Here is a 62,386-nt window from a genome sequence, read left to right on the forward strand (position 1 = left end):
GCGGGGGGTGTGCACTCAGCCTGTGGGAGGGGGCATCCATCACCTGGAAGTTACCACCCACCATCCTAGGGAGCACGGGGGCAGGAGAGGATGGGGTCAGCTTCCTCAGCAGTGCCAGGGAATGGGGAGGTCTGAGCGCTGGGACCCAGGACTCCTGGGTTCTCCCCCTGGCTCTGGCAAGGGAGTGGGGTCAAGTGGTTAGAGCAGGGGGGGCTGGGAGCCAGGACTCCTGGGTTCTCGCCCCAGCTCTGGGAGGGGAGTGGGTCTGGTGGTTAGAGCAGGGGCGGCTGGGAGCCAGGACTCCTGGGTTCTCGCCCCGGCTCTGGGGGGGAGCAGGGCCTAGTGGGGCTGGGCAGGGGGGGAGGTGACGGAAGAGGCAGCCCCGGAGCGAGGAGCTGAATCGATGTGTCAGCACCGGGGTCGCTGGGAATCCCCGAAAATCAATGTGCAGCGTTCGCAGGCCGCACGCGAGATCAGCCCGGGAGGGAGCTGACAGGCCGCTAATCGGCCTGTCAATAGCCCTGACCCTGGCACTTAACCTATCGACAGGCGGGGGAGCCCCGGGCGGGGGGGCTCAGGCCCTGCCTGAGCGTGGGGGGGTGGGGTAGGAAAAGCCCATGGGGGGAGGGGGCTACGGACCTGCCTGGACGTGTGAGGAGACATGGGGGGGGGGTGACTGCCCACCTTAGGGTCTCTAATACTCAGGTCTGACCCCCAGGAGATTATGGGAGGATCGATCCAGGGTCTGGCTATACCCCAATCACCCCCTACACCCAAAACCAGGGCCCAGCTACACACCAACCCCCACATGTACCCCGATCCAGGGCCCAGTTACACCCCAACTCCCCCCCACATATGTCCTGATCCAGGGCCCAGGTACACTCCAACAGTCTCATACACCCCAATCCAGAGCCCAGGTACACCCCAACTCTCCCCCACATACACCCCGATCCAGAGCCCAGGTACACCCCAACTCTCCCCCACATACACCCCGATCCAGGGCCCAGCAACACCCTAACTCCCCCCACATACACCCCGATCCAAGGCCCAGCTACACCCCAAATCCCCCCCACATACACCCCGATCCAGGCTCAGACCCACCCAGATCCCACCTGTGTCTGTGTGGGGCTGTGCTCCAGGCAGTCCTGTGCGTGGGGATTGCTCTGTGTTGTGTTTTCAACGGGCCATGTAATTGTTAACCTCCCGGATGCCTGGGTCCACACTCAACCTTCCCGCTGCCCTTCCCCCAGGCAGAGCCAGGCCCTATAAATATGGATTCAAACCCGCTGTGGTAAAGGTCAGGGAGCGGGGGGGCGTCCAGGCAGAGGGGGTGCTGTGTCTGTCACTGACTGCCACACCCGGGGCTCGGGGTTACATGGAGGCACCATTGCACTCACACAGGAAACCCAACCAGGTCAGCGACTGCTACACAATACACAGCCACAAACACACCCGAAGAACTCACACAAGTGCAGGACAAAGGACAGACACACAAACCACACACAGCAGAAACATACACACACCTGAGACAAAAGGACATACGGACACACACACACACACACTGCTGTGTGAATACACTGTACATTAACACACACCCAGACCACACATACAACAGAAACAAAAGGACAAACACAGTCCACACACACACATAGAGCTGCATGCATGCATTGTACAATCACACACACACCTGAGCTGTGTGCAGACACAACACAGTTACACATCCCACAGCCACACACCCCAACAGCACAGCCTCTGCAGGGCGTTCCCACCTCAGCCCTCACACTGTCCTGCAGCACCAGGACTGGAAGGTGGGGGCTGGTTTGGGGCATCAGCAGGGGACACAGGGACATTGACACCCATCAAATGATGGCACGCTCCTTGGGACCCCAGAACTGAGGGCAGAGAAAGCAAGCTAGGCCGAGCGAGGGGCTGGGTCCTTTGCACACTGCTCATGCACCAGACAACAGGGGAGCGTGTGCGTGTGCCTGCATGTGTGTGTCCTTGTGCAAATGTTCACAAATGTGAGTGGGAATGTCCGTGTGCTTGTGCAAGCTGGTGCATGTGCCCGCAGCCCCCTACATCCACCCCCGCACCCAGAACTGCTGAACCTGTGAAAAGTGACTGCTGAAATTTGGTTAGCAGAATCCAGTTACACTCTTACTGCAAGGAGCGGGCGGGCGGGCTGGTGGGAGCAGGATGGGGAATCAGGACTCCTGGGTTCTATCCCTGGCTGTGGAAAGGAGCGGGGTCTAGTGGTAAGAGCGAGGGGGGGAGGTGTTGGGAGGCAGGACTCCGGGTTCTCTCCTTGACCCTGGGAGCAGAGTTGGTTTTACTCTGTTATGCTACCCCCAGGTCAGCAAACCTCAGTGTGAACATCCACAAAATAACCCAAATCATCCCCTAAACCCAGATTGTAAACCCCTACCCCCAGCCAACCCACATTACACTGGGAGCCCTCTAGGGCAGGGGCTGTCTCTTGCTGTGTGTCTAGGCAGAGCCCGGCATGATGGGGCCCTGATCCTGCTGGTGTCTATGCAGCGCCCAGCGCAACGGGGCCCTGATCTCGGCCGGGATCTGGGCGGCACCCGGCCCGACGGGGCCCTGATCTCGGCCGGGATCTGGGCGGCGCCCGGCCCGACGGGGCCCTGATCTCGGCCGGGATCTGGGCGGCGCCCGGCCCGACGGGGCCCTGATCTCGGCCGGGATCTGGGCGGCGCCCGGCCCGACGGGGCCCTGATCTCGGCCGGGATCTGGACGGCGCCCGGCCCGACGGGGCCCTGATCTCGGCCGGGATCGTGGGGGCCGCCGGCATGACGAGGCCCTGATCTCGGCTGGGATCTGGGCGGCGCCCGGCCCGACGGGGCCCTGATCTCGGCTGGGATCTGGGCGGCGCCCGGACTGACGGGACCCTGATCTCGGCCGGGATCTGGGCGGCGCCCGGCGCGACGGGGCCCTGATCTCGGCCGGGATCTGGGCGCCGCCCGGCCCGACGGGGCCCTGATCTCGGCTGGGATCTGGGCGGCGCCCGGCCCGACGGGGCCCTGATCTCGGCCGGGATCTGGGCGGCGGCCGGCGCGACAGGGCCCTGATCTCGGCCGGGATCTGGGCGGCGCCCGGCGCGATGGGGCCCTGATCTCGGCCAGGATCTGGGCAGCGCCCAGCCCGACGGGGCCCTGATCTCGGCTGGGATCTGGGCGGCACCCGGCCCGACGGGGCCCTGATCTCGGCCAGGATCTGGGCAGCGCCCAGCCCGACGGGGCCCTGATCTCGGCTGGGATCTGGGCGGCACCCGGCCCGACGGGGCCCTGATCTCGGCCAGGATCTGGGCAGCGCCCAGCCCGACGGGGCCCTGATCTCGGCTGGGATCTGGGCGGCGCCTGGCCTGACGGGGCCCTGATCTCGGTTGGACCCCACACAGAACCATGTTACAGCCATGTGCCAGTGGCATTTCGGAGCTGAGAACTTGCTCTGATGGGATTAAGTGCTAGCAAGGCAAACAGTGAGAGCTTCCGAGAACCTGCCCACCCAGGGCTGCTCCCCAGCAATGGGGAAGTCGTTGTTAAATGGCAGGGGTGAAGAGCGAAGCCTGCAGGGATCCCAGGGCATATGGGGGGCGTTTCACTCCAGCCATGGCATGGGGGGGGGATTCACACTCTCTGCCCAGCTGCAAACTCTTTGCCCACCGCAGGCCTGGCAGAAGCGACAATGCGTGAGGAGCAGCTCCCGGAGGCCCAGCGGCCTGATGCCAAGCTCCCGTGGCATCGGGGCCTGTCCGTTAACAAGCTCGGTCAGGCTTGGAAATCCCAGCGTGGCTGTGTCCGCTCGCCAGGGCACGCCAGCGACACCGCACTGGCACTCCGGGGATTAGGAATTCCTGCTGGATTCTCTCAGCTCCTTATGCTAACGCTCCCACCCAGAGCTGCTGAGTGACCCCTGTGCCCCCCCTCAACCTAGCTACCACCCCCTCCCCTCTCCACAGAGAGAGCAGCCCCCAAATTACCTCCAGTGGCCTCAGAGTGAGTCAGGGAAACAGAGTCTGGCAGCACGCAAGTGACTCGAGCGGAGACAGAATCCCAGCCGACTATGGACAGATAGACAGATGGGGGTGGGGGTGGGGATAGATAGATAGATAGATAGATAGATAGATAGATAGATAGATAGATAGATAGATAGAGGGGGTGTGTGGGGATAAAGAGAGAGAGAGAGAGAGAGAGGGTGAGTGGGGATAGATAGATAGATGGGGGGGTGAGTGAGGATAGATAGAGAGAGGAGGGGGTGGATGGGGATAGACAGATAGAGGGGGTGTCTGGGGATAGAGAGAGGGGGAGTGAGTGAGGATAGATAGATAGAGGGGGTGGCTGGGGATAGATAGAGGGGGTGAGTGGGGATAGCTAGGTAGATAGAGGGGGTGGGGATAGACAGATAGATAGAGGGGGTGGGGATAGAGGGGGTGGGGAAAGATAGATAGATAGATTGGGGGTGAGTGAGGATAGAGGGAGGTGGATGGGGATAGATAGATAGAGGGGGTGTCTGGGGATGGGGGGGTGAGTGAGGATAGATAGATAGATAGAGGGGGTTGGGATGAGAGATAGAGGGGGTGGGGATAGAGAGATAGAGGGGGGTGGGGATAGAGAGGGGCATGCGGATAGATGGGGGTGTCAGGGACAGACAGAAGGAAAGGGAGACTGGGAGCTATTTATTAATAGTTATATTATTAATATCATTGCACCAAATTTCCGAAGGCCAAGTCCCTGCCTCTCTGAACTCAGAGTCCGAATCCCTCTCGCTCCCTGCGAACGCTGGGCTGGGCGCAGCGAAGGAGGCCTGTTCTCAGCCTCCCACAGCCGGCCCCAATCCTGCGGCAGAGCCAGGACATGCCCGGTCCTGGATCGTGCCGCCCAAAGGGTCTTTACAGACGCAGGACCCCTACGAGGTTGCAAATCAGTCTCTTCATAGAGGCAAGTCAATTCTTGGGCGGCGAGAAAGCGATTTTGACACCAGCTCCAAGATCACTGGCAAATCCAGCACGGTCTAAGCAGAGAAGAAGAGGGCAGGAGGCACGTGTCTGGGCCGGCAGCTCCCCTCCCAGACCTGCAGGTAACCTGGGCCCGAGGCGCGGTCCCGTCACAGGGCCAGGTACACAGCTGTGATTTCGGGGACGCGCATCCCGTTGGAAACCGACTCCATCGAGCCAGCGACAAACAGACCTGGAGTTACAAGAACTGGATCAATTGGTAAATGGCTGCTATTTATAGCTGCACTGATAGATATGCAAATGGATGCTATTTATAGTGACATCGATAGATATGCAAATAGCTGCTATTTATAGACGCGCTGATAGACTGGCAACAAACTCCCTGCAAACCTGGCGAGTATTTGGCCAGGCTCCGGCCCACCATGCTCAAGGACGCTCTCCTGGGCAGGCTGCAAAGCCAGCTGCCATTTAGGGGCAGATTTGGAGCCGTGCACAGAGCTCCGGAGGGGGGGAGCCAGTTTTGGGGCATGGGAGTATTTTTGAGGGGCTGCTCCACACTGCTCCCTTCACAAACAGACCCCTTCTTTCGGGATCTCAGCGCAGGGGGGGCCAAACACCGCCAGCCCCGGCCCAAGGCGTGTTCAAGGGGCACCTTTCGGGCGCTAGTGGTTCACGGGGTTTTCACTAGTGGTGCGAGGGGAGCGGGCATCAGCAGCTGGCACGTCGTGGACACGGCCCTTTTCTCAGTTCCCACCCTCCCTCGTTCACCCGGTTGGAGGTGTTCTGTGCACCAGCCCCCACAGCCTGGCACCAACCTCACTGGCTATTTCTCTCTCCTTAGCGTCCGGCACACCCTCCCCCCAACACAGACCAAGAAGGGGGGTGCAATCCCCATGGCAATTGAGAGACGGGGGGCTTTGCTGGGCCAGGAGCCGGATCCCGCCCCCCAGCCCAGGTGGCGCTGCGAGAGGAACGGGCCTGCTGAGATGGAGAAGCCAACGGTCAGTTCTTGACCAGGAAATGGCTGCTGTCAGGTCCCACCGATGGATCCTGCCACACTTGTGGGGGGTCACCCGCAGACCGGGGGGGGGGCTGTGCCCCACAATGAAACAACCCCTGAATGAAAACCCCTGGGGCTGCTGCTCCATTATCGCTCACCCCCAGGGGGCAACAGACAAGGGCTGGGGAAGGTTGGGGGGTCCCGGATCCGCTGATAAGGTGTGAGGGGGTCAGAGGATGGTGGGGTCCCAGATAGCATGGTGGGGCTAGAGGGGAGCGGTAGGAGGGTGGAGGAGGGGGGCCCTGATACGGGGGGGCAGCACGGATTTGGGGCGGGGAGGGAGAAGGCGAGCAGGGGAGGCGATCTCGGTAAAGAGCCGGGTCAAGTGCAGGTGGGGGGCAGACAGAGGTAAAGGAAAAGGGGGGGCAGCCTGGAGAAAGGGCCAAGTGAGCGAGGGGATGGGAAGGAAGGAACGAGAAAGAGGGAAGTGAGAAAGAGAAACCGGGGCAGGGGGGTTCTCTGGCCCAGGCCCTTTGCAAAACCAACCAGGATCTGCCTTGGGATGCTCTGGGGCCCATGCTAGGGGGGGTGGACCAGGGACCCTGGGGAGGGGGGGCTGGCCTGGGAAGCCAGGAGAAATTCCCTGTGTGGGGCAGGGGTGGCAAAAGGCCAGAGACCAAAAGCCAGATGGAGGAGCCCCCGCCAAGCCGACAGACAGACGCAACCCCCACCCAGCTGACAGACGGATGCGCCCCCTGCCCAGCTGACACATGGACATGCCCCCCACCCTTCTGACAGACGGACGTGCCCCCCGCCCAGCCGGCACATGGACGCGCCCCCGCCCAGCCAGCACACGGACGTGCCCCCAGCCCAGCCGACACACGGATGTGCCCCCCACCCATCTGACAGACGGACGCGCCCCCCGCCCAGCTGGCACACGGACGCGCCCCCTGCCCAGCTGACACACGGACGAGCCCCCACCCAGCCGACACATGGACACGCCCCTGCCCAGCTGACACATGGCCATGCCCCCCACCCTTCTGACAGACGGACGTGCCCCCCGCCCAGCCGGCACACGGACGCGCCCCCGCCCAGCCAGCACACGGACGTGCCCCCAGCCCAGCCGACACACGGATGCGCCCCTGCCCACACCAGCACGACCCCCATGCACCAAGTCCCTCTGAGGGGCCTCTGGGGAAGGCCACACACTGACCAGACGCACACACACACACACACATTGACTAGACACACACACACTGACCAGACACAGACACACACACTGACCAGACGCACACAGACCAGACATGCACACACACACACACACTGAGCAGACACGCACGCATGCACACATACACACTGACCAGACGCACACACACACAGACCAGACACGCGCACACACACGCACACACACACTGACCAGACACACACATACAATATAAAAGGTCACTGCAGATAAATGAGGTCTCGCTTAGCAGCAGAAGCCACACGCCAGGGAGAAATGCTCTGACACACACTCCGCACAAACACACACTGTGCACCATGCATGGAGACATGCACAAGCCATAACACACACTCACCGCCTCGTAACACATCACACAAACAGAAGGGAGAGAGACGCCCACACCACAACCCCATGCTCACCCACACTGCAACACACACCACACCACAACCAGCCAACAGCAAGAGGCACATGCACACTGCATGGAGACCCACACAACACAATACACACACACACAGTGGGCACAAGGGGACAGAGACACACAGCACACACCCCCCACACTTGCACTCGTGACAATGCACACAGTGCACACACAACAGGGTCCCTGGGCCCCGGCCCCACCCCCTCCTTGTGAACCCCAAGGAGGGGGGATATGAGGGGGTCTGGGGCAGACCCCAGCCCCCCCCCATGGTCCCCAGGGGCTTTATTTATCAAGGGAAAATCAGTTACCCTGGGGAGAACAGAACCCAGGAGTCTAGGCTCCCAGCCCCCCTGCTCTAACCACCATCCCCCACTCCCCTCCCAGAGCTGGGGAGAGAACCCAGGAGTCCTGGCTCCCATCCCCCCCTGCTCTAACCACCAGCCCCTACTCCCCTCCCAGAGCCAGGGAGAGAACCCAGGAGTCCTGGCTCCCAGCCCCTCTGCAGACACAAGCCTGGGGGTAGCTTCACCCCTGGGAACCCAGACAAAACGGTTCCATCGGCTAAGAATGCAGACGTGCACACACTGTCAGTCACATACGTACACACACACTGTCACACGTGCACACGCATACACACACATCATGCATGCACATGCATACACACACACATCACACACACACACATCACACATGCATACACATACACACACACACTGTCACTCACACAGGCTGGAAGGGCCAGGGCCCAAGTGAGCCACAGAGCTCAGCTGTACGTGTGTCCGTCCCCTACAGACTCACAGACACGGAACTGACCCCCCACTCCGGTACGCTCAGCCGATGGCGCTGCAAGCTTCCCAGAGCAGTGCCCACCTGGGACCCTCCAGTGCTGCAAGCTTCCCAGAGCAGTGCCCACCTGGAACCCTCCAGTGCTGCGAGCTTCCCAGAGCAGTGCCCAGCAGGGACCCTCCAGCACTGCGAGCTTCCCAGAGCAGTGCCCAGCAGGGACCCTCAAGTGCTGCGAGCTTCCCAGAGCAGTGCCCACCTGGAACCCGCCAGTGCTGCGAGCTTCCCACAGCAGTGCCCACCTGGAACCCTCCAGTGCTGTGAGCTTCCTACAGCAGTGCCCACCTGGAACCTTCCAGTGCTGCAAGCTTCCCAGAGCAGTGCCCAGCAGGGACCCTCCAGTGCTGTGAGCTTCCCACAGCAGTGCCCACCTGGAACCCTCCAGTGCTGCGAGCTTCCCACAGCAGTGCCCAGTGGGGACCCCCTGGTGCTGCAAGCTTCCCACAGCAATGCCGTATCAGCATTGCCTGGTACTTGTCGCTGCGCTCAGCCCAGCGAGGAGGGATGAAATCGGGACGGGGTGAGCCGCCCACTCAGCCCTGGGGATGGGGCACCTGAACACGCCCCCGCCCTGCTCCCACCCACACCCCAGCCTCTGGAACGGGGGGCCGTGGGGGATGCTGAGCTGGGGAGGGCATGAAGAGGAGTCGGAGGTTCGCAGGTGACTCAGGGTTTGGGGGCTCAGGGGGATTTCAGGGCTCAGGAGATTCACTGATGTGTTTTATTTTCTCTCCAAAATAATTTAATTTTAATATGACAAAGCGCAGGAAAGGGGGGGCAGGAGGGAATGTGACCCCCCCCACCACAGACACGGTCCCTTCTCCCCACGCCCAGATTCCTCCTCTCTCCCATACACCTCCAGATCCAGCCTCTCCTCCTCCTTGCACCCCAGATCCACACCCCTCCGGCGCCCCCGATCATGCCTTTTCTCCCCCTTCTCCCCGGACGCCCAGCTAGGCGACGCGCTCCCCCCAGGAACAACCGAGCGCTGCTGATCACCATTAATACTCCCCGGCTGCCCCCCTCCTCGCCGTGGACAAAAGGCGAGTCCGGCGCTGGCTGACTGCATCTGTCCCCCCATCCTACCGTGCCCCCCCGACTCCGGCCATTGCCCCCCCCACGCTCCGGACAATCCAGAATCCCCCGGCTCTGTGCATCGGGCATCCAGCGTCGCCGCATAAACACCTGCAGCCGCGGGGTCAGCAAAGCCCCTCTCCAAACCGCATCAGAACCCCCCCTCCAATGCAACAGCCCCCCAATTAACCACAGCCCCCTCCAATGCAACAGCCCCCCCAATTAACCACAGCCCCCTCCAATGCAACAGCCCCCCAATTAACCACAACTCCCCTCCAATGCAACAGCCCCCCCAATTAACCACAGCCCCCTCCAATGCAACAGCCCTCCAATTAACCACAGCCCCCCCAATTAACCACAGCCCCCATCCAATGCTACAGGCCCCCCCCAATTAACCACGGCCCCTGCAACACATCGCCCCCAAACGGATCGGAGACCCCCCATGTAACAGCCCCCCCATTCCCGCTGCACTGCAATACAATTCCCACGCAGGAGATGCCCGCTTTGCAAACGCAACCCCCCCCCACACACACACACGCTCCTTTTTTCTCCCATTCTTCCTTCCCCTCCACCCCCAGCATCCTCCGCCCGCAGCCCAGGGGCGTCCGCAGGAGCCCCGGGCCAGCCCGGCTTTTATTCCCGGCTCCGCGGCTCCGCGGCTCCGCTCCGGGCGCGCTGCAGAAGCGAAGCTCGCGCCCCTTTTGCAAGTGCAAAACCCCCCCGAGCCTAAAGCTGGAAGCGGAAAGAAACCCGCGGCCGCCGCGCTCCGCTCCGGCCGGTTCTTTCTCCTTCCCCCCGGCCCGGCCCCGGGCTCCGCTCCGCTGCGGGAGCCGGCGAGCCCGAGACAAGAGAGCTCGGAACAATCGGCGGCGCTGCGCGGGCAGGAGGCGAGCGAGCCCGTGAGCGCGCCTGCCACGGGCCAGCCGCTGCATTAGGCGCTTTGCAATCAATAAAGCGCGGGGGAGATTTATGCAAAGCGCAGATATTAATATGCAAAGTTTTAAAGATTTTTAAATGGGAGCGAGCGAGGCACGGAGCCGGGAGGAGGCGGAGGCGGGGGGCTGCCCGGAGACTGCACCTACCTCTGCTTCCATCGGTGGGCGCACGCTGACTCCTCCATGCGCGCATGGCTGCAGCCGAGCCACGGGCTGGGGGGAGCGGGGCCGGCAGCGGCAGCAGGCGGAGCGCGAGCCGGGGCGCGCGCCGGCTTCTCTCCATCATCCCCCGCCAGCCGCGGTTGCCCTGGCAACGGGGAGGATGCAGCAGCATCAGCACCAGGCATGAAGGATGCTCAGGGCGGCAGCAGCAGCAATAGCCGGGGATGAGGAGGGAGCGGGGGGGGGGTTCGTGGGGGGAGGGGGAGCCCCAGGGCTTGGGGGGAGGAGCAGGGCTGGGGGGAGGGGCGGGTTAGGAAGGTGGAGGGGCAGGGTTGGGAGGGGGCAGGCCAGGGTTTGGGGGAGGGTTAGGAAGTAGGGGAGTCCCCAGGACTTGGGGGAGGGGGCAGGCGAGGAAGGGGGAGGGGAGTGGGGAGGCCAGGGCTGGGGGAGGGCTAGGAAGGGGGGAGTCCCAGGACTTGGGGGAGGGGAGGGGGGAACCCAAGTTTTGAGGGAAAGGGAGAGTGTGTTTGTAGGCTGTGCTTGTGTGGCTCTGATGTTGAGGGGGTGGATGAGGGGGGCATGGCTGCATGGTTGTGTGTCTGCTTCCCTAGAGCTGTGTGTGTAACACAACACCCTTTTCTCCTGCTGCACCCCTCACTCCGTATCTCTCGCACGCTTTGTTTTTCAGCTTCAAACTTTCACGGAGAGAATTGAGGGCATCATTTGCACAGTGATGAGGAGTTTGCATGCGGTAGAGACACTCTGAAGTCCAAGTTTTCCCTGCAACACTTTTGTGGGCAATCAGTACCGAGGGCAGAAAGCAGAGGCACTGTTTCAGAGTGCTGCGTGCAGGAGATGATTTTGGAAATTAAGAATCCTACATGCCAGATAACCCAGAGATATTGGTGCTTATTCAGAATGTAAAGTGCTTCATGCAGTAATGCCAAATGTTATGTGAAATATGCATTGGAAGTGGCGTGCATCTGGGCAGTATTTGAGAATGGAGCATGCAGAATATCTTGGAAAATAATAATTTTACATGCCAAGAATAACCAAGAACTTTTTATGCACTGCATATTCAGAATTAAAAGTGTTCTATGTAATCATATCAAAGGTTATTTGCCATATACATTGGAAGTGGAGGGCATGTGAGCAGTATTTTAGAATACTGTGTTTGGGATATTTTGGAAATGAAGTTTTATATGCCAAAGAATACAGACATTTGCAGTGCCCAATCAGAATTAAAACTACTGTATGCAATAGGCAGAACATTATTGCAATATACCTTGGAAGTGGAGGGCATATATGCAATATTTGAGAATGCAACATGCAGGGTATTTTGGAAGTTAAGTTTTATATGCCAAAAATTCAGAGATGTTTATGCAATGCCTGTTTAGCATTAGACGTACTAATTGCAATAATTTTGAATGGAATTGCAATATGTATTTGGGAGCAAACAGCATTGTGTGCAATATTTTATGATATCGCACAGTGCAGATTTTGGAAGTTAAGAGCATTACATTAGAATAATCAAGAAATGTTTATGCAACGCATATTCAGATTTAAACATATCACATACAAGCATTCAGATTATTATATACAATGCAGTGTAAAACCAACATAACCATATATCTAGTGAGGCTTAAGAATGTTGCCTGAAGTGGATATTGAGTGTTTGAAACAAAATAATTAGACTGTTGTATTAAATTCATATTTGGAATTAAGAATATTCTATGCAATCATTCCGAATAGTGCGTGCAACATGGCTTGGCAGTGGAGAGCATTGTGGCAAAATGTCAGGGTATTGCATGCCCAAGAATTTGGAAATTACGTGGTTTTTATGCCAAAACAATTAAGAACGTTTTATGCAATGCATACAGAACACTGAAAGCCCTGTATTCGGTAGTTTGCAATATGTATTTGGAAAGGAGAATATTGTGTGCTAGGCTCGTTAATATTACATGTAGGATTATTTGGAAATTAAGAGTTTGTTATGCAAAAATAATTAAGAGATTGGTTCATGCAATGCATATTGAGAAAGAAAATACTCTATGCCAAAAAAAAAAAAAATACAGGGTGTATAGGGAAGGGTTAGAATGTTGGATAAAATTAATATTGAATTTTGTATGCAAAATAATTAATTGCATGAAATGCATATGTATAATGAAGAGTATTCTATGCAATAGTTGAGTTTAGATTGAATTAATATAACTATTGAGTGCTACATGCAATATATAAATACATATTTGGTATGAAAGGTTTATATGGAAAATATGATTTTGTGCGTGTAATGCATATGGAAATGAGTGGTATTAGACAGAATAATAACATGCATTGCATTGGAGAATGAGAGAGGATATATTACTGGCAATTAAAAGTGTTGTGTGGAACTTCAATTTAGAAATGAAGATTAGGGCATAAATGCAGTGAGATTTTCAGATTATTATACAAAATAATTAAGAGAACACAGAAATAAAAAATACCCTAGTGAATATAGATTTTACATTATTATATACCATAATTAACCAGACATTTGGGGGATTTGATATTAAAGAGATGGAGGGATATGATATGCAATATGTGGAAGTAATGCATGCAATATGTATGAAGAATTAATGGTATTATGTGGAGAAGTATTAAGAATATTCTATATAATCTAAGAGCATTATTTTTGAGAATTAGAAGAATATGAAAAATAATCCAGAGAATTGCTAAGAACTGAGATCATCGTATGCCAAAATTATTAGTTTTACATGAGGTAAATACTGGGTGTAAATAGAATTATTTGCCAAAAATCAAAGCAAAATTGCAGACTGAATGTTGGAAATTAAGACCGTTATACACAATACTTGTAGTTGCTGCACCCGTGTTTCATAGACCTGAAGAACAATAAAAAGGATTGTGCGGCAATATATATAAGGAATTTCAAAAGACCATTCCACGTATTTTCCACTGAAAATAAAGAGGATGAGATGCAGAAATCATTCAGATTGGGTTTGGGTTTTTTTTGCATGCACTAAATACGAGACACTGAGAGGAATACGAGCCAAGATTTTAAAGCATTTTGGGCAAAATTGAGAAAGAAGCTTCTTAGCCCTAGCACACTGAGACTAGGGAGTACTGCATGTATGGAGAAATCAGGAATAATTCAGGGTACAGTATAAAATCGATCACATTCAGAGCATCGTTAGAATTTGAAGTACTATGTGCAAAAATTAAGGCTAACGTTTGCAAAATTGGGTGTCTACAGTTGTGCTCAGAAAGCTACATTTCGTCAGTGAAATGCAATTTAAAATATGGCTTTATCGGTTTTACTGTGGTCACCCAACTTACAAAATTTTGGCCTAACTGGCTTGTGTGAGATACATTTATAAACGGAGAATTCGGTGTATGTAGAGAGATCGAGAATTCAAGTAGTCTCTGAAAGATAATTAGGATCATGCTAAACTATTGTAGAATTGAGAAAATGTTATCCCAAGAATTGAGCATTGCAGGCAGTATATCAGAGTTTAAAATTGTTGCAAAATACTTCAAATTAGGGAAAGGGTCCCCCCCAATTTGGAAAATTAATTGCTGTATTTGTAATCATGGTGTGGAAGACAGACTGGGTTTGTGTGTTTCTGAAAAGGGAGGTTTGGTGCGATACATATTGGGCTTGAGGTCAGTCCACAATATATATTACAAACCGATTTCACTGCAAGTGCTCTGAGAGGGAGAATTAATTTTATATAACACACTCTTGAAAATTTGCGTATGTTGAAAATTGAGACTGGTGTGTGCAACTCAGATGAAGGACTCGGCACAGATGTGAAGTTGTCTTATTACAGGCAATCTAAATTCAGCTTTCTGTGCTCACTGGAAGCGAAGTTTGGAGATAATTTGAGATCATTACATTAAAGCCATTATTACATGCAACATAAATTAAGCATCGCCTGTATTTTGATAGTTTTGAATTTGCATGCAATATTTAAAATTATCGCACAGAATCAGATCTGCACGCAACATAGATTCCCTGTTCTGTGCAATAATTGAGATAATAGCATGAAATGCATCTTGGAAATGAAGACTTGCCAGCAGTAAGACTGAGAATTAAGACTTTAATTCAATGCAGGGTTTCAGAAAGAGCAAAATCACTTAGGAAGTGTTGGGGTTAATTAGCTAGAGTGTCACACTCGCGTAAAAGTGCTCAGCATTAGGCTCATTATTCGATGGTGAGGCTGGAGCTGGTGTGCACTCTGCAGTGAGGTGTTTGGAAAAAGACCGACTTGCACCAGCGCAGGGCCTGGCCCAGGCCATTTTCTGTAGTATAACCCTGGAATTCTCCTTTGGGGTAAGAACACAGAGGCTGGGGAAACGGCCGCCCCTGCAGCCCCAGACCATCGGCACCCCGCTCTGATTGAAAACAGGCCAGAAACAATCAGGAGAATTGTTCCCTGGGGGAAAATAAAACTGCACCCCAAATCGGCCTGAATTTTGGACCCAAACCTAACCCATCCCTTGCAGAAAGGCTGCTCCCTCGCTGAAGGGCCTTGTGTTGGTTTACTGTTAATTCATCCTCACACGCCCAGCCTGCCTGCCGCTGACATGGCTAATGCTTTGTGTGTCATTCCAGCCCCTGCGCCTGACCGCAGAGCCTGTGTCCAGGCTAATAAAAAACAGACAGCAGGTCACGTCTGCTGCTAGGGAGGAGGCAGACACCTCGCGCATGCAGCTGCCTTGGGGGGGGGGGGGCTTGAAATTAACAGTGGCCTCTGGAAAAATCCGACTCTGAGTTGCAAAGAACTGAACCCCAACAGAGCATGTTCTTTGCCCACCCCCCAGCTCAGTGTAGGCTGGGGGTGGACGAGGTCTTTGCAGTCTCCATGCAAAGCTTTGATTGAATGTTCTGTGTTCCCTTCCACCCACGCAGAGCTGAGAGACAAAATGCTGCCAGCCCCCATCCCACTAGACCCGCTCCCTTCCCAAAGGTGAAGATAGAACCCAGGACTCCTGGCTCCAGACCCCGCTGCTCTAACACACCAGCCACCGTTCCCCTCCCAGAGCCGGGTAGAGAACCCAGGAGTCCTGACTCCCAGCCCCCCCTGCTCTAACCACCAGCCCCGACTCCCCTCCCAGAGCCGGGGAGAGAATCCAGGAGTCCTGGCTCCCAGCCCCCCTGCTCTAACCACCAGGCCCCACTCCCCTCCTAGAGCCAAGGAGAGAACCCAGGAGTCCTGGCTCCCAGCCCTCCTGCTCTGACCCACCAGCCCCCACTCCCCTCCCAGAGCCGGGGATAGAACCCAGGAGTCCTGGTTCCCAGCCCCCCCTGCTCTAACCACCAGTTCCCACTCCCCTCCTAGAGCCAGGGAGAGAACCCAGGAGTCCTGGCTCCCAGCCATCCCCTGCTCTAACCACCAGCCCCGACTCCCCTCCCAAAGCCGGGGAGAGAACCCAGGAGTCCTGGCTCCCAGCCCCCCCTCCCTGCTCTAACCCACTAGACTCCACTCCCCTCCCAGAGCCGGGGAGAGAACCCAGGAGTCCTGGCTCCCAGCCCCCCCTGCTCTAACCACCAGGCCCCACTCCCCTCCTAGAGCCAGGGAGAGAACCCAGGAGTCCTGGCTCCCAGCCCCCCCTGCTCTGACCACCAGCCCCGACTCCCCTCCCAGAGCCGGGGATAGAACCCAGGAGTCCTGGTTCCCAGCCCCCCCTGCTCTAACTACCAGTTCCCACTCCCCTCCTAGAGCCAGGGAGAGAACCCAGGAGTCCTGGCTCCCAGCCATCCCCTGCTCTAACCACCAGCCCCGACTCCCCTCCCAAAGCCGGGGAGAGAACCCAGGAGTCCTGGCTCCCAGCCCCCCCCCCCTGCTCTAACCCACTAGACTCCACTCCCCTCCCAGAGCTGGGGAGAGAACCCAGGAGTCCTGGCTCCCAGCCCCCCCTGCTCTAACCACCAGGCCCCACTCCCCTCCCAGAGCCGGGGAGAGAACCCAGGAGTCCTGGCTCCCAGCCCCCCCTGCTCTGACCACCAGCCCCGACTCCCCTCCCAGAGCCGGGGAGAGAATCCAGGAGTCCTGGCTCCCAGCCCCCCTGCTCTAACCACCAGGCCCCACTCCCCTCCTAGAGCCAAGGACAGAACCCAGGAGTCCTGGCTCCCAGCCCCCCTGCTCTGACCCACCAGCCCCCACTCCCCTCCCAGAGCCGGGGATAGAACCCAGGAGTCCTGGTTCCCAGCCCCCCCTGCTCTAACCACCAGTTCCCACTCCCCTCCTAGAGCCAGGGAGAGAACCCAGGAGTCCTGGCTCCCAGCCATCCCCTGCTCTAACCACCAGCCCCGACTCCCCTCCCAGAGCCGGGGAGAGAACCCAGGAGTCCTGGCTCCCAGCCCCCCCCCTGCTCTAACGCACTAGACCCCACTCCCCTCCCAGAGCCGGGGAGAGAACCCAGGAGTCCTGGCTCCCAGCCCCCACTGCTCTAACCACCAGGCCCCACTCCCCTCCCAGAGCCGGGGAGAGAACCCAGGAGTCCTGGCTCCCAGCCCCCCCTGCTCTGACCACCAGCCCCCACTCCCCTCCCAGAGCCGGGGAGAGAACCCAGGAGTCCTGGCTCCCAGCCCCCCCTGCTCTGACCACCAGCCCCGACTCCCCCCCAGAGCCGGGGAGAGAATCCAGGAGTCCTGGCTCCCAGCCCCCCTGCTCTAACCACCAGGCCCCACTCCCCTCCCAGAGCCGGGGAGAGAATCCAGGAGTCCTGGCTCCCAGCCCCCCTGCTCTAACCACCAGGCCCCACTCCCCTCCCAGAGCCGGGGATAGAACCCAGGAGTCCTGGTTCCCAGCCCCCCCTGCTCTAACCACCAGCCCCCACTCCCCACCCAGAGCCGGTCCTGGGTTCCCCCCTGGCTCTGGGAGAGGAGTGGGGTCCAGTGATTAGAGCGGGGGGTTGGATTTGGGAGCCAGGACTCCTGGGTTCTGGCCCTGGGAGGGGAGGGGTCTGGTGGTTGGGGGGGGCTGGGAGCCGAGGGCGGAAGGGGAACAAATCTATAGAGGCGTGGAGCCACCTGGCGGCCGTTAAGCGAACAGCAACCGCTGTAGCACTCGCAGACCCCCTGCTGCCCCCTCGTGGCCAAAGCAGCGTCAGCAGCCGCCGCCCGCAACGCCTCGGGCACCCTGGGGCTGGGAGCCTGGACGGACCTGGCCCAGCCCCCCCCTCCCCAAGTTGGAGTAACACCCCTGAGGGCGACAGGGGGTAACTTTCCAGCCAGAGGAACAGACCAGGAGAGAGCTTGGGGGAGGGGGCAGGAGACACCCCCATATGGCCAATGGAGTGGGGGTGCCAGGGACCCCCACCCCTCAGAAGCCCTGCAATGGCCCAGATCCCCCAGCGTAGGGAGGAGCCTGTGGGCTGAGGGGCTGATCCCCCAGGCTCCAGCCTCACCCTGGGCACTCTGCCCAGCAGAGCCAGGCTGCTGGGGGATTCACGCCTGGCGTAGGGACTGACGCCCCTTGGGCAGGGCTGGCAGAGACACTGGGCAGCATCTGCACAGCAGAGCAGGGTAATTAGCACCCCCCTGAGCCATGCTGCAGGGGAGGCCCCCTCGGCTCTGCAGCTCGAGCTGGCCCAGGTGAGAGCAGCCCCACAGAGCAGCGTCAGTAGCTCAGTCCCAGGGCCCCCTCCTGCCCCAGCCAGCAGGAAGCAGCAGACACTGGCACAGGCAGGGCAAACGTGGAGGCCAAGCGAGAATTTGAAGAACTGGCAAGAGACACTAAAACTCACAGCAGTTTTTGTTAAGCTCCCTCCGGCTGTGGGGCCCGGGAAGAGCAAGGGGAGGGGAATGAATTCTTTCCAGCAGTTTCACTGCAGAGGACCTGAGGGGGTTCCCACACTTCAGCCAATCTTTTGAGGTGAAAAAATCTGCTGCCCCATCCCAGGCGGAGGCGGCTGTAGAGGTGGTTTGGGAACAAACTGATAAACTGAACAGTAAGAAGGCCCCAGGCGCCGATGGGATGCACCCAAGAGGTCTGAAGGAAGTCAAAGTGAACCTGCAGAACGGCTAACTGTGCTGTCACCCACTGAGATCCGCATCTGCCCCAGCTGACTGGTGGATAGTTAATGGGACACTGATTTTTGTAAAAAGGCTCCAGAGGCGATCCCGGCAATTCCAGGCCGGTGAGCCTGACTTCAGTGCCGGCCAGACTGGTGGAACTCTAGTGTCACGGAGTGTGGGGGAGTCCAGCCCTGCACCCCTCTTCCTGGGACTCACAGTGACTCTCAGCCAGCCAGTAAAACAGGTGGTTTATTGGACAACAGGATTGCAGGTTACAGCAGAGCCTGGAGGCCCAACCAGGACCCCCCAGTTGAGTCCTTCTCGGGGTTCAGGGCGCTTGGACCCCGGAATAGGATCCCCTGAATTCTCCTCACCCAGCCCAAAACCAAAACTGAACTGCCCCCCCCTCCAGCCGGCTGATTCCTTTGTCCAGCTTCCCGGGCCCAGGTGCTAATCCTCTCCCCCTGCCTGGCTCAGGTTACAGGCTTAAAGATCCTGTCCCTCACCTAAAGTCACCCCCGGCTCTCCCCTCCCCACACAGACAGCCCCTACTCCATCACATCTAGTAAAGAACAGAATTGTCAGACACAGGGATGAACACGATTTGTTGGGGAAGAGTCAACTCAGTTTTTGTGACGGGAAATCGCCCTCCCCAATCTACTAGAATTCTGTGAGGGGTCAACAAGCACGTGGCCAAGGGGGAGCCAGCGGCTATCGCATACGTGGACTTTCAGAATGCCCTGGACAAGGGCCCTCCCCAAAGGCTCTTAAGCAAACTAAGCAATCGTGGGATAAGAGGGCAGGTCTTTTCTGGATCAATAACTGGTTAAAAGACAGGAAGCAAAGGGGAGGCACAATGGTCATTCTTCACAGTGGAGGGAAGTAAATAGCAGGGTCCCCCAGGGCTCTGTACTGGGCCCAGTGCTGTTCAACACATTCACAAGTGAGCTGGCAAACAGCACGGTGGTAACATTTGCTGATGATACAAAATTACTCAAGATAATTAAAGCCAAAGTCAACTGAGAAGAGCTACAAAGCGATCTCGCCGGACTGGGAGACTGGACAAAAAGGCAGATGAAATTTTATGCTGCTAGGTGCAAAGTGATGCACCTTGGAAACCATAATCCCAGCTCTGAACACACAGACGGGCTCTGAATTAGCTGTTCCCCCTCAGGAAAGAGCTGGGAGTCACTGTGGATCCTTCTCTGAAAACATCCACTCCATGTGCAGCAGCAGCCAGAAAAGCGACCAGGCTGTTGGCAGCCATTGGAAAAGGGAGAGAGAAGATGATGGACAATATAACGCCTCTAACAGCCCCCCCGAGTACCCCCGTGCCCCCTCAGAACAGCTGTTAGAACACAGGGGTACAGCACAGGGAACAGAAAGGATGGGGGGCTGGAACAGCTCCCGTGTGAGGACTGGGACTGTTCAGCTTGGGAAAGAGGCGACTGAGGGGGGGAGATGAGAGGCTATAAAATCCTGACTGGGGTGGAGAGCAAATAAGGAAATGACAAGAACCAGGGGTCCCCATGAAATAAACAGGACACATTTCTTCACTCGCGTAGCACGGTTAACCTGTGGATCGCACTGCTGGGGATGTTGTGAAGGCCAAAACGAGATACTTCTGGGAGCCTGGCTTGGGAGCTGTGGATCCTTGCGACACCCCAGCTTTCAGCCGCACAGGGGCTTCGGCCTGGTGAAGGGAAGAGCAGGGGAGGGTGACAAGCCCAGGGGCCCGGACACACCCCCACCCTGTGGGAGAACCAGGGCCCCTGGCACCGGCCCAGCACTGTTCTCCACTGGCCTACACTGGACATGGAAAAGGGCAGCTCAGCAGTCGCCTTCGCAGTGACCCAGCACCACCTGACTTCCCTTACTACAGCTGGACCCCCGGGCTCTGCCCCAGTGCGGGGGGCCGGGAGCCAGGACCTCTGGGCTCTGCCCCAGTACGGGGGGCTGGGAGCCAGGACCCCCGGGCTCTGCCCCAGGCTGGCGGAGAAGGAACTGAAAGTGCCTCTTCAAGAAGAGTCTCCACTACAAATTCTCTGTTTTATTATTATTATTGATTTTTTTCCGTCCTTGATACAAGACGCTGCAAAACCATTTGTCAAAGAAGATCAGGTCAGACTGTTTTGTTTGTTTGTTTGCATTTTTTTCATCTTTTGCTTAAAAAAATACCATCTTCTTTAAATAATTACACCAGCTGACACCCCCCCACCCCTAGGACTGAGGACAAATTCCTGCAGCCATTGCCTGAGCCCTGTCCGTCCCCCCCCCCCCCATGATATATTTATATTATGTACAAATAGCCAGAGCCCAGGAAAACGTCCCTAAGAAAAATGACTCTGACTCCCCCTTTCCACCTGCCCCTGGAGCCCAAACGGCAGCAGGAGGAAAACCAGGTTTGTGTCCTAAAAATAATGAAAGCTCAAGTTTCCTGGTCAGCGGTGCCCCTGTCCAGGGACAGGAGCCACGACGAGCCCTCGAGGGGGCTGGCCCCACACCCTGTGCATCTGGAGTTGCCTGTCCCATCTCCACGCCAACACAGGAGGTGCATCACTCAGTCCAGTGCTTGGCCCAGCTGGCACAGTCAGAGGCCTGCAGGCGGGCAGAGGTTTGCCCCGTGGCAGCACCCCGACGGGGTTGTTGTCAGGAGTCTCCGTGTCCCAAGTGGATGAGCTCCAGTGACTTAGAAAAAAGTACAGCCCGAGACCTGGGAGAGAAGGGGGGGTAAGCACCATGGCCCATCACAGGGGGTGGGCTCAGGGCAATGGCAGAGGGACCCCTCCCTCTCCCTACCCCACCTTGGGCGCATTCCTCTGCTAGCACCCAGAAGCAGCCTAGGGCAGGAGGGCTAGCACACAAGGCTGCAGCTAGCACCCAGGGTGAGGGTGGCTAAACATCTGTGTGTGGGGGGTGACTGGGAGTGATGGTGGCTAGCATGCAGGGGGCTGGGACCCAGGGTCAGATGGCGCCAGTGGGGATAGCGGCTAGCATGGGGGACAGGGAGACCTGGTGTGGGTGTGTGGAGGGGGGGAATGGGGGTGATGGTGGCTAGCATGGGCGGGGGGAGGTGGACCCAGTGTGTACATCTGTGTGTGGACTGGAGGTGATGGTGGCTAGCATGGGGGGGAGGGGCGGAGAGAGACCTGGGGGGTGGGGGGGACTGGAGGTGATGGTGGCTAGCATGGTGGGGAGGGGCGGAGAGAGACATGGGGGGTGGGGGGGACTGGAGGTGATGGTGGCTAAGCTGAGGGGGGGCGGACCTGGTGTGTCAGCACAGACTAGGACTGACGGTGGCTAGCGTGGGGGGGGGGGGGGGAAGAGGTGGGGGGCCTGGCGTGCGCGCATGGCTAGCTACCAAGGTAGAAGAGGAGGGCGAACACACAGGAAGGGCAGGAAGCACTACTCACCCAGACCGAGCTCCCCAGAGGCCAGGCTGTGTCCCCGCCCCACAGGGCCGTCACTGGGGGCCGAGGCTTTCCAGCAGAAGCCGGCGCCCCTCCTCGTAATCATCCTCGTCCACGTTGACCAGCAGCCGGATGGCCTCCTGCCCCACGGCGTCCCTGAGGGACTCGGTGAGGAAGACGCCCTTGAGGGCCTCCAGCAGTGACCCGTTCATGTAGTCGCTCCAGAAGGCGTCCAGGTAGGAGAGCTCCGAGAACTTGATGTCACAGATGATGGAGCCCAGGTCGCGTGACTTGAGGATGGTGTTGGACTGGCCGAAGATGTCGAACTGGCGCTCCAGCTGGTGCTGCTTGTTGGACAGCACGTTCTGCCGCAGGACCGGCTCGTGCTGGCAGAACTCAGCGCGCACCCGCAGCCGGATGTCTGGGGGAAGAGGGCAGAGACAGACAGGGGAGGGGAGGAGAGACACGGGGCATCAGCGCCAGAGGGCACAGGCCAGCGGCACAGAGACCGCGCGCTCATGCAGTGTGACGCTGGGGGCAGGGCGGCTCTCAACCAAGGGCTCCAGACTCCCTCCCTAGAGCATCCTCTCACCACAGGGCTACAGCCAAACCTTGCCAAACGTCCACCTCCTACCCCACCGGCCCCCTAGCATCGCTGCCCCAGCTAGACAAGACCCTCTGGAGCGGCTCTGGGGGCCCACCCAGCCAGCTTGCCTTGCACTGAGCCACCAGGGCAGCTCTTCCGGCTTCTGCCCTGCTCTCTCTCCATAGAGCCCCCATTGCCGGTGAGATCAGCACCCCACAGGGAGGGGAGAGTGCCCCATTGCTGGGGGGGCTGAGTGACTGACGATCTCCACAGCCGACCCTCCCTGCCCTAGCCCCACTCAGCTGGTCGGAGAATCTGCTTTTCCAGGCTCCCTTCCCTGGATTTGGCATGGTTTGGCTGTAGCCAGGAAGAGGTGGGGTGTAGTTTTGGATCAGCCGCCTGTCAGGCCAAAATCGAAAGGGGGCATCCAAGGGAGAACAATGGCTACAGAGCAAGATACGGTCAAATAAAAAACCCGAGAGGCAGGTGGGTGTTACATACGCTCGACAAGGCCGTCTGCTTAAGGGCTCTGTCTTGTGGTCCTCACCTGTAGAAGCATTAACTCAGAGTGCAGTCACAGCCCCGGCCTCCACTGCCAGGGAACCCCGCCCAGAGCCCGGGCCCCCCAAAACCACACCGCTCTGCTCACACTCCGAGACACCCCACACCTGCCAGAGAGGGGCAGGGCTAAAGTCATGCCCAATGCAGGCTGCCAGAGGGGCACGGTGGTGCTGAGGAGCTTGGACAGGCAAGGGGCTGGCAGAGGTGTGCCAAGACAGGATGCCCACTGGGCTTGGCACCCTTCTCACCCGTTCAGGCTGTGGGCTGTCTGGGAGGCCAGCGCAAGCTGTGATAGGAGTCCCTGCCGCTCCAGGGCTCAGAGCACTCGGGAGTCAGGCTATCCAGACTGATGGGGGGCGGGTCACAGAGCGCCCTGACAGCAATCCCAATCCCCCGCTCGAGCCCGCTCCTCCAGATGCCAGCGACACGCTGAGCGGCTGACAGCTTCCTTCCGTTTTACTGACACCACACAGCTAGGACACAGCAACGCCGCCTGTACCTGGAGGCTTGGCTCAAGGGAACCTTGAATCCAGGAACAGCAGGGGTGACGTTAACCCACTGGGATGCGGTGCCCGCCTTGGAAGGGATGGCAGGGCAGGACTGGGGTCACCTCCTCCCCCAGGGATCAAACCTGCCCCCCTGTGGCTGGGAGAGATGGGGACCTGAGCAGCTGCTGAGGTTACAGACATGTGGGACTGCTGCCCCCAAGGAGGTGCCCAGGGCATGCCCAGCGCCCCAGAGGGGACAAGCTGTTGCCAGCAGCTGGGGAAAGCCATGGGTAGCACGAAGCAAGCTGCTCAACGCTGTAAACCACCAAGCACCGCAGACTGGGGGCTGCTGCTCTACCAGCTCCCCGCACGTCAGCATGAGGGTCGGGGTGAGCAGCTGACTGGGGTTTTCGCACTAGCAGCCCGGACTCCCCACACGTGGAGTGGGTGAGCTAGTCCCTCGCAAGGACAGGCGCCGGCAGCCTCTGCTGCCAGGTCTGCACAGAGCCTGTTACATCCAGGGCCCTGTCCCTTCCGACCCAGCTAACAGGCAGGGCCGCCCTGGCACAGGGGGAGCTATGCTCTGAAGTGAGTTTGGGTCTTTACCAGAGCCTGGCACTCGGCCTGCTTGCATTGGCCGATACTTATGCTTTTCCAGGGGGTTGATCTCAACTGTGGACCGAGAGAAACAGGGTTCAAAGTTTTTAGCACATGGTAACAGCAAGACATCGTTCTGGGCAGCAATACGGCAAAGAACCTCAGCTGCGGGGGGGGCCAGCTGCTGACTGCTGGACGGACAGCAGGCCGCAGGGCTGAGAGACGCCCCCCAGAGACTCGGGGGAGCACTTGGAGGCCCACTCTTGCTTACAGGAGCGCACAGGAACCAGGGACACAGCAGGGGTGGGCTGCTAACCAGGCTGTGCAGAGTGGCTGGGGGGAGCATGAGGCGGGCAGCTGGCAGGAAGGTGCAGATTCTAATGGTTCCAGCAGCGACCAGTGGCACAGGCTGGGGACCATCTGAGACGTGAGCCACTGGCTGGAGTCTGGGAGGAATCCAGCACACTGGGGTTTGGGGGTTACTCGGTCCATCCCCCGTTCCCACTGGCGCCCCAGCATGCGAGCTGGCATGCGGCAGCCGCTCCCAGCAGACCCTGCTGGGGGTCTGTGGCACAGACTCCCCGCCATGCCCTTCTGGAGCGGCCGGACCCTCTTGGCAGGGACACAGGAGCTGTCCCAAAGGGGGTTGGGCTCAGCACTGCTGAGGTCTCTCTGGATCAGCATGCATGAGGGGAGCCCTCTGTCAGAGCCCTGCAGTGGGGGTTCAGAGCACACATTCAAAACAGGGTGGGTTTCACCGACAACGGCAGGCGAGATTGGGTGCGCTGGAGTCAGTTACCTTTGCGAGACAGTTCTGAGTAGCTTGCAATAGAGACACAGGGTCTCTTTATCATCAACTTTTGCTTAGTAACCTGGAATTTAAACGGTGGATTGAGAGAGAATTGGCAGAAATCAAGTAGCAGCAGCAGCAACAAAAAAATCGTGATACCAAGGAAAATCAGACCAGTCACCAGGCCCTAGCCTGGAAGGCAGATAGAGGGGAGGGCCCAGCCTCCCGCGGCTCAGGAAATTATGAATGCAGAGCTGCCGTCTGGACCTCACCAGCAGTCCTGGGATTCATGCCCCCAAGAAGCAAGGTAACATTATCAGACAGGCAACAATCTAGTGTGGAAGGGAGCTTACGGTCCGATTTGTGCACCTACCCGCCGGATGGCTTAGCTGCACCGTGAAGTTGCAGTATTGACACTCATTGAATTATTTTTGAACCTTCTTCGTTAGAACCCATGGCCTGCAAATTGGTCAAACGGGAAGAGAGCATTTTTGTGCAGTTTGCTTTTCTGGTCATTTGCATCGCACTGACAGATAACAGGACACAGAGCGGTAGTGATGCTGGCACTCGGCACGCGGCTGGCTGAGCAGGCCACAGGGGTTATATGCTGGTCTTGGAGACAGAAATCCAGGCCACCACCTTGGAACTGAACCGGCTTCCCCCATGAAGGGCAGCATCTGGGGTCTATCAGAGCTAGGTGGGTATCTGGAAATGGCCACGAGCCATGCTAGATTCCTAGAATTTAAGGTCAGATGTGATCATTCCACTACCTCATCAGCCCTCAGGGTGTGCCTGATACCACGCAGCTTCCATACCCCCCAGAACCTGCTAGAGAGCCCCCCGCCTAAACAGAAGGAGCTCAGAGGGCCCTGACCTTTTCGTCACAAGTCTGTGGACTCTTGGAGCTGAACAATGCTAAGCCCTGGCTCCGACAGTGCTTTCCACCGATAGATCTCAAAGCACTTTACCAAGTGCTCAGGATTGTTCTCTCTCGGTTACAGATGGGGAAACTGAGCCACAGAAAGGCAGTGTGACTTGCCTAAAATCCCCCAGCAGGGAAGCAGCTGAGCTGGGCCTAGAACACAGGAATTCGGCAGCACCTGGGACTGGCACTTTGCACAACCAACCACTGCAGGAGTCAGCCTCAATGGCCTTTGCTAGTCTAAAGGCAGTGCCTGAGGGACAGAGAGCAGAGCTGAACCCCGTGACACCCCAAGAGGGGGACACAGCGCAGTCCCACATGCTAGGGCACCGTAGGCAGGATTTAAATACTCTCAGCTCTCTGCTCTCCAATAGCACCCACGCACCTCAGTCCCACACCAGGCCCTCCCGCGCTAGAGGCGGTACAGACACGCGGCTGGAATCAATCTGCTTTGGGATTAGAATTTCCTGCAGTGGAACCAGCCTTCTCTCAGTTATCTGCCTCCATTAAATCCGCTGCTTGCTCCTCCTAGTCTGCACTGGCCTGGGGATTAGCTAGCCTACCCCGGGCTCAGCCCCTAGACCAGCATATAACACGGGTGGAAGTCAGGCCCCGCCCAGGCCAGCGCCTGGCACCCGCGGGCCGGCACATCTCAGGTGTTTTCTCCCGCCCTCTCACAAGGAGTAGCCATTCAGACAGTTAGTCATGAGAGAAAAAAGAGCAGGACAGCCAGGGGACGGGACCCACAGGTGCACAGGAGTGGGCCAGGGCTCCCTGCTCCCCCACCCCAGAGAGAGGCCCCACAGGGCTGGGGTGAGGCACCCTGCTGGACTTGCACAGCCCCCCGGCCCAAAGTCACTGACACAGAAGGGGCCTGCACTTTGGCTAGAGACTCAGACCAGCATCCCTGCCCCACCCCAGCTGTGGGGGAAGAGCAGGAGGCTCCAATCTATCCCCCACCGGGAACCGGAGTCTTTCCATGGCCTGGTCCAAAGGCAGGGGGACCCTGGGCATGCGCCAGCCAGACACCTACCACAGGTCACTTTGGTGGGGGACAGGGGCTCCTGCTTGAGGGCAGGGACGGTCTTGGCCCCGCGCCGCCTGCCGAGGGCACTGGCCCGTGCCCTGCCTCTGCTCACCCGCTTCCTCTTGCTGGAGTTGGAGCCTGGAGAAGGGAAGAAAGGTCTGGGTGAGAGGAGCCTTGCAAAGGACAGGGCAAGGGCTCAGAGTAGAGCTCCACAAAGGGCATGGCTTCTAGTGCCTAAAGCCAGGACTCCTGGGTTCTACCCCTGGCACTGGGAGAGGAGAGGGATTCAGGACCCACCTCCCACACAGCCCTTGCCCTCAGCTTCCCACACGCCAGGGGGCAGGCACTGCTCCATTTCCAAGCCAGGGAAAGGAGCACACCGCACGCCAGGGCTGAGATGCAGGCTCATTCCCCAGGGTGCTGAGGCCTCCTCGAATGAGAAAAGAGGCCAATGGCCTGCAGTCCCATTCCTAGCTATGCACAAGGGGAAGGGGTTAGTGCTGGCAGAGGGCAATACATTCCCCCCACCCCAGCATAGCCTGCCATCGTACCTGTCTCCCACTGATCGGGCTGGGTCTCTGCAGAGGCTGAGCCGAGGCAACTGTCCATCTGCCGGTCCGAAGCTGTCACAGACGGGCCGTAGGTGTATCGCTCAGGGGACACTAAGGGGGAGAAGAGAGGTGAATTCCCCTGAGATAGCACCACAGCGGGATTCAGCGGACGGAAACCGCCCCCTGTATGCCTCATTGTCCCAAGTCTGGCTCAGAGCAGGCACACCTCAGAGCTCTCCACCCCCACAAGCACAGCCTGGAGCCAACGCCCCCTTCTCCTCCCAAGCCCTGGTACCTGTCCGCTGCCGCTTCAGGGTGACGTAAGGCAACAGGTCATGCCTGGTCAGCAACCGCAGGAGCTGCAGGAGCTGCAGGAAATTGGTCTCGTCACATCTCCCTCTCCTCTCCAGCTCCAGCAGCAGCTCGACCCCGTTCCTAGGCTGGTGCCGCTCGCCCACCACCTCTAGGCTCCCAGCTGCCTCCACCGGAGCTTGCCAGCACCGGCTCCTCCTTTGCCAGCTCTCCAGAAGAGGCGAGGGGGTCTCTGTTCCATCCTCCTCCACCACAGCCCACAGCTTGGGGTCCAGCGGGTGGGTCCAGGGCTGGGTCTCATCAAGGAGGAAGGAGAGCACAGCCACATCATTCTCGGTCAGCTGGGAGCCAATCACCTCAAACATGTGGTGCAAGGACACCATGCCGTAGTACTCTAAGCACTCCTCCTCCTCCCAAGGGTGGGAAACGACTGGCCGCTTCATCTCAGCCATCCCAGCTCACAGGCCTGCAGATCAGCTCTGGCTTTGGCTAGAGCAGCAGATGGCAAGCGCTTTGGGGCAAGTGAATGGGGGGAGACTTGGGGTCTGACACTTGTTCGGGCTCGACGGAGAATCTGTGGGGAATCCTACAGCACAAGATCTCTCTGGGCACTCGAGTAAAAACAGCATCTGCAAAAAGACACAGCAGGACTGTGAGCTGGAGCAAGAGAGCACCTGGTGCCGCGTCACTGGGGAGAGGAAAAGCCAGGGAGGCACCCGGAGCTCTTCAGAACAGAGCCAGGAGTGACTCTACGCAGCACCTGGGAACAGGGAACCGGGACACCTGGGTTCCCTTCCCAGTCCTGTGCTAAGCATAGCGCTGCAATTCCCACATGAACTTTAGAATCCTGATGCCCTGCTCTCTCCCATTAGCCCTCATTCCTTTCTGAGCCACGGAGAGAACCCAGGAGTCCTGGCTCCCAGCCCCTCCCTGCTCTAACCACCAGTCCCCACTGCCCTCCCACAGCTGGGGAGAGAACCCAGGAGTCCTGGCTCCCAGCCCCTTCCTGCTCTAACCACCAGTCCCCACTGCTCTCCCACAGCTGGGGAGAGAACCCAGGAGTCCTGGCTCCCAGCCCCCCTGCTCTAACCCACCAGGCCCCACTCCCCTCAAAGAGCTGGGAAGAGAATCCAGGAGTCCTGGTTCCCAGCGCTCCCCTGCTCTAACCAAAAGCCCCGCCTCCCCTCCCAGAGCTGAGGACAGACCCCAGAAGTCTAAGCACCATTAGGCACCAGCCCCCTTGCAGAACTTGGCTGCCAGTCCTGTGCTGTAAATCGCTGTTTCATGGCTGAGCAGCACCACAGCTCCCTGCACAGGTGTCCCAGAGCAAAGGCGCCACAAGGTGGCAGCAACCAGACCAACAAAAACAAACAACCCCAGCTGCCAACAAAGCCCAAGCCTCAGGGCCTCCCCAGGCAGGTGTGGCCACAGCCTCGCCCTGCTCCCCCCCACACCAGCCTGTACCTCCCTCCCGCCCCCAACTAGCCACAGCCTCGTCCTGCCCCACACTAGCCTGTACCTCCCTCCCACCCCCAACTAGCCACGGCCTCGCCCTGCCCCCCCCCAGCCTGTACTGCCCCCCCCAGCCACAGCCTCGCCCTGCCCCGCCCCAGCCTGTACCTCCCTCCCGCCCCCAACTAGCCACGGCCTCGCCCTGCCCCCCCCAGCCTGTACCTCCCTCCCGCCCCCAACTAGCCACAGCCTCGCCCTGCCCCCCCCCAGCCTGTACCTCCCTCCCGCCCCCAACTAGCCACGGCCTCGCCCTGCCCCCCCCAGCCTGTACTGCCCCCCCCAGCCACAGCCTCGCCCTGCCCCCCCCAGCCTGTACCTCCCTCCCGCCCCCAACTAGCCACAGCTTCGCCCTGCCCCCACCAGCCTGTACTGCCCCCCCAGCCACAGCCTCGCCCTGCCCCCCCCCAGCCTGTACCTCCCTCCCGCCCCCCCCCCCCGCCACGGCTTCGCCCTGCCCCCCCCAGCCTGTACCTCCCTCCCCCCCCAGCCACGGCTTCGCCCTGCCCCCCCAACTTATACCTCCCCCCGGCCGGCTACGGCCTCGCCCAGCCCCCCGTCCGACCCCCCCACCTCACCCACGTCTCGCTGCCTCAGTCGCAGCTTGGTTCCTTCTGGCACCTTCGATCCCTCTGCGCATGCGTCGGCCATCAACTGCCACCCACAACGCTACTTGCGCATGCGTACCTCCACCAGCCCCCGCCCTATCCCCGCCCCCAGCGCATGCGTCGAAGCTACCCGGCACACGGAGCGCACGCGCCGCATTCGGACCCACCCATTGCACATGCGCGAAGCGTCCCCTCGGCGCAAAAAAAAGCCCCCTGCGCGTGCGCTTTCCCACAACACCCCTCCCCATCCTAACCTCACCGCGCCCGGCACGCGGACGTTCGGCCTCTGTCCTCGTGACCCACGTGTGGGGGCGGGATTGACTCGCTGCGCTCCTGACGTCACGCCTCGAGCATGCGCGAGGCGAGGAGCTGGGAAGAGTCCGGTTCAGGAAGCGAGGCCGCTACGCTACTGACGTAAGAGGGAGGCTGAGTGGCAGCTGCGCTGTTGCCTTATAATGGCGCTTTGGGGCGTGACGGAGGCCGGGGTGCGCTACTGGCGTAAAGGGGCGGGGGGCAGGGCGGCTCCGCTATTGACGTGAGAGGCCAAAGCGTGGAAAGTGCCTCCCCGACACGGGACGGGGGGAGGGGGAGAGGTGCCCCCCCGGCACAGGGTGGGGGGAGGGGGAGAGGTGCCCCCCCCGGCACAGGGTGGGGGGAGGGGGAGAGGTGCCCCCCCGGCACAGGGTGGGGGGAGGGGGAGAGGTGCCCCCCCCGGCACAGGGTGGGGGGAGGGGGAGGGGTGCCCCCCCAGGCACAGGGTGGGGGGAGGGGGAGGGGTGCCCCCCCCACAGACACAGGGTGGGGGGAGGGGGAGAGGTGCCCCCCCCGGCACAGGGTGGGGGGAGGGGGAGAGGTGCCCCCCCGGCACAGGGTGGGGGGAGGGGGAGAGGTGCCCCCCCCACACACACAGGATGGCGGGGAGGGGGAGAGGTGCCCCCCCCACAGACACAGGGTGGGGGGAGGGGGAGAGGTGCCCCCCCCGGCACAGGGTGGGGGGAGGGGGAGAGGTGCCCCCCCCGGCACAGGGTGGGGGGAGGGGGAGAGGTGCCCCCCACACACACACAGGATGGCGGGGAGGGGGAGAGGTGCCTCCCCACACACAGACACAGGGCGGGGAGGGGGAGAGGTGCCCCCCCACACACAGGATGGCGGGGAGAGGGAGAGGTGCCCCCCCCCACACAGACACAGGGCGGGGGGGGAGAGATGCCCCCACACACACACAGGATGGCAGGGAGGAGGAGAGGGCCCCCCCACACACAGGATGGCGGGGAGGAGGAGAGGGGCCCCCCCTGGATGGCGGGGAGGGGGAGAGGTGCCCCCCCCACAGACACAGGGCGGAGAGGGGGAGAAGTTCCCCCCCCACAGACACAGGGTGGGGGGAGGGGAGATGTGCCCCCCCCACAGGATGGCGGGGAGGGGGAGAGGCGCCCCCCCACACGGAGGGAGGGGGAGAGGTGCCCTGCCCCACACACACAGGACATGCGGAGGGGTAGAGGCAGCCCCCCCCCACACACACAGGAGAGGGGCAGGGAGAAGTGCATGTGGTTTTGTGTAATGTATATCTGTGTCTGTCACTGCATGTTGCCTGGGCTTGTGTTTTGTGTTTGTGTGTGCATCTTGCTGTGTGCGGTGAGTGTCTCTCGTTGGGTGCCATGGGCGCGTGTGATGCTGTGTGTGTCTCACTATGTGCGCCTGGATGTGCATCTGATGTTGTACATCTGTCATTGCAGCATGTGTTAACATGTGTCTGTGTTGGTTGCTTATCTGTGCTGGGTGTTGTCTGCCTCCTCTCTCTCTCTCTGTGTCCTGGCAGTCTCTCCTGGTGTGACTCTTGCTGTGTGAGTCATTGCGGTCTGTCCAGTGTGTGTGTGTTATTGTGGTGTGTCCGTCTGCACATCTTTTTGCAGTGCATGTATTGTCATGTCTCTCACTCAGTGTGTCATTGCTGTGGATCTGGCCTGAATATGTTTCTTCTGTGTGTGTGTGGGTGTGTGTGATTGCAGTATGTCCAGTTTGCCTGTGTCTCTCCTGGTATGTCTCTGGCTCTGTGTGTTATTGTGATGTGTCCGTCTGTGTGGGTCTCTCCTGATGTGTCTCTTACTGTGTCATTGAAGTGTGTCCAGTCTGCATGTGTCTCCTTTCTGTCTCTTGTTGTGCGTGTGTTATGGTGTGTCCATCTGTGTGTCTCATTGCGGTATGTCCACTCTGCACGTGTCTCACCTGCTGTGTGTCGTATCTCACAAAGTGTGTCTCAATGTGCTGTATCTGTTTGTGTCTCTCCTGGTGCGTCTTGTACTCTGTGTGAGTGTTGTGGCAGTATGTTGGCATGTATCATTACGGTGTGTTGCTGTATGTCATGCAGTATGTCGTACTGTGTGTGTGACATGCACATGCGGTCTGTCACGTTGTTGTGTTGTATGTGTGTGACACGTGGTGTCGCTGTGCATGTCATTGCAGAGTGTGGTTGTGTTTGTCACATGCAGTGTGAGGTGTTGCAGTGTGTCGCAGTGTGTGTGTGTGTGTGACATGCACATGCGGTCTGTCCCGCTGGGTGTTGTTGTGTTGTATGTGTGTGACACGTGGTGTCGCTGTGCATGTCATTGCAGAGTGTGGTTGTGTTTGTCACATGCAGTGTGAGGTGTTGCAGTGTGTCGCAGTGTGTGTGTGTGTGTGTGTGTGTGACATGCACATGCGGTCTGTCCCGCTGGGTGGTGGTGTGGTGTATGTGTGTGAGACGTGGTGTCGCTGTGCGGGGTTGTGTGTGTGTGTCACATGCAGTGTGAGGTGTTGCGGTGTGTCGCAGTGTGCGTGTGTATCACATGCAGTGTGAGGTGTTGCAGTGTGTCGCAGTGTGTGTGTGTGTGTGACACGTGGTGTCGCTGTGCGGGGTTGTGTATGTGTGTGTGTCACATGCAGTGTGAGGTGTGGCAGTGTGTCGCAGTGTGTGTGTGTGTGACATGCACATGCGGTCTGTCCCGCTGGGTGGTGGTGTGGTGTGTGTGTGTGACATGTGGTGTCGCTGTGCGGAGTTGTGTGTGTGTGTGTGTGTGACATGCACATGCGGTCTGTCCCGCTGGGTGGTGGTGTGGTGTATGTGTGTGAGACGTGGTGTCGCTGTGCGGGGTTGTGTGTGTGTGTCACATGCAGTGTGAGGTGTTGCAGTGTGTCGCAGTGTGTGTGTGTGTGTGACACGTGGTGTCGCTGTGCGGGGTTGTGTGTGTGTGTGTGTGTGTGTCACATGCAGTGTGAGGTGTTGCAGTGTGTCGCAGTGTGTGTGTGACATGCACATGCGGTCTGTCTCGCTGGGTGGTGTTGTGGGGTGTGTGTGTGACACGTGGTGTCGCTGTGCGGGGTTGTGTGTGTGTGTCACATGCAGTGTGAGGTGTTGCAGTGTGTGTGTGTGTGTGACATGCACATGTGGTCTGTCCCGCTGGGTGGTGTTGTGGTGTGTGTGTGTGACACGTGGTGTCGCTGTGCGGAGTTGTGTGTGTGTGACATGCACATGCGGTCTGTCCCACTGGGTGGTGGTGTGGTGTATGTGTGTGAGACGTGGTGTCGCTGTGCGGGGTTGTGTTTGTGTGTCACATGCAGTGTGAGGTGTCGCAGTGTGTGTGTGTGAGACACGTGGTGTCGCTGTGCGGGGTTGTGTGTGTGTATGTGTGTGTCACATGCAGTGTGAGGTGTTGCAGTGTGTCGCAGTGTGTGTGTGTGTGACATGCACATGCGGTCTGTCTCGCTGGGTGGTGGTGTGTGTGTGTGTGACACGTGGTGTCGCTGTGCGGGGTTGTGTGTGTGTGTGTCACATGCAGTGTGAGGTGTTGCAGTGTGTCGCAGTGTGTGTGTGTGTGACACGTGGTGTCGCTGTGCGGGGTTGTGTGTGTGTGTCACATGCAGTGTGAGGTGTTGCAGTGTGTCGCAGTGTGCGTGTGTATCACATGCAGTGTGAGGTGTTGCAGTGCGTCGCAGTGTGTGTGTGTGTGTGACACGTGGTGTCGCTGTGCGGGGTTGTGTGTGTGTGTGTGTGTGTGTGTGTGTGACATGCACATGCGGTCTGTCCCGCTGGGTGGTGGTGTGGTGTATGTGTGTGAGACGTGGTGTCGCTGTGCGGGGTTGTGTGTGTGTGTCACATGCAGTGTGAGGTGTTGCAGTGTGTCGCAGTGTGTGTGTGTGTGTGACACGTGGTGTCGCTGTGCGGGGTTGTGTGTGTGTGTGTGTGTCACATGCAGTGTGAGGTGTTGCAGTGTGTCGCAGTGTGTGTGTGACATGCACATGCGGTCTGTCTCGCTGGGTGGTGTTGTGGGGTGTGTGTGTGACACGTGGTGTCGCTGTGCGGGGTTGTGTGTGTGTGTCACATGCAGTGTGAGGTGTTGCAGTGTGTCGCAGTGCGTGTGTGTGTGACATGCACATGCGGTCTGTCCCGCTGGGTGGTGTTGTGGTGTGTGTGTGTGACACGTGGTGTCGCTGTGCGGTGTTGTGTGTGTGTGTGTGTGTGTGTGTGTGTGACATGCACATGCGGTCTGTCCCGCTGGGTGGTGTTGTGGTGTGTGTGTGTGACACGTGGTGTCGCTGTGCGGTGTTGTGTGTGTGTGTGTGTGTGTGTGTGTGACATGCACATGCGGTCTGTCCCGCTGGGTGGTGGTGTGGTGTATGTGTGTGAGACGTGGTGTCGCTGTGCGGGGTTGTGTGTGTGTGTCACATGCAGTGTGAGGTGTTGCAGTGTGTCGCAGTGTGTGTGTGTGTGTGACACGTGGTGTCGCTGTGCGGGGTTGTGTGTGTGTGTGTGTGTCACATGCAGTGTGAGGTGTTGCAGTGTGTCGCAGTGTGTGTGTGACATGCACATGCGGTCTGTCTCGCTGGGTGGTGTTGTGGGGTGTGTGTGTGACACGTGGTGTCGCTGTGCGGGGTTGTGTGTGTGTGTCACATGCAGTGTGAGGTGTTGCAGTGTGTCGCAGTGTGTGTGTGTGTGTGTGACATGCACATGCGGTCTGTCCCGCTGGGTGGTGTTGTGGTGTGTGTGTGTGACACGTGGTGTCGCTGTGCGGAGTTGTGTGTGTGTGACATGCACATGCGGTCTGTCCCGCTGGGTGGTGGTGTGGTGTATGTGTGTGAGACGTGGTGTCGCTGTGCGGGGTTGTGTTTGTGTGTCACATGCAGTGTGAGGTGTTGCAGTGTGTCGCAGTGTGTGTGTGTGAGACACGTGGTGTCGCTGTGCGGGGTTGTGTGTGTGTATGTGTGTGTCACATGCAGTGTGAGGTGTTGCAGTGTGTCGCAGTGTGTGTGTGTGTGACATGCACATGCGGTCTGTCTCGCTGGGTGGTGTTGTGGTGTGTGTGTGTGACACGTGGTGTCGCTGTGCGGGGTTGTGTGTGTGTGTGTGTGTCACATGCAGTGTGAGGTGTTGCAGTGTGTCGCAGTGTGTGTGTGTGTGTGACATGCACATGCGGTCTGTCCCGCTGGGTGGTGTTGTGGTGTGTGTGTGTGACACGTGGTGTCGCTGTGCGGTGTTGTGTGTGTGTGTGTGTGTGTGTGTGTGTGTGAGTGACATGCACATGCGGTCTGTCCCGCTGGGTGGTGGTGTGGTGTATGTGTGTGAGACGTGGTGTCGCTGTGCGGGGTTGTGTGTGTGTGTCACATGCAGTGTGAGGTGTTGCAGTGTGTGTGTGTGTGTGTGACATGCACATGCGGTCTGTCCCGCTGGGTGGTGTTGTGGTGTGTGTGTGTGACACGTGGTGTCGCTGTGCGGTGTTGTGTGTGTGTGTGTGTGTGTGTGTGTGTGTGTGTGTGTGACATGCACATGCGGTCTGTCCCGCTGGGTGGTGGTGTGGTGTATGTGTGTGAGACGTGGTGTCGCTGTGCGGGGTTGTGTGTGTGTGTCACATGCAGTGTGAGGTGTTGCAGTGTGTCGCAGTGTGTGTGTGTGTGTGTGACATGCACATGCGGTCTGTCCCGCTGGGTGGTGTTGTGGTGTGTGTGACACGTGGTGTCGCTGTGCGGGGCTGTGTGTGTGGGTGTGTCACGGGGGTGTGACAGGCGGGGGGGGTCACTGTCGGACGGGCTCTAATACAGACGCCCTCACCCTAAAATCCATCCGGGGCGGGGCCACATGGAGGCCCCGCCCCGCTGTTAGCTCCCGCCCGCCGTCGCGGCTTTCCGTGGCGGGACTTCCGGCGTACCACGCCCCCTCCCGCCTCGTTCCCGCTCCCAGGCTCCCTGGGTCAGGAGCCGACCCGCCCCCCTCAGTATCGAGGCCGCTGATTGGTCGCGGGGGTCTGCTCGGCGGGGCCCAATCAGGAGGCGCAGGGCGGCGAGGTCCGGCCGGGAGGAGTCGGAGCGAGAGGCGGCGGCGGCGGCGGCCGGGCCGGGGTGAGTGACGGGCCCTGCCCCCCCCGGGACCCCCCGCCGAATCCCCCCCGGGCGGGACCCTGCCCCCCCCGCAGCTCAGCCCCCCCCGCAGCTCAGCCCCGCCCCCCGGGACCTTCCCCCCCCGCAGCTCAGCCCCGCCCCCCGGGACCCCCCGCCGAATCCCCCCCGCAGCGGGACCCTGCCCCCCCCGGGACCCTCCGCCGAATCCCCCCCGGGCGGGGCCCCGCCCCCCCCCCCGCAGCTCGGCCCCGCCCCCGGGACCCCCCGAACCCCCCCCCGGGCGGGGCCCTGCCCCCCCCGCAGCTCAGCCCCCCCCAGGGACCCCCCCCGAATCCCCCCCGCAGCGGGACCCTGCCCCCCCCGCAGCTCAGCCCCCCCCCGAACCCCCCCGGGCGGGGTCCCGCTCACAGCTCTCTCCCCACAGGCCATGGCAGAGGAGCTGCCCCCCTCCCTCTTCTTCCAGCACCAGTACATGTGCTCCGAGTGCGGCCTGCTCTACAACACGCTGGAGGAGGTGCTGATCCACCAGCAGAGCCACCTGGGGGAGCCCTGCGAGCCCCCCGGCCCTGCCCCCGCCGTGGCCCTGGACGTGGGGCCCCTGCAGGAGAACCACTACCAGTGCCTGGAGTGCGGGCGCGTCCTGCTCTCGCCCGACGAGCTGCTGGCCCACCAGAGCCTGCACCCCCGCCCGGCGCCCGCCCGCCCGGCCCCCACCAGCCAGATTCACTACCAGTGCAGCGAGTGCAAGGAGCTCTTTGCCACGCCTGACCTGTGGCTGGCCCATCGCCAGAGCCACAAGGCCCAGGAGCCCGTGGCCGCTCCCCAGCCGCCACCCTCTCCCCCGCCAGCCCCCTCTGCGGCCCAGCCGGCCATGCACCCCTATGAATGCTCGGAGTGCGCCGGCCTCTTCCAGACGCCTGAGGAGCTGCTGGAGCACCAGGGCGAGCACTTCACCGAAACAGAGAAGGAGAGCGGGGAGCCAGCTGTGCCTGAGGGGCTCAAACAGGAGGTCCCCAGCTCCCCCACCCCCTCACAGCAGATGCCGACGCTGGCTCCACCGCGGGCCTGGCGCTGCGGCGAGTGCAAGCAGGAGTTCGGCACGGCGGAGGAGTTGCGGCGCCACCGCCGGGAACACGCCTCGGAGGAGTTCCTGTGCAGCGAGTGCCAGCGTGGCTTCACCACGGCCAACCGGCTGCTGGCTCACCAGCGCGTGCACGTGGACGGCACGCACGAGTGCCCCAACTGCAGCAAAGTCTTCAAGAAGGCGGCCTCGCTGGAGCAGCACATGCGCATTCACAAGGGCGAGGCCCTGTACCTGTGTGTCGACTGTGGACTGGGCTTCGGCACCGAGATGACGCTGGTGGTGCACCGAAAAAGCCACACGGCCAACCCCCTGCACCGCTGTGCCTGTGGCAAGACCTTCAGCAACATGACGAAGTTCCTTTACCACCGCCGCACCCACGCAGGCAAGAGCGGGGCCCCGCCGGCCCGCACTCGCACCCCCGATCTGGAGCTGGCCCAGCCGCCCGATCTGGAGCCGGCCCAGCCGCCCGCCGCCGGGACAGTGAACGGCTCACCGGCGCCCCCTGCCGCCGCCGGCTTCCTGTGTCCGCAGTGTGGCAAGGCATTCTCCAGCCACATCCGTATGGTGCGGCACAAGCGGGTGGTGCACGTGCTGGAGCGCAAGCACAAGTGCCCCACCTGTGGCAAGACCTTCAAGAAACTGGTGCACGTCCGGAACCACCTGCGCACGCACACCGGGGAGCGTCCCTTCCAGTGCACTGAGTGCGGCAAGACCTTCGCCTCCCAGGCCAACCTGATGCGGCACCACTTGACCCACACCGGCGAGCGCCCCTATCAGTGCGACGTCTGCCAGAAGCGCTTCACCCAGTCCTCCAACCTCCAGCAGCATCGGCTGCTTCACTCGGGCACCGGCCCCTTCCCCTGCCAGGACTGCGACGCCACCTTCTCGCGGGCCCACAAGCTGGCCCTGCATCGCGTCAGCCACACAGGCCAGCTGCCCTTCCAGTGCCCCGAGTGCGACAAATCCTTCGCCCGCAAGCGGCTGCTGGAGCTGCACCGGCTGGCCCATGCCGGGCGCGAGCCCCACCGCTGCCCGGACTGCGGCGCCCTCTTTGTCCGCCTGGCCAAGCTGGAGGAGCACCGCTGTGCTCACAAGAAGCTCTACCCGTGCCCGTCCTGCGGCAAGTGCCTGGGTTCCCTGGCCAAGCTGGCGCTGCACCAGCTGGTGCACTCCGGCCAGCGCCCCTTCACCTGCAACCTCTGCAGCAAGGGCTTCACCAACCCGAGCGGGCTGAGCCGGCACCAGCAGCGCCACACGGGCGTGCGCCCCCACAAGTGCCCGCTCTGCTCCAAGACCTTCGTGGCAGCCTCGGGGCTGCAGCTGCACCAGCGCACACACACAGGTGAGCGCCCCTTCCCCTGCCCAGAGTGCGGCAAGGCCTTCCGGCAGGCCACCCACCTGCGGGAGCACCGGCGGCTGCACACCGGCGAGCGCCCCTACCAGTGCCCGGAGTGTGGCAAGGCCTTCATCCAGTCCATGCACCTGGCCGAGCACCGGCGCATCCACACCGGGGAGCGCCCGCACCGCTGCCCACACTGCACCAAGGCCTTCAAGACCCTCTCCAACCTGCGCAGCCACCGCAAGACCCATGGGGCTGCCGCTGCCCCCCCTGCCCCACCCGCTGCCCAGCCCACCCAGACCATCATGTGCACCGAGTTCGGGGAGACCATCGCCATCATCGAGACGGCAGAGCCGCTGCCCCTGGTGGAGACCATTGAAATCTACCAGGCTGCTCTGGAGGGCAGCCTCCAGGTGGACAATCTGCAGGTCAACGCCTTCGTATAGGGGCGCAGCCCCCCCTGGAAATAAAAGTTCTGGTTTTGCCCGTTTGCCTGCCCGGCCCCCCCGGTGCGTCTCACCCTGGCATGGAGGGACGGGGGGGGGTCCTTGCATTCCCCAGGGTTGCTGGCTGGGTAGGGGGGCAGCGTGTCCTTTGCCCTTCCTGCTCTCCAGGCACCACCCCCATGGCTGAGTAGGAGGGGCGGGGCTTTAAATGGGAGCCTTCCAAGCTGTGGGCTGGGCCCTTCCCTCTAGGTGATCTTCCTCTGGAAGGGGGCTGCGGGGGTCAAGAAACCAGCCAGGAGAAGGAGGTCAGTAGGAATCCCCTCCCCATAGCTGTTCCTTCTTGCCAAATCAGTACCACCCTTTGCCCCTTTACTTGCCAACGTGTGGGGCTGGGCAGTGGGGCAGGTGCAGCAGGCTTGGGATTGGCTAGGGGGAGATGCCAGCATGGCACCCGTATGGCTTGGTGTGCAGCAGGGAGATGGGGGGACTGGGACATGAGGCCTGTCCCCTCTAGGGGGCACTAGCTCCCATCTGCCCCCAGGGCAAGGGATTGGCATGGAGGTAGAAATGGGGCAGGATGCTGCCCCAGCCCCCTTTGCTCTGTTTGGTCTGGGCTGTTCTGAACTCAGGAGAGGCCAAGCAACCTGTGACCTCAGCTCTGGCCTGGGCCTCCTTCCCTTCCTGGGCTGACCCCAGAGCAGGGGCCTTCCCTCAACCCTTGGCATCAAGAGAAGAGGGAGTAGCAGGCCCCGCCTTGGACCTGACTGGATGGTGCCCCCCACTCCCTGCAGAGCATGTAGGGCACCACTCACACTTTCAGCTGGGTGACCACTGCCATCATGGGGGAAACTGAGGCATGACAGAGGTGGGGAGAGAACCCAGGAGTCCTGACACATGCAGTTCTAGTGCAAGGCACCCATCTCCCAGTGCTGCAGGCCGAGGCTCCCACCCCACCCCGGGGCTGGAGCAGCACAGGGGCACTAAACGATGCCCCCGGCATGGCCCTACACTTGTCCCTCCAGCCTGAGAACTGGTGCTGGGGGGAACTGCTCAGATTTTCCTCTGCCCCCTGTGTAGGGGGGACCCATGAGCTGCCCCCACAGGCTGTAGCAGCCCCATGGTCATTAAACCTAGGCTGGGGCATTAACAGATCAACCTTTGGAGTTGGGCAGCCCCCCCAGCAACAGGTGCAGACTCAGGCAGCTTCCCCCCCCCAACAGACTTAGGGATTGTCACCCCCTCAGCCCCCCCAGCAACAGCCTCAGGGAGCATCACAGTGTCAGGCACCCCCCCAGCCCCAGGGAGGCACCAGCAGGGGCTCAGCAGCTGACTGCCCCACCCCCAGCTTAGAGGTAGATTGTAAAGGGGGGGGCAGATAGCCACTCATTCTGTGCCCACCCCAAAACCAGAGGAACTGCAGCACCAGGCCAGGCTGGGTGCACCTGAAGGATGACGCTCCCCAGGGCCATGCCTGGGGGAGCTCAGGCTGTGGTGATGGGCTGCCAGGCCCCCCCAGGGCAGAATCACAGCCCAGTGAAACAAGCTACCCCAAGAGCCTGCCCAGGGGTCCCCCCCCCAGCAGCCCCACACTCCCCTGCGTCCTTTCATGCCAATAATTTATTGAACCAGGTGCCTGTACAGAGCCAGAACAAAGTAAGAGAAACTAACACACGTTGGGGGGGGGGGGGGCACTCAGATTAAGAAAAAATCATCTATGTACACAGCGATCAGTAAAAGAAACTGGTTTACAGGGAGGGGTATTTACAGGGGGGGCAGGCAGGAGGGGAAATAAAAACTCCCCCCCACAGAGTTGTGCCCTTCCCATCAGGGGGCTTTTGGGGGGAATGCCTGGGGGACACCCTATGTCCAGACATCCATCCACTCCTGACCCACTGCAGGATCCCCCTCTGTCCCCACAGCACAGGGGAGGGGACACCCATCTCCCATATGTGGGGGGCCAGGCCCTGCATCCCATGCAGGACAGCAGCATAGGAGAAGAGGGGGGCAGTGGGGTAGGATGTTAAAAACCAAAAGCAACTTAAAATCCAGGGGGCCTGAGCCCCCTGGCCCCCAGCCCCTTCCAGAGATCAGGCTGGGAAAGCAGCATGACCAGCGCCCCCACACTGAGGCCTGGTGTGTTAGCAAGGGGCAACATCGCCTCTGACTGGCTGCCCCCCAGGCAATGGGAAGCAGGCTCCGTGTGGTCCGTAGGCACCGCCCCCACCCAGTTCACAGTTCAGACAAGTCCATGGGGTGGGGAGGGGGCCTGCCCCCCAGCCCAGCCCCTCAGGATGCATTGGCAATGGGTCCCACGCCGTCTCCTGGTGTTGGCTGGCTCCGGTCAGCGCCTGCATGGGAAAGGAACAATCAGCATGGCAGGGCCACCTGCCCGGCTTCCCCCCCTGCTCCCAGCATGCCGTAGGGCAGCGGGGAGCCCCCAGGCTGCAGGAAAGGGGTGTTCCCACCCTCTCCTCTCAGGGTGCATCAGGCGAGACCTGCTTGTGGGTGTGTGGGGGGGTAGTCCTGGCCCCCCCAGCGCAGCACCCCGCCCCACTCACCATGTGTGGCAGGGGTGCCGGGCGCACACCCCAGCAAGCTGCTCTGGGCCCGTAGGTGGGGTGGGATGAGGGAGGTGTTGAGCGAGGGCTGGATGGCCAGTTCTGTGGAGGAGAGAGCAGAGGGGTCAGACGGCCGCAGGCACCCTGCCCCCCACCCCTGTCACCCCCACTCACCCACAGCGCTGAAGTTGAAGAGGGGGGGCAGGTCGCGCCCGCTGGGCAGGCGGGCGCTGGGCTCCCGCAGCTCGTCGAAGAAGGCGTTGGCGCAGGCCTCCAGGGGGGAGAGGCGGGTGGCAGGCGTGTACTCCAGCAGGCGGCTGCACAGCGAGACGGCCTCCAGCGGGGTCCGTGGCTTGAACACCTGGGGGGCCAGGGGGGTCACTGCGGGCACAGCCCCACCCGGTCAGCCCAGGACACAGTCCCCCTCACTACACAGCCACACCCCCTTGTCCTGAGCCACGCCCTGAAGCTGTGAGCTTCCCCAAGGCAGTGCCCCCCCTCCCCCATACCTTTAGCCAGGGATGTGCTTTGATCTGGGGGAACTTGAACTCTGTGTAGTTGGGGTTCATCTCCCGGATCTGCTCCCGCGTCGGCGTCCCCAGCACCTGGGGAGGGGTACCCATTACGGCCAGCTCCTGGCAGAGCCCCAGCTACTCCCAAGGGGCATTTCCTGACCCCACAGACTGGGCACCTTCCTCCCCTCTGCAATGCCTGCAGCAAACCCTTGGAATGAAGGGCCCCTCGATGTGCTGCAGCCTGTGTCTCCCCACTCTGTGAGTGGGGTCTAGTGGTTAGAGCAGGGGTGCTGGGAGCCACGACTCTTGTGTTCTCTCCCTGGCTCTGGGAGGGGGGTCTCGTGGGTTAGAGTGGGGGGGCTGGGAGGCAGGACTCTTGGGTTCTCTCTGGCTCTCAGAGGGGAGTGGGGTCTAGTGGTCAGAGCGGGGCGGCGGGGGGGGTGTCTCCTACCTTGATGATTTCCACCAGCTGGTCCACTCCGCTGTCCCCGGGGAAGATGGGCTGACCGAGCAGCAGCTCAGCCAGGACGCAGCCCGCTGACCAGATATCTGGGGAGGGACAGCAGGCGGTCAGGACTCCTGGGTCCCCTCCCCCTCGCTGTGTGTGGGGGCAGAGGTGATGGAGGGGGTGGGAGCTCACCTATGTTGGACGTGTAGTCGGTGGCCCCAAAGATGAGCTCAGGGGCACGGTAATAGCGGGAGCAGATGTAGGAGACGTTGGGTTCGCCCTGCACCAGCTGCTTGGCACTGCAAGACCAACCGCCCACGGTGAGTGGGCCAGCCCTGCCCCCACGTCGGTCCACTCCCCTCGCCCCTCAGCCAGACGGGTGCGCTGTGGCCACGTCAGACCCCAGGTTGGCCCTCAGTCTGTGTGTGGGGTCAACCATCTCACCCTGGCAGACACCCCTCCCATGCTGGTCATGGAGAGACTGTCCCAGGAGCCCCCCCCCGTACGGCTCTCGCAGCAGGGCCCTCTCCCGCACGGCTCTCGCACCTGCCGAAGTCGCACAGTTTGAGCACAGCGGTGTCGGGGTCCACCAGCAGATTCTGGGGCTTGATGTCGCGGTGACAGACCCCCTGGGAATGGATGTAGGCCAGGCTGCGGAAGAGCTGGTACATGTACACCTGGCAGGAAGGGGGAGACGGTCACGGCCAGCCTGGGGGGTCCTGCCACTGCCCCCCTCCTGTGTGCAGCTGGCCCCCGGCTCACCTTGACGTAGATGACGGGGATGGGCTGCTTGGCCTTGGTGAAGTGGCGTGCCACGCGGTACACCGTCTCGGGCACAAAGTCCAGCACCAGGTTCAGGTACACCTCGTCCTTCTGCAACGGGGCTGGGTGAGAGGGGACCTGGGACCCCCTGCGCCCCCCGCAAAGTCTCATGGACCCGCCCCATTGGGGCTGAGAGGACCCAGGACACACACCCCCCAGCCCTTTCACACAGGGAGGATGCAAAGGGACCCAGGATGCACCCCGCCTCCCAGACCTCCTCCCTCCCACATGGACCTGTCCTGCCCCCCGGTGCCCCCTGACCTTCTCCCCACTGGAGTAGAAGAAGTAGCGCAGCCGCACGATGTTGCAGTGATCCAGCTTGCGCATGATCTGCAGCTCCCGGTTCTGGTGGGGGGACGACAAAGACGGGGTGAGTGAGGGAGCCCCGTAAGGATGGGGGACCCCACCCTGGCTCACGCTCCCCCGCCACGCTCACCTTGAAGCGCTTGTCCTGCAGCACTTTTTTGATGGCCACCAGCTCCCCGGAGTTGGCCAGGCGGGCCTGATAGACCACGCCGAAGGAACCGTTCCCGATGACCTTGATATCAGAGTACGAGACCTCCTGGGGGCGCTCCGGGCCCTGGCCGGGCGTGGCCACCACCGTGCTCACCTTCCCGCTGTCCCCTGGGGATGGGGGGGGGGGTTAGAGCCACGGCCAGGGACCCCCCAGCCCTGCCCTGTCCACTGGCCCCTAGGGACAGGGGGGCTAGAACACACCAGGGACCCCCCCAAAGCACCCCAACACTGCCCCTCCCGTCCTTCCTGCTGGGCCCTGGGGATGCGGGGTTAGAAACACGGAAAGGAACCCCAGCAACCAGAGAAATCCTGCCAGGAGAACCCCCAATCCCCACCCCAGGTAGCCCCCCCCATTCAGCAGCTCCCCCGCAGCAGGGATGGGGTATGCAAGTGAGGGGCTCACCCAAGGCCCTGAACCCCAACACTCGATTCCCAAATCTAATGACAGAGCCACCTGCCAGCCCCCCAACCCTGAATGGGACCCTAGAGCCTGACCCCAACCCCCAGGCAGCTTCACCCCCCTTCTCTTCAGCCTCTAGAGCCCCCCACCCCTGTCGCATGAACAGCCCATAGGTTCCTATCAGCCTTGGGGAAGTGATGCACTCAGGGACCCACAACGGTTCTTCCACCCCCCATGGAGTCTCCCTTTCTCCTGCCCCCGGCCCCCTTCTAGCACCTCTTCCCTCCCTACAACTCAGCCTCGCTGCCTGCCCCGCTCAGAAATGCCCCCCCCATCTATAGCTTCCTGAGCCCCCTGCAGCCCTTCCTGCCCGCCCAGAGCTCCCCATGGTCCTCCCACTCCTGCACTCCTCGGCCCCCCGCCACCCCCCAGAGACCTGCTCCTCAGCCACCCCCTGGATCTCCCCGACTCCCACTCTGCAGCCTCCTTCCCCTAGACCCCTTCCCTGCCCCACAGCCCGTCCCCCAAGGACCCCCAGCTCCCCCACTCACCCCCTGCATCCTCCCCGACTCCCACTCTGCAGCCTCCTTCCCCTAGACCCCTTCCCTGCCCCACAGCCCGTCCCCCAGGGACCCCCAGCTCCCCCACTCACCCCCTGGATCCCCCCCGACTCCCACTCTGCAGCCTCCTTCCCCTAGACCCCTTCCCTGCCCCACAGCCCGTCCCCCAGGGACCCCCAGCTCCCCCACTCACCCCCTGGATCCCCCCCGACTCCCACTCTGCAGCCTCCTTCCCCTAGACCCCTTCCCTGCCCCACGGCCCGTCCCCCAGGGACCCCCCAGCTCCCCCACTCACCCCCTGGATCCCCCCCGACTCCCACTCTGCAGCCTCCTTCCCCTAGACCCCTTCCCAGCCCCACAGCCCGTCCCCCAGGGAGCCCCCAGCTCCCCCACTCACCCCCTGGATCCCCCCCGACTCCCACTCTGCAGCCTCCTTCCCCTAGACCCCTTCCCAGCCCCACAGCCCGTCCCCCAGGGACCCCCAGCTCCCCCACTCACCCCCTGGATCCCCCCCGACTCCCACTCTGCAGCCTCCTTCCCCTAGACCCCTTCCCAGCCCCACAGCCCGTCCCCCAGGGACCCCCAGCTCCCCCACTCACCCCCTGGATCCCCCCCGACTCCCACTCTGCAGCCTCCTTCCAGACCCCTTCCCTGCCCCACAGCCCGTCCCCCAGGGACCCCCAGCTCCCCCACTCACCCCCTGGATTCCCCCCGACTCCCACTCTGCAACCTCCTTCCCCTAGACCCCTTCCCTGCCCCACAGCCCGTCCCCCAGGGACCCCCAGCTCCCCCACTCACCCCCTGGATCCCCCCCGACTCCCACTCTGCAGCCTCCTTCCCCTAGACCCCTTCCCTGCCCCACAGCCCGTCCCCCAGGGACCCCCAGCTCCCCCACTCACCCCCTGGATCCCCCCCGACTCCCACTCTGCAACCTCCTTCCCCTAGACCCCTTCCCAGCCCCACAGCCCGCCCCCCAGGGAGCCCCAGCTCCCCCACTCACCCCCTGGATCCCCCCCGACTCCCACTCTGCAACCTCCTTCCCCTAGACCCCTTCCCAGCCCCACAGCCCGTCCCCCAGGGACCCCCAGCTCCCCCACTCACCCCCTGGATCCCCCCCGACTCCCACTCTGCAGCCTCCTTCCCCTAGACCCCTTCCCTGCCCCACAGCCCGTCCCCCAGGGACCCCCAGCTCCCCCACTCACCCCCTGGATCCCCCCCGACTCCCACTCTGCAACCTCCTTCCCCTAGACCCCTTCCCAGCCCCACAGCCCGTCCCCCAGGGACCCCCCAGCTCCCCCACTCACCCCCTGGATCCCCCCCGACTCCCACTCTGCAGCCTCCTTCCCCTAGACCCCTTCCCAGCCCCACAGCCCGTCCCCCAGGGACCCCCAGCTCCCCCACTCACCCCCTGGATCCCCCCCGACTCCCACTCTGCAGCCTCCTTCCCCTAGACCCCTTCCCAGCCCCACAGCCCGTCCCCCAGGGACCCCCAGCTCCCCCACTCACCCCCTGGATCCCCCCCGACTCCCACTCTGCAGCCTCCTTCCCCTAGACCCCTTCCCAGCCCCACAGCCCGTCCCCCAGGGACCCCCAGCTCCCCCACTCACCCCCTGGATCCCCCCCGACTCCCACTCTGCAGCCTCCTTCCAGACCCCTTCCCTGCCCCACAGCCCGTCCCCCAGGGACCCCCAGCTCCCCCACTCACCCCCTGGATCCCCCCCGACTCCCACTCTGCAACCTCCTTCCCCTAGACCCCTTCCCTGCCCCACAGCCCGCCCCCAGGGAGCCCCGCCCCCCCACTCACGGCCGAGTTTCAGGCCCGGCGGGAAGGGCCCGGTCCCGCCGCCCCCCCCCCGGCCCAGGCCCCGCCGCCCCCGCCTTGGCGCCCGGCGCGGCCCCCGGGGCAGGTCCGGGCGGGGCGGGGGCTCCGGGGCCGGGGGGGGCCCCGCCCGCGGCGGCGTCGGCGAACGAGCTGGTCCGGGCCCGGGAGGGGCCGGCGCTGCCGCTGCTCATGGCGAGGCCGGACGGGGGGGGGCGGGGTGCGGGCGAGTCAGAGTGCGCCTGCGCCGCTCCAGCCCCGCCCCTTCCCGGGCGCGGGGGCCGCCGGGAAACGTAGTCCGGGCCCCGCCCCCTCTTTGCCGCGGGGGCCGCCGGGAAACGTAGTCCGGGCCCCGCCCCCTCTTTGCCGCGGCGGCCGCCGGGAAACGGAGTCCGGGCCCCGCCCCCTCTTTGCCGCGGCGGCCGCCGGGAAATGTAGTTTCCTCAACCGCCACGCGAAGAAACCCGCCCCCGCTCCAGCCCGCGGGTAAAACCACCAGACAATGCCCCGCCCCCCCCGCCAGGCTCGGAACCCAGGCGTCCGGGCTCCCCTCGCCCCCCCCCGGACGGGGAGTTGGGGGAAGGGCCCGTATCCGGTAGCGAAGCCCCCAGGTTGAGGGGGGGTCCCTGGGGGACCCAGCTCCTCCCCCCCCCGCATCGCTCCGTGCCCCTGGGTGGGGGATGGGGCAGAGCCCGGGGCAGGGCTGCAGCCCCCCCCCCGACCACCCACTCCCCTCAGCCCTTCGCTCCCCCGCCCCCCCTGCTGCGGTGTTACAAAAAGCAGCAAAAAGCCAGCACGTTTCCAACTCGTTTATTGGTTATTGTGATACATTCATAACCCGAGCGCCCCCCGCCCCCGCTGTACAGGGATTTCAATAAGGCTTCGTCCGTCACCCCCCGCCCCTACGACCTGTGACCCCCCAGACTGGCATCTGCCCCCACCCTGCTTCCAGCTCCCGCTCCACAGCCCCACCCTCAGAGCAGGCCTCCCAGCCCTGCCCCCCCAGCTCCCATCATGTACCAGCTGCACCCCCACCAATCAGCCAGGGCCCCGTCCGCTTCATGAGACGCCCCAGCTTCCCTCCCCGTTGTCACTACAGGGAAGCAGGGGAATAGCTCCTGGGGTCCTTGCAGGTATTGGGAAGTGGGGGAAATGTCAGTTCAGGTCCTACCCCATTGGGGGGGGACATGGGGTGGCTACTCCTCCCACCCCCACCCCACACAGACAGTACTTCAACAGGCACTTGAGATACCCCCCAGCTCCCCTGGGGTGGCTGAGGGCTGCGGCTGCACACACCCCACTCATTTTTGGTTATCTAAAGCCATCTCGAGCACCTCAAGCAATCTGCAGGCCCCCAAATGCCAGACTGCCCCCCCCCCATAAAAGAAGGGCCCATACAGCCTCATACAGACCAATCTAAGCTGGAGGGAAGGGGAGAAGCTAGGTCCGTAGGCGACAGGGGGCACAAAATGGCATCCACTCTCTCCCAGGACACTGGGCTAGATGGACCTTTGGTCTGACCCCGTCAGGCCGTTCTTATGTCCCCCCAGCCCCCAATAATATGGGGGTGCTGCAGGAATGGCTTCCATTTCTGATCCAGCCAGACAGGGATTAAAGAGAGTTTATTGTGCTTTAAAGCCCGTTTCCCCCCACACGAGGGGTGAGGGACATTGAGATCCCTCAACACCCCCCCTGAAGATGAAAACACCCCCCTCCCCCCAACAAGGCAGCGACTGGATATAAACGAGGGGATTCAGGGGTGGGAAAAGGTTAAAAAAATTCTACATAATATAAATTGCCAGGGTCACCCCCTCTTTAAAAACCAGAGACCCTGAAAGGAAAGCTGCCCCCAGATTTAAAATCATCCCCCCAAAAATATATATATATATGTATATTGAAGTAAAAACAGCTGAGCGCCCCCTACCCTATTTCAACGTACAGGATCCCGGAGAGGTGGCAGCCCAGAGGAGGGTTAAAATCTCTGAGTTAAGGCAGAAGACGGCCCCCCAGCCCCCCCGGCGGCGCCGGCACCGGCTCTACGAGTCCTTGTTCTCCAGCGAGAGCTGGGCCGTGGCGTGGGGCAGGTCGGTGCTGACACGCCGCCCACCTCCGGCTGGGGCGCCCCCACCCTCCCGCTCCCCCTTCACCTTCTTGTCATCCGCCTCTTCGGGGCCGCCCCCCCCACCCGCCTCCAGCCGCTGGTCCTCACTCCAGCGCCGCTTAAAACGCAGCTTAAGGGGGATGCACTGGCCGCTCTCCTCGCACTGCCGGGGGGCCGGGGCGGGGGGAGCCTTGAACACCTCCTCGTCTTCCTCGCTGACATCCGTCACCTCCACCGTCACCTCCTCCTCCTCTGACTCCCCCTCTGAGATGGGCTCCACCTTGATGCAGGGCAGCCGGGGCTCCGGGGCGGCCCCTTCGCCGGGGGGCGCCGGTGCCTTGTCCCGGTTCCGCCGGCCCAGCGGGGGAGGTTGCAGCTTGAATTTGAAGGGGGCGGGGGGCTCCTCGGGCGGGGGCGGCTTCTCGGGGCGCTGGGGCTGGGGCACGAGGATGTGGGGGTAGTGGAGGAAAGCCCGGGGGCTGAGGTGGTAATTGTAGACGCTCTGGGTGTGCGCCTGCAGGTAGCGCTTCATGTCCTCGGGGTTGAAGGAGAAGTGGGAGCCGCTGGGGTACATGGGGCTCAGGGTGGGCGAGGGGGTGTAGTTCATGTGGGTGGGGGTGAGGGGCAGGGCGGGCGAGAGCTGGGGGGGCAGCAGGGCTCCAGGGCCGGCCATGGGGGACACCGGGAAGGGGCTGAGGGGCTCGGGCCCGCGGGGCCGGGGGTAGGCACGGAAGAGGCTGTCGTGGGCCAGCCGGGGGTGGGCAGGCAGGGGGGGCCCACGGAAGCCACCCCCTTCGCCCGGCCCCCCGCCCCGGCGCCCCTCCTCGCCCAGCGGCTCCTCCAGCTCCGAGGTGGCCGAGGTGGCGTCGCTGCAGTCGCTGACCGAGCCGCGGGCGAGGCGCCGGGCCACGGCCGAGAAGACGCCCGGCGAGCGCAGCTCCTCCGCCCCGGGCGAGAGCACATCCGGCGTGGAGGGCGGGAAGCGGAAGTGGGAGCTGCCCGAGGGCACCGGCGGGGCACTCTGGGGCACAGGGCCGCCTGCCACAAAAGGAGAGGGATGAGGGGGACCCCTGCTGCCTGCCTGCCTGGCCCCCCAGCCCCAACCCACCTCCCCCCCCCAGCCCCAGCCCCACCCGCAAGCCTGCCCAGCCCTCCAATGCCTGCCTGGCCCCCAATTACCAGCCCCCATCCCACCCACAGTCCAGCCCCATCCCTTCTCACCTCCATAGTCCCCCCAAATTCAACCAACCCTCTCCCACCCTCCACACCCACCCTTTGCCCCCCGCCAACTGCCTTCATCCCCCCATCCATCCTCACAGCACCCCCCACCATGCCCCCATCTGGCCTCCCCTCCCCCACTGCCCCCCCTATTTTCCACCAAGTCCCCGGGCCTCAAGAGGTGCCCTCTCCCCAACCCTTCCCAGAAGGCCCCCCTCCCCGCTGCCGCCCCTCCCCTGCCATGGGCCCCCCTTCCCCGCTGCCGCCCCTCCCCTGCCATGGGCCCCCCTTCCCCGCTGCCGCCCCTCACCTGCCAGGCCCATGTCGATGAAGGGGTAGTTCACCAGCACCAACTTGTTGAAGTTGAACTTGTAGGTGAATCGTTTCCCTTTGGTTTTGTGCAGGATCCGCTTGTTGTAGTAATACCTGGAGTGGGGGTGAGAGAGCCAGGACCATTAGCCCCCCATAGACCCCCCCCAATACCATTCCAGGTTAGAGCTGGAGGCGGGGTGAGGGCCTGGGAGCCAGGACTCCTGGGTTCTATCCCCAGCTCAGACACCGACCAATGGTGTGCTCTTTCCCTGCCTCAGTTTCCCCACCGCCCCCAAGGTGTCCCTGCTCACCTCAGCGCCCGGCTCAGCTTGTCATAGTTCATCTGGGGCTTGCACTTGCGGACGCCCCACAGCCGCGCCACCTCGTCGGGGTCCTTGATGACGAACTCGCCGTAGTCGCCCTGCCAGGCGATCACGTCGTGGTATTCCTCCTTGCGCAGCAGCTCCAGGATGAAATGCCACAGCTGGATCTGCCGCGAGCCGGGGCTCGACTCGGGCTTGTAGGCCCAGTCGGGGAAGGCAAACCCTGCAGGGGGAGGGGCGGGCTGTTAGCCAACACAGGGTGGGGAACCCGCCCTTTAAGGTCTGCTTCACACGGGGGGCCAGAGATGCCCAAACTGGCCCCCCTCAAAACAAGATGACAGGAGCCAGGACTCCTGGGTTCTCTCCTGGCTCTGGGAGGGGAGCAGGCTGTGAGGGGCTAATGCCACCCATGCCAAGTGCTGGGGTGTAGGCACAAGGTGCGCGCGTCATCCCCACCCCGGGAGGGAACAGGAAGCTGCTGGCCGCCAGGAGCCTGGGAGACCCGCCAAGCTGCTTCCAGGCTGGGGCCACAGGCTGGCTGGACCCTCCCGACCTGCAGCTCCCCCATTTCAGGGCTCACGAGAGGTCCCTGCACCCCCGGGGGCTTGCCCCACATGCACGGGGCAGAATCCAACCCCCTAGCCCTGTGAGATGGGGGCGGGGGTGTCTGTGCTGCGGGCAAGCGGCTGAGGTCAGCACCTCCCAGAGGAGCTGCCCCTGTCCAGCCCCCTCCTCCCACTGCCTGCCATCCTCTCCCCCCGAACCCCCCAGCCTACACCACCCACGCCCTCCCCCCCACCACCACCCACGCCCTCCTCCCCCCACACCCTGGCAGGAGGCAGCACCTCCAGCATCAGAGTTTAGCATAAGGCTCAGCCCCCACCCAGGGGTCGGGGGTCTGGTCTCTCCCCTCACCCCCCCAATAGGCCATTTCCCAGCATGCCATGGGCCCACCCCTGATTGGCTGAGCCAGCAGCATCTCCCACATACCACTGGCCCCCCAAAATAATGAGGGGGAGCCCCAGCCCCTCAACCTGCCCAGCTCCCCCAGTACACGGCGGTAGTGCTGGGCAGCATCCCCCACCTCGTTAACCCTGTCAGGGCCAGGCAGCCCAGCTGGAGGGTGGGAAGCTGACCCCCCAGTGGCAGGAGGGTGTCCTTGTAAAGGGGCCCAGCCCAGCATCCCAGCCCTGGCTGCCCCCCCACCCCGGGCCAGGCCGGGGGGCCGGTTTCCCGTTTCCCAAACCCCAGGCGCTCACAGCCCATCAATAATTCAGAGCCTCTGTAATGGAGGCTGGGCGCCGAGGGGGGGGCAAGGGCAGAGCCGCAGACGGAGCCATTAGGGCGATGATCTCACCCCCCCTCCAGTCCAACCCCCCCCCACAGCAGGGGTGGAGCACAGAAGACCCCCCCCACATACACACAGCTCAGAGATGGAGGCAGCTCCCACCCCACTCCAAACCAGGGTGAGGGCACCAGGAACGGGAGGAATGTGGGGTAACACCCAGCCTTGCACCCCAAAGCACTGAGGGGGTCCCTCCAGTCTTCTGCCCCCCCAGGCACACACTAGGTGCCACGGGGCCTCGGCAAATACGTCCAGCCCACCCCCATCCACCTTCCAGTCTCCAAGCAACAGGCAACAGAGCGCGCCAAGGAGCCGAGCACTAAAAATAACCCGCCAGGAGGCCAAGGGAAGGAGCAGGCTGGGGAGGGCCCCTGGCACCCACAGTCCCCCCGCCCCCGCACGTGCCAGGAACCCAGGTGATCAGGACATCTCCCCTCCCCCACCTCCCTGGAGTCCCACCTGGGGTGCAACTGTACAATTGCCTTTTACTTCCCAGCACAGGGTGAGGGTCCCTGTATAACCATCCCCCTATGCCCTTCCCCAGAGGCGGCTGCATCCCAGTGCCAGGCAGGGGTCCCTGTATAACCAGTCCCCTACGCCCTTCCCCAGAGGCGGCTGCATCCCAGTGCCAGGCGAGGGTCCCTGTATAACAAGCCCCCTACGCCCTTCCCCAGATGTGGCTGCATCCCAGTGCCAGGCGGGGGTCCCTGTATAACCAGCCCCCTATGCCCTTCCCCAGATGTGGCTGCATCCCAGTGCCAGGCGGGGGTCCCTGTATAACCCACCCACTACGCCCTTCCCCAGAGGTGGCTGCATCCCATTGCCAGGCGAGGGTCCCTGTATAATCAGCCCCCTACGCCCTTCCCCAGAGGTGGCTGCATCCCAGTGCCAGGCGGGGGTCCCTGTATAACCAGCCCCCTACGCCCTTCCCCAGATGTGGCTGCATCCCAGTGCCAGGCGGGCGGGGGGGGGGGGTTGCTTTATAACCAGCCTCTGCCTCTCACCCCATAGGGACCAGTATTGCCCTCAGATCTGGGGCAAGGAGCTGCTGGAAGGAGACACCCCCCCTACCCCCCCTCCAGAAAGATGAAGTGGGCAAAGTGAGCAGGAAGGAGGAGGGACCATGGGGTATGAAACCCCCCACCCCAAAATCCCCACTGGCCCCAGCCAGATAGCTGGAAGCTCCCCTCCCCCATGCCTCTGACTCAGCCCCACTTACACACAGGGGCCTGTTCTTGCTAATTAGCCCAGGGAGGGGGGGGGCTCTGACATCAGCCGCCCGCGGAGATCCTGTGAATGGGGTCACTGTTCCCCGGCTGGTGCGGCCAGACACGCGGGGTGACCCCCCTCTGCAGCCCCCCCAACAAAGCCCTCCCCAGGTGCAAGAGCTGGGGGGGTCCCCAACACAAGGATACGTGAGTGGGGCACTGGATGGGACACCCCCACACCCCAGGCTTCCCCCACCCTACACCCACTGAGACTTTAAGGGATAGAAACCACAGCCCCATATCTATGGGGGTGAATAACCCCCCCTTACTGCTGTAGGGGAGCTGACTGAGGCATGCTCCCCCTCCCCAGATGGTGGCACCCCCACTCCAATGGCTGTTGGTGTGGGGGAAGTGATCAAAGGTGGTGATTCCTAGATCCAGGCCCGGGGGTGGCCCCCAGCCCCACCTCTGTAAGAAGGAGCTGGTGCATCCCCCCATCTCAGGACACTCACAGAGCCCCCAGCTGTCCCCCAATCACAGCAACCCCCTCACTGCCCCCCCCAACACACTCCTTGAGAGGTTCCCAGCTCAGTGCTTCCAGGGGTGTCAGGTCTACGCCCCCCTACAAAGGCAGAGCAGCCAGTGACTAAGCGGGTGCCCACTCGCCCATCCCTGTGGGTGCCCACCTCTCGCCTGCCCACCCACCCCCATCCCCCGCCAGCTCTCCGCCAGGGAGAAGGGGGCGGGGGGGACGACACAAAACCACCGTCTGCTGGCAGGCGCAGCCCCCGGGTCTGGCACGAGCCGCCGGCAGCCTGGTGCCAATGGGTGGGAAGGCCAGACGCGGGGGGGGGGGCACTGCCACCCGCCCCCCCCAGGCCTTGCCAGCTGCAAACTCCTGGAAGCAGGGTTCCCCCCCCAGTTATGTAAGCTAGCTGCCCCATAACATCTGCTCAACTGAGCTGGGGGGAGATGTTGGAGCTGGGGCAATTCCAGAGAGTTGGGGGGCTGGAATTTGCCGGGGTTCAGCCCAGAGGCAGCCTGGGCCACCCCCCCCCGCCTGGTCCCTGCCCACACACAATGCACAGACTGTTCCCTGCCCGCCTTCCAAGTCTCAGCTCCCAGCCAAGCCCCCCCACATTTTCCACTGCTCCCTAAGTGCGGGCACGTCTGGGGCGATTCACCTCCTTCCCCACCTCGGGGTGGGGGCAGGACCCCCACGGCCGGGACCCCGGACCTGGCGGAGCGCCAATGAGGTTTTGGCTAGGGGGAGTAGGTGGGATCTCGAGTTGGGGGCCTCAAGTTTTTGTTGGGGGGGAATGGCGTCACTGTCTCTTTAAGCGCACCCCCTCCAAACCGCACCACCTCTGTGACTAATCCCTGGAGCCAGCAGCTACCAGAGCCGGGATCGAATTCCAGCCCCCCCCCCCCCCCCGAATATTACATCACTCCCATTCCAGCAGCCTCAAGCCGCAGCCTCCGGCCGGGGGGTGCGGGGGGGCAACCACATCACAGCTGGGTGTCTGCGCGCTGGAGGGGCTGGCCCACCCCCCGCCCCCCCAGAGAGCCTTCAAAACTGGGGGGCTCAAATTGCAGGGTTAGTACAAAAGCGGGGGGTCGGCCAGCAGAGACCGGTGTCGTGGGGGGGGGGGATAAAATCCGAGAGCTCTGATTTCGGGGGGGGGGGGGGGTGGCTCGGTCGGTCGGTCCGGAACTTTCCCAGAGTCGAAGACAGGAAAAGTTCTGCAGCCGCCGCCGCCACCTCACTTATGGGGCGGGGGGGGGGGAGACAAGTTTGAACAGAAGCGAGAAGCACTTCAAAAAAACACCCAGATTCCTGGAGACAATGGGGCTGGGGTGGGTGGCGCCAGGGCGGAGGGGGAGCCCAGCACAAAACCAGCAAGGGGGAGGGGAAGGGGGGGCAGGTCTCTGCGGAGGGAGTTCCCCCCCACCCCGCACAGCCAAGCGGACGGGGCATTTTCAAGCAATGAAGCCGCTCAATCCTCCCCCCCACCCAGGCCAAAGTCCAGCCGCAGAGTGGACAGTGAACCCCCCCGCCCCACGGAAAGCGGGTTGTAAAGTGGCTTCTCCCCCCCCCTCACAAATCCAGCTCAGCCATAGCACAATCGAGCCCCCCCAGAGTAAAGTCCGGGGTTAAGGCTACACATTCCCTCCCGCCACCCGGTCTCGATTTAAGGTGGTATCAGCCTGTTTGTAGTTGGGGAGGGGATCTAGGTCAACGATAGCTACGACTCCCCCCTTTTCGGTGTGCTGGGGGGGTAAACCTGCCGATTAACCCCCCACACACACACCGCCGCCAAGGAAGACAAGATTGGCGCTAGGTTTAAGGTGGTATCGTCCTCTTAAACGTTAAAAAGGGGGGGGGGAGAAAGAGAGAATTCCAACCAGCTCGGTCTCCCTGGAGGGAACACACCCTGCCGCCCCCCCAACACAAACATTAAGGGGGGGCAGATTTCCCCCCCTCCTGCCCGGCGCCACCTTAACGCCGCGTTGTTTGTCGGAAACAAAAAGTTCCTTTTCGAACGTTGAGTTTCCAGTTCGGAACTTTGCAACTTTTCTCTGCCCGGGCCCCGCGAGGGGGGGGGGGGGCAGGGGCAGAGACACCCCCCCAGACTGACAGCGAGGGGGTGTTGCTAGCCCGGGAGTATCCGGGGGTGCAGCCCCCCGGCAAAATAAAGCGCCCCCTCCCCTCACAAGCCCCCCACTCCACCCTCCCCCATATGCCGAGAGGCGGAGTCACCCCGGAGCCCCCCAAGCGCGGGGCCCCCCACGCCGCGGCCCTGGCAGCAGCTGGGGCCGGGAAATGCAACAGGTCCCGCTGCGCCAAACTCCGCCGCCGCCTGTCCCGGCCCCCCCACAAGCCGCGGGGAGGGGGAGGAAGCCCCCCAGCCCGGACCCCCGAACTTTCCAACCCCCCCGCTCCATCCGCCTCCATCACAAGCGCCAAGAGCGAGCCCTGCGAGACCCCCCGAGGCCTCACCCCCTCAGCTCCCCATCCCCACCGCCGCCACTTGTGTCCCCCTCCTCAGTACTTCTACCTCCCCCGCCCCCATTTTCCTCCCCCACTGCTCCCTGCCCCCCACTTCCTCCTCTCCCTGCCCCCCAGGCGCCCCCACACCACGCGCCCATGGTGCCTCCTCCAAGCCCCGCTCCTAGCCCCCCCGAAACCTTGGGGGGACACCCCACCTCCAAATTCCTCCAGACCCACCAGCGGGAACCCCAGCCCCCCAAAACCCTGGGGGAAAGCCCCGGCCCCCACTCCAGCCCCCACGTGGTCCCAGTCCCCACCTGCGTCCGCAGGGGTCTTCATGGCTCCTGCGCTGCAGCCGCCGCCGGGTCGGTCTCGGTCGCTTCCCCCCCCGGCTCCCCCCCTCCGCCCCTTCCCGGCCTCATATGGAGCCGGGACGCCCACGCCCCCTGCAAGCACGTCACCGCCGCGTCGCCATGGACACTGAGCCCGCCCCCTCTGCCGGCTCCGCCCACAGACTCCAGAGGGGAGGGGCGGCTTAAAAGGGCCGCGCAGGGAGTGGGGCAGGAAGGGGGTCCCATAGGGGTATCGGGGTAGGGGGCATCTGGGCAGATCGAGGTGTTAGATGGAGATATGGGAAGGGGGCATATGAGCGTATTGGGGGTATGCGGGGGTATTGGGTAGATGGAGAGGGGTATCTGAGGGGAATCAGTGGGGGTATCTGGGGGCAGGGCAGATGGAAAAGGAGTATGGGGGGCAGGACTCAGGTGGGGTGGGGCGAGTGACTGGGCGCTGAGGTGGGGCTGGGGAAGGGGAGGGAGAGTATCTGGAGGATCAGGAGGGGGCTCAGGCTGGGGGGATGTGGGAGAAAAGGGGTGTCCGGGATGGGGGGACTTGGGGGGATCGGGACTGTGGGGGCAGGACGGGAATTCTGGGCGGCAGTGGGGGAGGGAGCTCAGCACAATGGTTGGGTTTCGGAGGACAGGACTGGAGGATGGGGACAGGGCGGGGGAGGGGAGGGAAGGCAGTTGGGGGGCTTACAGGCACAGGGTCAAGGTGGGGGGGCCCAAGTTGGGCTGGGGGCAGGCTCTGGAGTGCAGAGCAAGAGTGGGGAGCTGGGTTGGAAGGAAGGGGAGACCAGGAGTTACCTGGGAGGGGGAAGGATTGGGGGACCCATGGGGGACATGAGAGAGGACAGACCTGGGCCAGCAGGACTCAGCTAGGACATATCAACAGAGCTGGGGGTGGGGAGCCCAGGGCTGGGCTGGCAGGGGCTTGTGGGTCGGGAGTGAGGGGCACCGGCAGGGCTGTGGGGGAGCCCGGGGCTGGCAGGGGGCTGTGGGTCAGGAGTGAGGGGCACCGGCAGGGCTGGGCTAGCAGGGGCTGCAGGGTGGGAGTGAGGGGCACCGGCAGAGCTGTGGGGGAGCCCAGGGCTGGCAGGAGGCTGCGGGTCGGGAGTGAGGGGCACCAGCAGAGCTGTGGGGGAGCCCGGGGCTGGCAGGGGGCTGCGGGTCGGGAGTGAGGGGCCCCGGCAGAGGTGTGGGGGAGCCCGGGGCTAGCAGGGGGCTGCAGGTTGGGAGTGAGGGGCACCGGCAGAGCTGTGGGGGAGCCTGGGGCTGGCAGGGGGCTGCGGATCAGGAGTGAGGGGCACCGGCAGAGCTGTGGGGGAGCCCGGGGCTGGCAGGGGGCTGCGGGTTGGGAGTGAGGGGTACCGGCAAAGTTCAGGGTCAGGGGAGCCAGAGCAATGTGCGGCAGGGGTTTGCTGTTTCTCTGTGTCTGGACATGTGGGGGATTCCCAGACGGATGAGATATGATGGTCAATCCATTGCTGGGGGGGCAGGGCGGTCTGGTCATCCCCTGAGCCAGGACAGGGAGACTTCCCCAGGCTCCCTTGCCAGGAGGCCCCCAGGCCTGGGGCAAGGGTGGGCTTTGCAAAGGGGCCAGGGCATGTGCCTGGACTGAGACCTGGCAAACTCAATGAGGCGGAAGCTGGGCTGCCTTTGGGGGAGGAGGCAGGTGCAAGCTGCGGGTCAGGTGTGAGGGGTACCGGCAGGGCTGGGCTGCGGGTCAGGAGTGAGGGGTACCGGCAGGGCTGGGCTGCGGGTCGGGAGTGAGGGGCACCGGCAGGGCTGGGCTGGCAGGGGGCTGCAGGTCGGGTGTGCGTGTGAAGGATTCGCCTGCCTGCAGGTGTCTGGGAGTGTATGTGCAAAGTGGGGGTGGGGTGCGTAGAGGTAGGGGTGTGGAAAGTGCCAGGTGTGTGGGGTGTTCAAGGTGCATTTGGGGGTGCAGGGTATGCAAGGTATGTTTGAGTGTGCAGGGGGTGTGGAGCATATGTGGCTGCAGGTAAAGGGCATGAATGTGCGAGGCTGGGTGTGCAGAGTGGGGAGGGGGTGTGCGAGCCTGGGGCATCTCTGCGGTGACCCAGCCCTTGCTGAGGGGCAGAGGGAGTTCGGTGCCTGGTGGGGGTTCTGGGCATGGGGGGTATGAGCGAGCGCATGTCGCTGTTGTGGGAGACCCTTCCCTGGTTGTGGGGGAACATTTGTGTGTCTGCATCTGGCTGCGTGTGGGTGTCAGGTGTGGGTGTGTCCTTGTGTTGTGTGTCCATGTTCATGTGTGTGCGTGTCCATGTGTCACACAGTCATGGAAAAGTCAGGCGGGAGGCGATCTCAGGAAGTCAGCAAGTGCGGCCCCTGTGCCGAGCCAGGACCCAGAACCTTCGACCCGTCCATCCGTGTGGCATGTGTCTGTGTTCCGTGTCCATCCATGTCATGTGTCCGTATGTGTGTCCCCATGTCTGTCCTTGTGTGTCAATGTATAGAGGTCTCTGCATGTCGTGTTTCTGTGTGTCCGTGCATATGTGTGTCATATGTCCATGTCTGTGTACGTATTGTGTGTCCATGTGTCTGTCCATGTCTGTCGTGTCCGTGTGTGCATCCCTGTGTCCATCCATGTGTGTGTTTGTGACGTTCGTCCATCCATGTGTCCTTCCGTGTGTGTCACGTGTCCATGCATCCGTTCTTGTGTGTATTCGTGTCTGTGTTGTGTTTCCCTGTGTCCATCCATGTGTGTGTCTGTGTTGTGTGCGCGTGTGGATCTCTCTGGGCCCCTCCCCCGGCTCTGGCCCACGTGGGGCCCGGGGGGGTAATTATAAAGGTGTTTGTTTTTCATTGCCTCATTTAGACACAAGTGGCTTTTGTTTGGTGTGTGCACGTGTGTGTGTCTGATGCAACCACACACCGCTCAGACAGCAGGAAACATTCTCCCCCCGCACGGGAGGGGGGCTGACCCCGCACCTGGGGGTCAGAGGCCAGGGGAACTCTCCCCCACACACACACACAGTAAGGCCCAAATTACTCAGGTGGAGATTCTGATTCCTAAATCAGGTGCTCAGTCGGGGCGGGGGATGTGGGGGGACACTTGCTCTGAGACAGTGACAAGATCACTATTAATTGGGTTGTTACCAAGGCCTTAGGCAGCTCCCATGGGGAATTTCTACACACGTGTGTGATCTAGAGGAGAGCGTGTGAAAGGAGAGGGTGGTGTGAGCAGCTGTGTGACAGAAGGGGAATCTGTGTGAGAGCGTGCAAGGGAGTAAGTATGTATCCAAAGGGGATTCATGTGTATGCAAAGGGGAGGAGGTGTGTGTAAGGGGATGTGTGAGTGGCTGTGCGGAGATAAGTGTGCATCTGAGGGGATGACTGGGTATGGAGGCCTTGTGAGTGGGTGTGCAAAGGATGATGAGTGTGCATGAGAAAGGAGGAGGGGTGAGTGGACATGCAAAGGATGATGAGTGTGCATGAGAAAGGAGGAGGGGTGAGTGGACATGCAAAGGATGATGAGTGTGCATGAGAAAGGAGGAGGGTGAGTGGGTGTGCCAAGGCTGATAAGTGTGCATGAGAAAGGAGGAGAGGTGAGTGGGTGTGCAAAGGGAGAGAGGGTGTGGGGCCCGCGATGGAATCTGTGTGTGCAACAGGGTGTGATGGCCTGGGTGTGCCCCTTCCTTTGCACACTTGGGTGTACCCCAACCGCCCCCTTACCTTGCCCTCTCCGGGTGGGTCTATCCCATCTGTGCTCCAAGGAGGGGCGCTGGCAGTACATGCGGCAGGCTGGGGGGGCGCTGGGGGACAGAAGTGGGGGGGTGGTTACAATGCACCAGAGACCCGTAAATAAATAGCACCTGTGACAACTCCCCTCGCTGGGCTACCCAGCTCCCTAGAGCCAGGGCTCTTGCCCCATCCCCCCACAGCACCCCCTGCTGTGGGAGCCTGGGGCTGGAGTAGCTGGGAGCCCCCTGGGGTCCCCCTGTGTTGCCCTATGTCCCCTGGCTCTGAGGGAAGCGCCCCCTACTGGGTGGATGCCTCGGCCCGGAGCTGCCCGTGTGCCTAGCGGGGAGAGGGGCTGGAGCCGCCGGTTCTGGGCCCTAGGTATAAATAGCTTCCTTATAAATAATGCAGCGTTATTCTCGCTATAATTATCGGCTGGGAAGCCTGTGGCCGGGCGGATGCATTAGGCACAGTGCCCCTGCCCCTCCCCCTGTGCCCCGACCCCCCCCCCCCAGCCACTCCCCTCCTGCTTGGGGAGTGAATTGGCAAACCAGAGCCAGGAACCTAGCAAACAACCCCCCCCCCCCCGTAAATGCACTGGAAGGAATGGAGCTTGTCAGGGCACTGCCCCAGGGAAGCTCACGGCGCTGGGTCCCTGGCTGGGCACTGCCCCAGGGAAGCTCACGGCGCTGGGTCCCCGGCTGGGCACTGCCCCAGGGAAGCTCACGGCGCTGAGTCCCCAGCTGGGCACTGCCCCAGGGAAGCTCACGGTGCTGGGTCCCCAGCTGGGCACTGCCCCAGGGAAGCTCGCAGCGCCAGGTCCCCAGCTGGACACTGCTGAGGGGAAGCTCACAGCGCCAGGCCCCTGGCTGGGCATTGCCCCAGGAAAGCTCGCAGTGCCAGGTCACCCGCTGGGCACTGCCCCAGGGAAGCTCACGGCGCTGGGTCCCCGGCTGGGCACTGCCCCAGGGAAGCTCACGGCGCTGGGTCCCCGGCTGGGCACTGCCCCAGGGAAGCTCACGGCGCTGGGTCCCCGGCTGGGCACTGCCCCAGGGAAGCTCACGGCGCTGGGTCCCCGGCTGGGCACTGCCCCAGGGAAGCTCACGGCGCTGGGTCCCCGGCTGGGCACTGCCCCAGGGAAGCTCACGGCGCTGGGTCCCCGGCTGGGCACTGCCCCAGGGAAGCTCACGGCGCTGGGTCCCCGGCTGGGCACTGCTCCAGGGAAGCTCACGGCGCTGGGTCCCTGGCTGGTCACTGCCCCAGGGAATTTTGCAACGCTGGGTTCCCGGCTGGGCACTGCCCCAGGGAAGTTCGCAATGCTGGGTTCCCGGCTGGGCACTGCCCCAGGGAAGCTCGCAGCGCTGGTTCCCCGGCTAGGCACTGCCACTCCGCACCGGGTCCCTTTTTCATTCTAAGATTAGACGACATGTGATTTAATAAGAATCATCGTTGCTAATTATTGCTGCCCCTCCCCCGCCGGCAGCCTAGGGTGTTTCGCAGCCCAAGGAAAGGCAGTGTCTGGTCCCCGTTTTCTAGTGGGGAACTGAGGCATGGGACAGCAAACGGACCTGCTGTATCTCGGGCACTGAGTCAGTATCAAAGAACCCAGAAGTCCTGGCTCCCACCCCCCACCTCCACAGCCACTAGCCTCCACTCCCTTCCCAGAGCCAGGGAGAGAACCCAGGAGTCCTGGCTCTCAATGCCCCCAAATACCCAATAGTAGGAAAAGCTCCAGGTCACTTAGGAGGAAGAGGATGGATGTGGCAGGCGTGAGAAGGTGGCTGGGGGAGTGTTATCGCTTTCCAATGCCCCCCACCCCTGGGGAGGAGCAGCACCTGGGCAGGTATTTGGCTCCAGGGTGGGGGTTCCGAGGAGGAGGGAATGACAGCGTGGGAAGGGGGAGGGCGGGGTGGGCGGGGGGGCACAGGCCGTGGGGAGGATGCGGCTGGGGCTGCAGGGTGGGCGCC

At 61.9% G+C, this 62,386-nt stretch overlaps 4 protein-coding genes and 2 long non-coding RNA genes across 11 annotated transcripts; 2 read left to right on the plus strand and 4 right to left on the minus strand.

Annotated features, from left to right (window-relative positions):
* Window positions 1–20,777: 20,777 nt before the first annotated feature.
* On the minus strand, window positions 20,778–30,081 carry DEDD2 (death effector domain containing 2). 2 transcript variants are annotated; one of them, XM_050930475.1, is made up of 6 exons: window positions 29,981–30,081; window positions 27,877–28,522; window positions 27,582–27,692; window positions 27,037–27,168; window positions 22,063–22,480; window positions 20,778–21,362 (listed from the first exon to the last, which is right to left on the minus strand). In XM_050930475.1, the coding sequence occupies exons 2-5, from the start codon at window positions 28,343–28,345 to the stop codon at window positions 22,113–22,115; spliced, it is 1,080 nt and encodes a 359-aa protein (XP_050786432.1). In that variant the 5' UTR covers window positions 28,346–28,522; window positions 29,981–30,081; the 3' UTR covers window positions 20,778–21,362; window positions 22,063–22,112. The 2 variants fall into 2 exon arrangements, with proteins under 2 accessions (XP_050786432.1, XP_050786433.1); XM_050930476.1 differs by having other exon boundaries at window positions 29,985–30,048.
* Window positions 30,082–31,567: 1,486 nt separating this feature from the next.
* Window positions 31,568–35,242, plus strand: LOC127038086 (uncharacterized). 5 transcript variants are annotated; one of them, XR_007770559.1, is made up of 6 exons: window positions 31,568–32,666; window positions 33,040–33,163; window positions 33,826–33,862; window positions 34,100–34,260; window positions 34,719–34,969; window positions 35,055–35,138. It is a non-coding gene; the product is annotated as an uncharacterized LOC127038086 (long non-coding RNA). The 5 variants fall into 5 exon arrangements; XR_007770562.1 differs by lacking the exons at window positions 33,040–33,163; window positions 34,719–34,969; window positions 35,055–35,138 and adding an exon at window positions 35,171–35,242 and having other exon boundaries at window positions 31,568–32,794; window positions 34,100–34,374; XR_007770563.1 differs by lacking the exons at window positions 33,040–33,163; window positions 34,100–34,260 and having other exon boundaries at window positions 31,568–32,794; window positions 33,826–33,910.
* Window positions 35,243–36,365: 1,123 nt separating this feature from the next.
* Window positions 36,366–39,286, plus strand: LOC127038073 (zinc finger protein 574-like). Its single transcript, XM_050930468.1, has 2 exons — window positions 36,366–36,373; window positions 36,798–39,286. The coding sequence occupies exon 2, from the start codon at window positions 36,801–36,803 to the stop codon at window positions 39,240–39,242; it is 2,442 nt and encodes an 813-aa protein (XP_050786425.1). The 5' UTR covers window positions 36,366–36,373; window positions 36,798–36,800; the 3' UTR covers window positions 39,243–39,286.
* A 1,555-nt stretch (window positions 39,287–40,841) lies between these two features.
* Window positions 40,842–47,943, minus strand: GSK3A (glycogen synthase kinase 3 alpha). Its single transcript, XM_050930916.1, has 12 exons — window positions 47,916–47,943; window positions 46,866–47,066; window positions 44,022–44,209; window positions 43,847–43,930; window positions 43,526–43,636; window positions 43,310–43,440; window positions 42,956–43,062; window positions 42,767–42,864; window positions 42,310–42,405; window positions 41,975–42,161; window positions 41,801–41,902; window positions 40,842–41,590 (listed from the first exon to the last, which is right to left on the minus strand). The coding sequence occupies exons 1-12, from the start codon at window positions 47,941–47,943 to the stop codon at window positions 41,529–41,531; spliced, it is 1,395 nt and encodes a 464-aa protein (XP_050786873.1). The 3' UTR covers window positions 40,842–41,528.
* LOC127038089 (uncharacterized) lies at window positions 44,846–45,865 on the minus strand. The gene is made up of 3 exons (XR_007770569.1): window positions 45,792–45,865; window positions 45,661–45,693; window positions 44,846–44,899 (listed from the first exon to the last, which is right to left on the minus strand). It is a non-coding gene; the product is annotated as an uncharacterized LOC127038089 (long non-coding RNA).
* Window positions 47,944–47,961: 18 nt separating the features above from the next.
* ERF (ETS2 repressor factor) lies at window positions 47,962–56,763 on the minus strand. The gene is made up of 4 exons (XM_050930471.1): window positions 56,697–56,763; window positions 50,823–51,057; window positions 50,510–50,625; window positions 47,962–50,019 (listed from the first exon to the last, which is right to left on the minus strand). The coding sequence occupies exons 1-4, from the start codon at window positions 56,716–56,718 to the stop codon at window positions 48,917–48,919; spliced, it is 1,476 nt and encodes a 491-aa protein (XP_050786428.1). The 5' UTR covers window positions 56,719–56,763; the 3' UTR covers window positions 47,962–48,916.
* Between the last annotated feature and the right edge of the window lie 5,623 nt (window positions 56,764–62,386).

This window comes from Gopherus flavomarginatus, chromosome 20, assembly GCF_025201925.1.
Source record: "Gopherus flavomarginatus isolate rGopFla2 chromosome 20, rGopFla2.mat.asm, whole genome shotgun sequence".
Classification (NCBI taxonomy): domain Eukaryota; kingdom Metazoa; phylum Chordata; order Testudines; family Testudinidae; genus Gopherus; species Gopherus flavomarginatus.

Bases quoted from the DNA above. Each gene is read 5' to 3' on its own strand.
- DEDD2 (XM_050930475.1), bottom strand. From the start codon at position 28,345: ATGGCTGAGATGAAGCGGCCAGTCGTTTCCCACCCTTGGGAGGAGGAG. The intron at 27,693-27,876 runs GTACCAGGGCTT...TCTCCCCCTTAG, and splicing joins CCTGAAGCGGCAGCGGACAG to TGTCCCCTGAGCGATACACC. The intron at 27,169-27,581 runs GTACGATGGCAG...TCCCTTCTCCAG, and splicing joins GCCCGATCAGTGGGAGACAG to GCTCCAACTCCAGCAAGAGG.
- LOC127038073 (XM_050930468.1), top strand. From the start codon at position 36,801: ATGGCAGAGGAGCTGCCCCCCTCCCTCTTCTTCCAGCACCAGTACATG.
- GSK3A (XM_050930916.1), bottom strand. From the start codon at position 47,943: ATGAAGCGGACGGGGCCCTGGCTGATTG. The intron at 47,067-47,915 runs GTGGGGGTGCAG...CGCCATGAGCAG, and splicing joins GACGGGGCCCTGGCTGATTG to CGGCAGCGCCGGCCCCTCCC. The intron at 42,865-42,955 runs GTGAGCTCCCAC...GTCCCTCCCCAG, and splicing joins CGACTACACGTCCAACATAG to ATATCTGGTCAGCGGGCTGC.
- ERF (XM_050930471.1), bottom strand. From the start codon at position 56,718: ATGAAGACCCCTGCGGACGCAG. The intron at 51,058-56,696 runs GTGGGGACTGGG...CTCCCCCTGCAG, and splicing joins GAAGACCCCTGCGGACGCAG to GGTTTGCCTTCCCCGACTGG. The intron at 50,626-50,822 runs GTGAGCAGGGAC...CCCCCACTCCAG, and splicing joins AAGCTGAGCCGGGCGCTGAG to GTATTACTACAACAAGCGGA.